The sequence below is a fragment of the Conger conger genome, chromosome 10, assembly GCF_963514075.1.
Source record: "Conger conger chromosome 10, fConCon1.1, whole genome shotgun sequence".
Taxonomy (NCBI): domain Eukaryota; kingdom Metazoa; phylum Chordata; class Actinopteri; order Anguilliformes; family Congridae; genus Conger; species Conger conger.
In genome coordinates this window covers 6091032-6162517 of record NC_083769.1, presented here as the reverse complement: position 1 = coordinate 6162517, position 71486 = coordinate 6091032, and the positions used below count along the sequence as shown (strand labels likewise).

The following is a 71486-nucleotide window of genomic DNA, read 5'->3' as shown; positions in this document are numbered from 1 at the left end:
GTGGAGACTGGGCTTAACACCCCTGCCCCCCCTGCGCACCATGTGAGCGGTGAGTTTTATAACAGGGCTGCAGCTAAAGAAAGGCCTCCCTTAAAAATTTAAATACAGCCTCATATATTATGAAACATCAAAATGGGATGACGCCACAGAATGCGCTATTGTGTACGGTGCTGATCCCAGGTCAGTTTACTGTGCTGGGAAGATTGAGCCTTCAGAAGGATCATGGACAGCTCATGCAGGGCCGGCCTCACCTCCACTCAAGTAAACACGCGGCTGTAACGCGGTCTCCGGGCAACACTGTCCCTGTCATAGCAGGTAGCAGAAGCAAACAGACCATTACTCATGTCCAGCACTGTCTCACAAGATTCTGCGTCCAGTTCAACTGACAACGCAGCATTTTATTGCAGGTCAATAATAGCGTTTGATGTACAGGTACCAGATTTGAACTGGAGAGAGGAATTTTGGTGTTGGTGTGTGAATAAGAACTGAGTGCTGTTTTGTCAAACTGCTTAATCATTGGAGGCTATTTATATAAAGATAGCCATTAACTGTGGCCCATCTGATTAATATTCTAGGACAGAACATTTCCAGGCTTCATAAACTACCAGAGTGATTAATAACAGGAAATGAGTGGACATTTTCTTCAGCTAATGATGATGTGTTTTCAAATTAACCCTGATGTCATTACTCAAAGTCACTGTGGGGCTGAAATATTGATAATAAACCTATGTCGAAGGGAAACATAAAGATTTAAAACGAAACGAAACTAAAAAAAACATTCATGTCCATAATTATGCTGTTGTACATTGTTGCTGGTGCAATAGTGGTGTCAATAATGCTGCAATGCAGTATTCTCTGCCCAAAATGAATTGACATTTTTCTTTAAAACTGCAGCATCTTGACAGATATCTATCCCCAGCACCTAATTCTGTTCGAAGGTTGAGTTAAAGCATCCTTATACTGCTTTGATTATTGGCACCCAGACAACCACAGCACACATGACTACACTATAAAGGCTAAGTTTGCAGGAAAGGCAAACGAATATGGCAAATTACATTGGATGGCAGACAATAGGGCAAATCAGTTAAAACAATTATCAAAATAACCATATTAGTAGAAAAATCAAAAATCAGTAAATGTATACAGTGCAGTCCATAAGTATATGGACAGTGGTACATTTTCAGTTCTTTTGGCTCTACACTGTAGCATATTGGATTTGAAATGAAACAATGAGGTTAAAGTGCAGATCAGATGGTCACCTTTAAATTGATGGTATTTACATCTATATGATGCGTGTAGGAATTCCATCCCTTTTTATACATATTCCCCCCCATTCTAGGGGACCAAAAGTAATTGGACAGTCGGGTGTATTCAATATTCAATCGCTTCTTTAGTGCAGGTATAAGAAATCTTTCAGAATACAGTCTAAATAACATACATTTGTAAATACTTACAGACTGCACTATATGAAAGCAGGGAAAGCAATAGTGTACTGTAGCATGGTTGCTTATGTTGGTCCTCTTCTGGCTTCCCTTATTACAGTAGTAGTCAAGGACACACACAAATGCAACCCGTTTATTGGTTAACCGTGCAAAATGTGTTTTTTCTGTTTCCTGGAATTAAGCAGGCACTGAAGACGGCTGCAGTACAGGCCTGGCAGAGCAATACCAGAGAAGTGAAGACATTGATAGCGGAATCGGGTATCTTGGCCGAAACGAAACACCAGAAAAGAATGGACACCCCTGCTCTACGCCTTATGGGTTTTTTATTTTCCGATGCAGTAACTAACAGTGCTGTCCCATTAGGCATGCTTATTTAAACCTTTTCTAGTAGCCTACTAATCACATTTTGGCTTACAGTAATTCTGAAATATGGTGCCTACTGGATAAAACTAAATTCAGGGATATTCAAAAGTGCCTTTAGCCTGTATGATGGCACCCATTTATCAGTGCCACTATTACAAAAATAAACGTCTTCATCATTCCTGATACAGCACATGGGAACACTGGGCACCATCACTGTTCACTTTATTTTTCATATTTTTAACCATGTTTCATGTCTTTACACAAGTGCTATATGCAGAAAGCTACAATGCTTTCATATGTTTCCTGTCCATTTGACTATACACATATTTGACCTGTTCTACAGTTATTAAGAAGTATAGGCATTTATTGTATATTATAGCTCACTCAAAGATATGCTCTCTCTCTCCTCTCTCTTTCCCTCACACACACACACACACACACATATGTAGGAAAGTTTAATTTTCCAAACATTTGAACCAGCGGACCAAGCCATGTAACAATGCCCCGGGGCACTGGGCACTGGCCTGCAGGTCAGTTGCCTTTCACATGAGACTTTAAACACAGACCAGCGTAGCCTGCAACAGAAAGGTAGCTGCATCTCAAATGAAGGTGAGAGGTTAAAGAGTATGGCTGGGGGGGGGCAAACCTACAGCAGCGATGCTTTTACTGGAGGAAATTGCATAATGACTGTCCCTGGGTACTTTCCGCACTGACAGATTGGGCTCCTCCCTCCCTTGGCAGAAGTGTGAAGTGGCAGTGGGAGGTGCTGGCTTGGCGGGAACGAGAGCAGGGCGGCGGAGGCTCGACATTCTCGCAACGTTGCGCTGACGTTTCTGCGTCGCCAGAGCGTCGCGGGAACGTTGCGGGAGCGTTGCGGGACCGTTACTGCGTCTGCGAGGGAGAGACGGAGGAAGGAGTTCTCGCCGCACGCCGCAGAGGTTGTGTCAGAGTAGGGCCCGTTACATAAGGCTGCCCACAGCCGTGGATAACGAGCGCAGCACCTCTGGTGAGTTAGCGAGCGGTGTAGAGTGCCAGACAAATACACAACCGCGGCCTGCACTGAAACACTATACGGTGTAATGGCAGGTAGCCTAAACTGTTAATCCCAGATTAGCGATTCACAATTTGCTGTTAATTACACGCCAGGGCTTAGTTTCTATTGTTTCGGCGCAGTATGTGAGGAGCTTGAGATTTTGGAGATCTGTCTTCTGTCAGGAACACAACGCTGTTGGTAACTCGATCAATCACGGAGTATGTGAAATACAAACGAGTGTACAGGTCAGCAGAACAACAGGGGCCAGGTGGTAATAAGCTAAAGATGAATCGCAGGGATATCAGGATGCATAGAACAGGAAACACTAGAGCAGTGGTCTTCATTCCTGGTCCTGGAGAGCCGCAGGGTGTGCTGGCTTTTGTTGTTACTCAGCACTTAATAGATCAAAGAAAGCAGTTGATGACAAAGTTAACTCGCCTCACCTGGTTTCTTGGGTCTGAATTGGTTGCTACTATTAAGGCAAAGACAAAAACCAGCACACCCTGCAGCTCTCCAGGACCAGGAGCGAGGACCAATGTACTAGGACCAGGACCAAGCTTGATGTAGTGTTTGAGAGGTTCAAGTCCAGGGGTGGCCAACCCTGGTCCTGGAGAACCGCAGAGTGTGCCGACTTTTGTTTTCTCCCTAAAATAGGTGAGTTAACTGTGCAATCAACTGCTTTCATTGATCAACCAGGTTCTGGGTAACAACAAAAACCAGCACACCCTGCGGCTGTCCAGGACCATGGTTGGCCACCCCTGTTCCAGTCTGTAGGTACAGGGCTCTAAAGCGCTTCCTGAAAATGGATAACTCGAAATACAGGTTACAGTACGAGCATGTCTGCTAATTGGGATGCATTAGCACACTCCTAAATTTCTCAACTTAGGAAACAGTATTTTATTTATGTATTTATTTATTTTACAGGTAAAAAGGACTAAATCATGCATGTACACAATGCATACATTATCATGCATTCTTCTTCATAAGCAAGCCAGAATACCCTCATCAGCCCAGCTGGGACGATGAGTCCCACTCCGACCCCTTAACAACACACTCTTCCCCAATCTGTCTCTCTCGTATCTACACTTTATAATACTGACCCCCACAGCACCTGCCCTTGTAGTCAGAAATGTAGACTCAGTGGCCATCTTCCAATGCTCCCCTTCAGTTATCTTGGCTCCACTTACCCAGACCTATTTCTTGGCATTTCACCAAAATCTCCCAGCCCACAACATAGCACTTGCTATAGTGTAATACTCAATGTGTTAACATGATAGTTGATTGATTGGCAGGACATTTGACTATCATTGGCAGGACATTTTGTTATGGAGCCGGTACAGTTGATGGTTCCATTTAGCTACCTGTTGTGGCTGTGGTACTGGTTTGGGTTTACCTGTAACCTTATTGTATGTACTCCTATTGTATGGACATTACTCTGCTGGCCACTCTGTATACTGATACTGTATACTGATGTCTGATAAATTAAGAAATGGAATTCAATGTTATATTTTATGCATCCAAATAATAAGCAGTGCCCCAGCTAGAAAGTGTGCAGTGGCTAGCAGCTTGCCACAGTTTTCAGTCCACCAACATGATACAAATTCCCCTCAAACACAAAATGCTACTGGAATATTTTGTCAATGTTATAACATTACCACTACATGGCAGCAACATTGTCAGAACGTTCTGTTTGCTGGTTTGGCACCACAGTGGTCTGCTAGTCAGGAGAGGTGGCTGAGATGAAGATTAGCCATTGCAAGGATGCTAAATAGTTGCTGAATGCTAGTGTGAAAACGATGCATGCTGCAGAGCCGACAGCAGTTGCCGAGGGCAGTCCGATGTGTGATCCTGGGGAGTGCTTGACTGTTCAGACATGACCAGTCCGCAGTGCTGAGCGATGTGACCTCTGACCTCTTGCAGCCATGGACAGAAGACAAGATGGAGGGACAAGGGGCCATTGAAATGGTAGAAATTATGGAAAATAAAAAAATCCCCATTAACCCTCCTATTAGGTTAAGAGTTTATGACTGCTTTTATGTTTGGGGTCTAATTGAGCCCAACAGTTCGCCAGGGTGTATTCCTGCCTTTCGCCCAATGTATGCTGGGATAGGCTCCAGCCCCCCTGCGACCCTGTTCAGGATAAACGGGTTAGGATAATGAATGAATGAATGAATGAATGAATGAATGAATGAATGAATGTGGGAAATATCTTATTTTAGAGCCAGTACAGGAACAGAAAGTGTGTGGGAAAGTGTCACCAAGATTCATCCACGAACAAATCTGAGATAAAAATAAAAATGGTTGTATGTTTTCTGACGTTTTATACAGTTACATAGGGTCAAAATAAGCCCATACAACACATGCAAAGTTGGTACCGGACTTCGGAAAACAAAGCATTATGTTTATTGAATTTTAACTTACTATTTTAATTTACTATTTAATTAAATCATACAATATCATCATGAAAAAAAGGTTAACTGGTTATTAAGAGATGTCAAACACTGAATGGGGTCAGATTGACCCCAAACATGGAGGGTTACGGCCTCGTGCAGCCGGCACGCATGGGGAATGCCTGTGGCAGCTCCAGTGGAAAGCACAGAAGCAGTGTAGCACAATGCCAGACCATTGAAATGCCAATATTGTGTAGGTCCAGGGTAGCAAACCCAGAGGTTTATACCAGGGGCCTGAATACAGCCAGAACTTTGCTAAAAATGAACTGTGTGGTCGCTGTGCATGTGCTTATATGAATACATCATTTAAATTAGCATTTTTTATTTTTAACTGTGCGGTAACACATCCGTTTGAAAAATGTGTTTTTAGTTTAGCATGACATGCTAATCCCTTTCTCAGTTTATGATGAGATGATGCATCGCGCTCCTATTCGCCTAACACTCTTCTGGGTTTCGCAGATGTTGAATCAGCGTCAATGAGTGTGCCCAAACACTGCGCGCCGTTCCACATCTCCGCTGAACGCCAGAGCCAATATCCTCCCGTCCCATTCAGTAGCCCTGGTCCCTGGTTCCATCTTCATAACAACAAAACAACACCTGGCAGTTACCCTCCTGCCATGACAACCAGCTCAGCAGTTAACAAGCTTCGCCACTTTCCCGGACAGCTCCTGTGGCATTCCACGTCTAGAGTGACACACAATCACTGCGGCTCAGAGAGAAATTGATTTATTATGGCTTTTTTTTTTTTTCGTTTGTATCACTCCAATGTTCTCCCAATTTGGAATGCCCAATTTTGTCATGCTCCGTGGTCTTTTCTGTTTTGGCGTTTTCAGTTTCTTGTCCCGCGTAATCGTGTTTTCTGTCTGCCCTCACCTGTGTCTCGTTCCACTCTCCGCACTCATTGTCGTTTCAGCTCATTTACCTGTGTATATACCTGTATGTCTCTCTCAGTTCTTTGCCAGATTGTAATGTGTTTACCTCATTCCTTCCAGTGTTTTCCTGACTGTCTGTTCTGTGCTTCGACCTGTTTCATGTACCCCTACCTTTGCTTTTTGGATATTCCGTCTTGGTTTTGATCTGTCGTTGCTAAACTCTGATTGGACTAGATCAACCTCTGTACTTTTGCCTTATCGGACTGCCTTACTGTGCTTGGAGTCTCGATTGTGACATCAACCTCTGATTATCCCAGCTGTGTCTGTCTGCTGTGTCTGTCTGCCGGGATTGACCTCTGCCTGTTTCATCTGCCCTGAGCTGAATAAATGTACCTATTTTGTTTACTTCCTAGTTGCGCTTGGTTTATCAGTCCTGAGTTCTGAGTTCTTGTGTGTTTGCCAATTATGCACGTGGGGCTGCTGACCACATTAAGTGCAGACTGAATACCAGAACGTGGTGCCCATCCACTCACTCGAACAGTGTCTTAATAGAACTGGCCAGGTACCTGATATTAAATAGAACAACAGATTTAACGTCAGTGAAATTTTCCCTCCTTCAAAATTAACAGAAGGACCGGCTCGGTACCTTGAGCATCTAACACCGTCATTGGGACCCGCAGGCCACATCGAAGCATAGAGTCAAACACAAAGATAGACTTTGCCGAAACAAACATGGCCAGTAGGGCCGGCACGCTGGTGTCACTGCTGTCCAACATTTACATTTTAGTCATTTGGCAGACGCTTTTAATCCAATGCGACTTACAAGTGCATAGGTTCTTCCACAAGCTAAAGCATCACATCCATAACTAGTAAAATACACATGAAGTGCTGTTCTAGACAAAAAATACAGTCATTGTCAATGCACTTTTTTTTTCTTTTTTTTGGGGGGGGGGTTAGACAAAAGGGATATCAGAAAAGGGGGGGGGGGGGATCAGGAGGGAGGACTAACTCAACTACTGTCCTGGCCCGCTAGTCTCTCCCTTTCGTCCGCTAACATTTGCATCTCCTGACCAGGAGATTTATGTCAATGTCAGGCAGCTCCCTCTCCAGTGCTGCAGTGGAGGAGGCTATGGAGTTAAAGATGGGACAAAAAGGGGGCGATGCAAATCATCGTGTTCCCTCCCCCGGGTCACCACTACTTCATTACCGGCTGTAATTAGCAATTAGGCCCGATCCACCATGGAGCAGTTCCTCCAGTCCACCATAGGTCAGTTCTCCAATTATGTCTCAGGAAAACGATGGTGCCGCAGCGGATGGTGTGTGTGCTTCACAGCTAGAGTGAGGTGCTGAACAGCTCCGAAATCAAAACAGGGTGGCTCATACCGGTCTGTACCATCACCCTGATGAAGACAGTCTCAGTCTCAATGTACAAAAGTCTCTCTTGGGTCCAAAAGCTGCACAGCCCATAAGACGGTTCTGCGAAGAGGCATTGTTTTGTTTTCCAGTAGTTGAGCTCTACTTTGTCCATAATACATCATTCAGATATAGCGGCTGCCAGACCATTTTAAGACACATCAGATATAGTTGTTTACTCTAGAACTGGCTGGCGAGCTAGCATATATCGCAAAAGGTCATGCATCATCAAAACACTGCTTACTCATCTGCTTAAAAAAAAAAAAACAATGACGAGAACAACAACAAAAACAACTGAAAACATTAACATTAGACTTTGTCTCCCAAGTGTCTTCCTACCACTTTAAATCCCGGTCCTCGTGCCGTTGGTGACATGCGAGAGGCCTCTCTGTGCGGTACAAGCAGCCCGCTGCGCCCGGACTGGAGTGCGACTGTCAGCTTTAAACACGTGCGCCTCTCAAAAGACACCTGCGGTCCACATTCCCAGAAAACTCAAAAGGAAGCCAAAGGTGACGTGTCAGGTACAGGAAACAAATGGGGAAATTATTCCAGCGAATATAACAATTATTAACCTTGGTTTCATGCAGTCATAGTGCAGTGCTAAAGTTGAAAAGACTACAATGAGTAACAAAGGTTTTGCTGCCTGCATCCCCGATGTTTGTGTTTAACTGAAACACTCCCAATCTTCCACTGTGACAGTTATGTTGTCTGAATGCTGGCTTACCATCAGCTGTGCTCCAGACTTACAGTGATGCATCTGAGCTGCCCCTCTGAAAACGAATGATATGGACAGTAGCCACATACTATCATCATTCCTGAAAAGTGACAACATCAATATTCTCAAATACAGTATCTCAGTCTGGATAATGTTACTTTAATGTAATAAAAGGATTTATACAGCACATTTCATACATTGTGCAAATGCTTTAAGATAAAAAAGAAAACCAAAATACAATATGTGTCTACATACCATACATATTAGAAAATATATTAATGCTTTTTATTTTTACCATAATAAAGTTAGAACTAAAAACAAATTCAATGGGGAACGATCCTTATTGCCTCCACTACTGTGAAACATAACTCTGCAACAATATATCTATTCAGACAATAAGACCGCTAAATAGATTTGACTGGCACATTATGTAACCCAAGCTATATATTATGCATTCAGGATGGCTCGGAGGCACCTAGCTTTGAAAAATGAGATGGCTCAAATGTAAATAATGTAACGCAGTCTGGCAGTGTATAATTACAGCCAACCGCACATGGGAGTTAGGCTGAGCGGGACGGATGGATAGGCCACGCAACTGTATATACTAGCTGCATTTCAGTGCAAACATAAAAAAGCGATTAATTGTCTTCCACAAAGAAAATGATGTAAATTATTGTTATGGATGTTGCAAGACGGAGGTTTTTCGGTGTAGTCCTAACGGCCTGGGGTAAGTCGGCTAGCCTAAAGTAGCCTATATTTTAAGTTGAATACACTGAACTGGGCAAAATATACAACGATATTGTAAGGACAGCCATATGCAATCAAATTTGGAATTTTACTTTATTACCACGATGGGCTCTGTAGGCTAATTCACAGTAGGACTTTTAACCTAAACGCAAAATACGACTTCGTGCAACTTACCAAAACACACAAAACCCCGCACCGCACTCCTCTCTGAAGCTCTAGAGGACTCGAGAACTGCTCAACGACAGGACCAATGTGCAACGACTACATCACTGCAATGAAACCGAAGAAGCATTGGATAAGATTGGCAATTTGACAACCTACACGAGCCCAATGTAATACCTTCATTGACCTTTTTTCAAGCTTTATGAGGCGACTTTTATTCTGCCACAATTACCTGTCTGTTTAAAATAGAGAGCGACTGCGTCACGGAACGGTGGATTTATTTAGGCTATCCGATGTTGTTTTCGTTTGTTTTAGTTGTAGCCGTATAAGCACCCGATTATGTAGCCTACTAGCCGTAGAGTAGGCTACTTTAGCTGCACACCACATCTTTGACGAAGGGCAGCCCACATCCCGCGACCGATGGATAATAACACCCGTCTGAAGCCGCATTGTGCTGAAGCTGCGTGGCATACCGTCTCGCGCACTGACAGCTCACACAACTGAGCTTTACCTTAATGCAGGAGCGCCTGTTAGCGAGAGCGCTGTTCATGTCACGTAAGAAACAACCGGCTGCTTGCACCGTTCGTGTTTTATCAGACGACGATTCGGCGTGGAAGGACATCGCACAAGCCGCTGAAAACGGATCTCCATGCTGTCGTTGGTGGAGTCGGCACTTCCATCTTATTCGCCCTTATTAGGAGCAGAAGACAGATATTACGGAAGGACGGCGGACTGTAACACAGAAAGCCATTGGGAGCGTGTCATGTTTATTATTGACCAGTTATCCAAGGAGCTGCAGAGAAGCAAAAAGAAATGGCAGAGAGATGTTTGTTTTCGTTTCCGTCTTTATGCACTTGCGTAATCGTATCTTTACATGTGAAATCGTCATTAATTAGATAGCATGTACCTCGCAAGGATGTCGTCCTAGATTTTTCTCATCAGCCCTCTGCTTTGGGTTTTTATTTATTTTTTACCAAAACATAGAATGACTTAATTTCGCCTGTCAACGTTTCCCTGGTGCTGAGGAAAAAAACACATGGACGCGGGCTTCTTACTGGACTTTAAATGAAATAGCCGTTGGAACTGTGGAGTTAATTAGAGGAACTGTAAGCCAATTTACCTTTGTTCTTGTACTTTCGTACTTGGAATGATATCACTTGTGATAATATGTGCGTGCCCGTCGAAATGGTGCAATGCAACACTTAACTTACACCTCCGAATGTCGGTTAAGAACGGTCTTTTTTCAGGGAACACTATAAGCTCTCGCTCGGGGCAACAGCACGTGCATAGTGCTGCGATTGAGACGTGACACGTTTGTAGTCGTCTTTATATTTATTGCCTTTGCCTTTTAAAAACAAAATATATATATATATATTGTACATGGTAATCACAACCGAGTGCATATGGCTGCATTATAGTGTGTTGGTGCATTTATATTTATGACGGGAGGTGTAATGAAAAGTATGTAACCGCGACAGTTCACTTTCAGATTCCAGTGCCATTTTCTCTGCAACAAACACTTTGTCTTGTTACTTTTTTCCCCGCAGCCTCTGATTCATCATGCCCGGGATGTGGCCAGCTGTTGTTGCACGCCGCTCCGTGAGCTCCGGGTAATCAGAGGCGACGACGGCAGCGACTATGCCGCTTGCACGTTCAGCGGAAGAGGGACGCTCTCTCCTCCCCCGGGGGGTGCGCCTGGGGCGGGTGCTGTCTCTCTGGCTCTCCGTGGCCCTGGCGCTGACGCCCGGAGCCCGGGGCTCCAGCCTCAACTGCCACAAGACCTGCATCTGCGCCAGCAACATCGTCAGCTGCTCCAAGATGAACCTGACGGCCGTGCCCACCTCCCTGCCCCTGTACGTGGCCGTGCTGGACGTCAGCTTCAACGCCATCGGCCGCCTGCGCGCCGAGTGGACCACGGTGAAGCTGCTGAAGCTGCACAGCCTCCTGCTCGGCCACAACGGCATGAGCTTCCTGTCCACCGAGGCCTTCCTGCACGTCAGCCGCCTACGCCACCTGGACCTGTCCTCCAACCGGCTGCGGCTGCTGGACGAGTTCATCTTCGAGCCGCTGCGGCAGCTGGAGGTGCTGCTGCTCTACAACAACCACATCTCCCAGATCGACCGCACCGCCTTCTCCGGCCTCATCGGCCTGCAGAAGATCTACCTGAGCCAGAACCAGGTCTCCCGCTTCCCCCTGGAGCTGGTCCGGGAGAGGACCCGGCCGCAGAACCTCAGCCTGCTGGACGTCTCCACCAACCGCATCAAGGTCCTGCCCGTGGCCGAACTGCAGGTGCTGCCCGCCTGGATGAAGGACGGCCTGTACTTCCACGGCAACCCGCTGGCGTGCGACTGCGCCCTCTACAGCCTGCTGGCCCACTGGCGCATCCGCAAGCTGAGCTCCGCCCTGGACTTCGAGGACGAGCACACGTGTGTCCTCCCGGGCGCGCAGAAGGTGACGGTGGGGACCTTCCAGCTGGACGGGGACTACATGAACTGCAGCACCTACAAGGAGGCTGACAGGGAGGCGTACCTGGAGCAGATGCTGGTGCTGGCCTGCGACACCCGGCACAGGGACATGCGCAAGACCTGGGCCACGCCCGGCGACGGCCCGGCGACGCCCCGTAGCAACGGGACGGCGACGGTGCTGCCGGACGGCAGCCTGCGGATCGGCCCGGCGCGGGTGGAGGACTCGGGCCTGTACACCTGCTTCGCCGTGAGCGAGGAGCTCAACGAGACCCTCTACGTGATGGTGCAGGTGCACAACTTCACCATGGCCGCGGGCGGGGACACGCTCAACACGGCCTACACCACTCTGGTGGGCTGCCTGGCCAGCGTGGTGCTGGTGCTGATCTACCTGTACCTGACGCCCTGCCGGTGCTTCTGCTGCCAGGGCAAGGCTCAGGGGCAGCACGAGGACAGCATCCACTCCTCCATGCTCAGCGCTTCGCCCATGCACGAGGACCCCGGGGCCCGGGCCAGCATCAGCCGCCACGTGGCCTTCAGAGACTCCAAGGAGCTGCAGGGGCAGAACGGCAAGGTCAAGCCCAACGCCGAGGAGGAGGAGGAGGAGGAGGAGGATGAAGAGCGGCAGGCACTCCAGGGCAGGGGGAGGAGGAGGAGGTCGGATGTGGGTTCCATCAGCTCCGTCTTCTCCGACACCCCCATCGTTGTTTGAGGGGGCGGACCTTTCTAACCCGTCGCACGTCGCCGGGGTCTCCTCCGTCGCGGGGTCGGAGGGGGGGGATACATTAAGGGAGCACGTCGGTGGAACTTCCTACTGGGATGTTCTGGAAAATTCCACGATGTGGAGGGGATTGGTTGGTTTGTGGATAGGCGGCAGCTTTTGTGTCTGCCGTTTGCCTGGGTACGAAACGACCCGCAAGGACAAAGACATCGGTTTAATTTCCCAGCAATTTTGATTTGTAGCACTTAAATCTGAATACTGTGAAAAGGCCTGGCATTGGGAGCAGATTACACACGAATATTTGATGAGAAATGTGACTGGGTGGGAAGGAGGGAAACGGTCGTGACAGTGTTTGGGAGGTGGTGGGGGCGTATCGGGAACAGCAGATGCGTTGTCTGAAAGAAAAGGGGCAAGGTAGGGGGTTAAAAGGGTGCTGCCAAAAGATAAGTGAGATGACCCATCTGTGGAAAGAGAAAAGCTTCACAGTTATAATTAATTGAGGAGCATGAGCCTTTCAGAAGTGATGAAATATTTAATAGGAATTGCCTGTTATGAGTCGCCCCGTTTTTCCATAGAAGTTAGCGATGGTGTTTCTCCGCTCTGCTGAAGGCCCAGGATGGCTGGTCTGTGAATATTCACTGTCACTGAGTCACCACCAGAGTGGCTGCAGGAGGAAGGAAACGTATCCAATAAACTCCAGTTGGGGGGGGGGGGGGGTTCGTTGTTACGAAGAGAAAATGGAACTTCAGTCTTTTTCAGGGCAACGGGAAAACAATTTCAGCCGACCGCCTCAGGAAAGTGGTGGGGAAGAAAAGATTGTAAAGGTGTGTGGCTAGCGTACTGCACACTCTCGCTGACAGCACCCGGGCTCAGCGCATCACAGATACACGTCCCCTACCTGAGCAGGTGGCTAATGGTTCCCCACAGCTAAGACAGGAAGAGGTAGATATAGTATATTGTTACAACAAAAACTGGTTTTGGCTAAAGATTCGGGAGTATATGTAAAGGTATGTGAAATCAGTCCAAAAATAATCTTTCAGCTGCAACAGTCAAAGCCATGATTACGAACATAAGGCAGAAAAGATGTGTCTGTACATCCTACATGGTGAAGTCATATCGCGTTCTTGCACAGAGATGTTGTACCACAGTCCGTCTCTAGTTTCCGTTTGTTTTGCTTGTCCAGTGAGAGGTAGATCATTGTCGTTTGTTGGCCGAAAGCTGCTCCTAGAAACAGTGTCGTCCAATCAGACCTATACACAATACGCTAATGTTATTGGGGGGTTGTTATGGGAGGGTGGGGTGGCGTGATGAATCAGAGGCAGGGGTGTTTAGCTTTCGATTATGACTGAAAGACAGTTTGAGTAATTAAAAATGACGTCACAATCTATTCACGGGAGCACATTTCATTTTTAATATAACGAAACCGCAATTTTAATTATGTGAAATACGCGCTCACTTACTCAGCGATCACTCAACCCGCTGTGCATGGCCTCGCAACTCCTAATCACAAGCAATCATTTTTTTACCTACGTTCTTTGATAATTAAAGGATTAGTGAGTTGTGTGGTTATGAATAGGAAAGGAAACAATAACAATAATGCTGTAATTTCATAACTTAATACTAAAGGTCAAAGTGCACTGTGGTTATATCGTATCTAGGCCTTGGTTATATGATGCTGTTGAATTGTATGTGTAACGCCTCATAGACCATTCCTGTGTCTGATCTTTGGTGGTTGGCATGGACTTGTGGACATCAGTATGTAGGTTTTATGTTTTGTTTTGTTTTGTGGTATTCAGGCTGATAAAACCATTCCGGGCAGATAGAGAATGACAGAAATAATGGGATTGAGTACTGGCCTGTTGGGAGTATATTGCTTTTGGTGTTGAATGGGGATACAGATGATTGCTGATATAATTGATGTCTTAGATGCAAAGGAATATGGCTCTGATCTTGACCATGCATGGAAACCAATCTTGCGATAGGATCTCTGGAATTATGATTATTATTTGTACTGATCTAAATCTGAAATCTGCTCCTTCAACAAGTATGCTACAGTTTAGTATACAACAATGCCAAATGCCATAAGGATTTAGTGTGCATTCAACTTAATACCAGCTTTTACCATAGGATTGCACGTATACATGTACAAATATAAACGTAGGCATTTCATCCCTTATTACAAACATTGGAGTGATAAAACTTTGTGAGATATGTTTAATTATGGTTAACAGGTCAGACCAAGAGAGAAGCTATGAAGCAGTGCTAGGAGAATGCGGTTTTATGGGCCTTGTGGAGCTTATTCCACCATAACGACTGAACTTCCTGGACAGTTAGTGATTACTCTGCAAGGTCAGACACGGAAGCAGCATATGTCACCAAACCAATCAATTAGACGAGTATCTTGTCAGGGGACTCTGTGAAACTCTGTGTACATTTCAGTCGTGTAGGCGCGGAGCACTTACATCACATTCCATCCTAACAGGGTACAGTCTGTGAATTATAATAATAATAATTCTTAAATTACACCTTGCGGTTGTCACTCGAACAAAGGTTTGAATCTGTAATGCAAATGAAGCTTGTGGCGTTTCTCAAGCTCTCTCAGCCAAACAGCAGCAGCGTTTTTTTTTTGACAAGTGTTTACCAACCGTTCGCATCTCGGGCAAAACAGAAAACATTTTTTTTTTTTTTTTTTTTTATTAGGCAAAGCTTGCCTGTTATGATAAGGCTATGGCTGTGGCATTAAGAGAATGCTGTTTACAACCTTTAACGGAGCTACTGTGAAAGCAGAGATATTTCATATTTCCACTGTTTATTTTCCCAAATACACATGGACAATATGGATGTAAAAACTCACAATTTCATGGTTGAATAATTAGTGGGCGGTATGAACGAATAATCAATTATCGGAATATGTACCCATGTCGTGAATTTAAATGAAAACATCACCATGTAATTATGAGTCTTTCACGTGCAGGGATGAAGGCTCTCAGACATGCGCATCACACACTCGATTCCAGAGAACCTCAAATTGCAATATCACTTCTGCTCAGTTCATTTTTTTTATTAACTTTTTTTTAGATTATGTGTTTATTTCAATGAAATTCTTTTCAACTGCCGCCCGAAAAAGGTCGATGCCACAAAACATAAAATTGGTTCTTGCCGTCATGAACGAATAATCGATATTTCTTTATTCAGTCCCATCCGTCATAGACAAAACCGCTTTATTCTCTCCTTCCCCTGACAGCCTCCACTGAAATTGGCTGCAATAACTTGGAAGCTTGTGTTTTCAAGTTTTCATATTTATCATCTTCCATAGTCACCAAAATAAGACAGCCCCTCTGGTTAGGTGTTCTGTTCCTTTCTGCTTGTTAGTTACAGCCTGACCCCCAGCAGATTTGATCGGCCATTCCCTTTCAGAGGGAGAACATTGCATCTGTGCCTCCGCAATTAATAGAGAAACGCTGGCACGATTTAGCCGGTGATGAGAGCAGTTTAAGCCATAGACTGCCGTTTCCTTGATTTGTCTATCAATAAACAGGCACAGGCATTACAATGCCTCAGGCTACAGAGCAGATTCACACTGCTGGAATTTCACTGGGACAAACGGTACATGCTTCATGTCTTTATTGGAACTCTGAATATATTCTGCCCCGTAGATTCAGCTATTTAGAATTTTTGGTCAACACAATGAAAATATATTCAAAATATGAGGAGTGTTTTTCATATTCTAAAAACATGCAAGTGGTATAAAAGATAAAAATAAGCAAAAATAAACAAAGGTGCCATCACATTCACTATTGCATTTATACATTCCCCAGCATATCCTACAATAAATGATAAAATATGGGTTCAATTGACACTAAAACCTTCAAATATGTGCAGAGCACATGTTGACATACTTAAATATTCCTTAAACAGGGAATATTGAGATGTAAAATGAGTTATGTTTTGGTGACGGTATGTACACAAGACGAGTGGTGGAGCTGAGATGGCTGGACAGGTCTCCAGCAGCTTCTGCTTACTGACGGGTGAGGATCTGAAATAGGTCTGCGTTCTACTGAAGATAGTGTTGCACAAACCTCAAAACAGAAGCTCTCCTTATGTACATGTACAAATATAAACGGAAATGGACATACCATAGAGATAATTTCAGTTATTTAAATGTGTCTCTCTGACTACTGTGCAAACATCGGAAGGAACTCTATAACAATATGGGCCGGTTTCACAGACACTGATTAAGTGTAGTCCTGGACTCCACTAAAAAACCCCTGAATTTAGTCTAGGATTAGGCCTAATCAGAAATTGGCTATATATGTACTAGACCTGTAGTGCAAAGGTGTCACAGACATACTCTTTGTATAAATGTTGATGGCTAGTGCCTGGTAGTAATTATAATGTTGCACCTTTAGTTTTAACATCCATACCAATATATGGGGAGCTGACGCTTCAGCTTGATGTGGTCTGTCTATAAGTGAAGTTGTGGAACCTTAATATACAGCTCAGGGAGGAAGTTGAAAAAGGCAGCTTTGTTTGCATTCTCAATATTAACAATTTTTAAAAATACCCAGCCAAAAAGTTATGGGTGCTTTTACTTACGTTTTTTCTGAAGAACTTCTTAAAGCTTAATTTGGGCCCTGGAAGAAATGTCTTGTGGAAAGGCAATCATCCCATTATGTGTGTAAGTGTTCCAATGCAGAAAGAGTTTCTGACTAGCGTTGTATTCAAGTATTGCTTATCTTCGTGTGTGATAGCAACAGTATCCTTGTGTTAGCCATTGTTGTTAACGGTTGACAAACTTTTGTCGCAGTCTTTGTTTTCAATGTTTATAGCCAGATGTTGACTTTGTGGGGTTGGAAACATCTTCACTTCTTCTGAAGAACATGATAAAACTGGTCTCTTTGTGCACCAGGTGTGGAGGACCGTTGAAGGCTTCTCCAGTTTTCGTCAGCTGTCAACCATTACTCATTTTCTGTGTCCGTACTCCAAATGTGTGTGTCTGGGAGTGACTGTTCTCTCCCTGAAGGATACATTTAAACTACAATGTTACTCCGGAGATTCTCCACAAAAGCCATTGACAGCAGCACAACAGGGAGAAATACTCCGGACCATCAAGTTTTGGAAGAGACTGGTGTTTTTCATGTTCAGCCTTCTTCGAGTGTGCCGTCTTTTTCGAGGGTATCCATGGTAGTTCTCTCAAAGAAATAAATGAAAGAAAATGCATTGGGCGTACCAAGAATGTCCCATCTAGCCACATTTCACAATTGTTCTAATAGGCTGTGAGAATGTTGTGTTCTTGTGTTTTCTTTGGCTCACTCACACGTTTTTAACATGTTTTCCTTTAAATAATGTACAGGTGTGATCTGCACCTATTTACAATATAGCTGGAAAGCTGTGCTTTTGGAGTTGATAAAAATTTGTTACCATATTGTTATTCACCATGACCTTACTGTGAAACACTGCAATAACTTTTTGTGCTAGCTAGATTAACAGACGATCCTCTTCACCAAGTCTGCTCAGTGTATGCTTGATACAGCCAGCACGTTTGTTTTGAAACAGCTGGTAGCTGGCCTTCCTTTCAAGCTGGCCATAGCTGGATTTGACTGCTGTAGTAGACAATCCATACACATCTCCTCTTGGCCTCCTTCTTGGACACATGCTTTTCAGACACAGTACAGAAATACAAAAGGCCCACACCCAGGAGTGGCCTGAGCAGTTTTTAGAATAACAAATGCAAGTAGACATGCAAGGTATTTGGCAGAAGTGAACACCGACACAGGTTGTCAGCGTATCATCATCATAGACTAAGCATGTTTTTTTCAAATATTTTCAAGGTGAAAATCCTGCATAGTATGCCTTTGAAGCTGTTGCTTACACAGCTATCTAATCTCTCCTGGCTTCTTTGGTCTGGAGTGGTGGCTGATTTATAGATGAAAACACGAAGCAGCTCTCCAGAAGCCTGTCATGAAATGTCACGAAGCGTTTGAAAGTTAAATAATACATACTGTCATCTAAAGCAGTGGTTCTCAATGGGGGAGGGGGAGGGACTGGGGTAGGGCCCAAAAGGGGGCCTCTGGGATCTGCTTGGGGGGCCTTGAGATGATGGGAAACTATTGAACACTTAAATCACAAAACACCAAGATATGAATAAATATTCAGCTAAATAGCACAAAGCAAGCAATTAATAGTTCATGGAATACAATAAACGTTTTGCTTTCTGTAGATGTCACGCTCATGTGTTTGCCATGGGAACTGGGGGCCTTGGGGGCAAAAAGGATTTGATCTAAAGTACTAAAGGGTTCTCACGATGTATTTACAGTGAGATACATCTGCTTGTAGATCCATGCAAATCTATATGGAACCTGATTTAGTGTTTGCAAGAGGAAAGAGGAAACTCAAATCCAAAAAACTGGATTTGTTCTGGGTGCGGTGTGGGTGTATAAGCCAGCAGTGCAGTGTGCAGTGTGGCATGCAGTGCGGGGTGCAGTGTGCCATGCAGTGCGGGGTGCAGTGTGGCATGCAGTGCGGCGTGAGCTGGAGTGAGGAGCAGCCTATTGAGGAGCCGTCCCACAGAAGCCGGTGCCAGCCCCTCGGCGGCAGAAAGCCATTTCCTCTTCAGGTGCTGCTGAGAAGCTCTCCTCACACGAAGGCCAAGGTGAGCTGGGGTGAACTGTGCGTCTGAAGTACTCTCAACTCTTCAGGTCCCCTGAGAATTGTCAAGAACAATAACACAAACGTATGATCATATGAAAGAAGAAGGTTTTGAATATCAATAAACACAATTTATTTGTATCGACGGTGATCTGGAGTGATTTTCATGGGGTTTGAAGGGGTACAATGTTTCAGATAATGCTTTTACCCAGGTCTGATCCACAGCATGAGAAAATGTATTTACATAGAGCCTGTCTTATGTGCACCCTGGGTTAGGTGCACCCTGGGTATTCAGAGGAAATTTTCCAGTTCAATGGTTTCTCCCTCTGTGATTACTGAACAGTGGTTGGCTTCTACATTAAGACCTCACCAAGGGACTACATGACCTGACGCTCTGGTTCCCAGCCCAGTGTTGGTACACTTATGAGATAAGGCTTACATGGTAACTGCTGCATAATACTACTGTGTTAACTTGCCACTGCACTCACAGCACACCCAGAGAATAATGCACCTATAGACCACTGCACTCACACTATACCCAGTGAACAATGTACCTATAGAACACCGTACTCATAGCACACTAAAGATAGAGAATATGTCAACTATAGAACACTGTACCCATACTACATTCAGAGAGTAATGCACATATAGAACACCGTACTCATGGCACACTAAAGCCAGAGAATACTTCAACTATAGAACACTGTACTCACAGCACCTTCCACCTAGAGAATACTGCATCTATAACTACTCACAGTCCAGAGAACACTGTAGGATACCTATAGAACATTGTATAGTACACTACACGCAAAGCACAATACACCCAGACCCAGCACTCAATTACTATACACCCCGATACATGGTATAAATATTAACACTCCTGATCTGAGTTGCATACTCATCTTGCATATTCCAAGATATAAACATCCTTCTGACTTCAAAAACAAGTATTATTAAAAAAAATGCCCAAATCTAGGCTTACTTCTGACTTTTAAAATTCATTTCAAATTCTACAAGTTATGGACAAGGCAGCTAACCTGCCATGCTACATTGCAATTGGCCTGCTGCGGTCTGCCGCAGTTTCAGTAGTTTTGTATGTAACCGTAGACATGGATTGTGCTCCACTGAAGAGTTGGCAAAGAAAGGCTTGGTAATCCATCGTTGCTCTCGGGACATCTGGCTGGTGAGTAATGCTGGCTCAGTAGCGCTACGCCGCCCCTCTCTGCACAACAGCCTCACCAGTCGCATCACTAACCCGTGGCAGTAATCTGAGGAACACTGGCGTAATGCTCGAGCACGTTCCTGTATTAATCACAGAGTATGAGGAACAGGAATCTCACTGTACAGTACATTCACAACAGTGAATCACACATCTAAATATTCATTAGACTTCGGGGGCCTGTATCATGAAGCAGGATTGCGGAGTTAGCTGGGTAACTGCACCTAAGACCCAGAACAGCTCTTTTTTATTTCAGTCCGTGCTCCAGATTTGGGAGGGTCGCAGGTTTTACTCAGCACAATTATCTAGGGAACACAGCAATCCTGCTTTGTGATACAGACCCCAGAGATGCCTTACCTCGATCCCAGAGTGACACAGGGTTTACTAGTTTTTGTTTTGATTTTTAAATCAACAACCAGTTTTGGTCGTAGAAACCTGGGACCCATATCACAAAGCAGGATTACGGAGTTAGTTGGTTAAATGCACTGAGTAACTGATCCAAATCTGGAACATGGACTGCTGTTCCGGGTGTTTCCGGGTGTGTCCACACTGCAGATATGCAGCTAACTCAGTAATTCTGCTCGTTGACACAGACCCCTGACGAGGTAAGTATGTATCCATCAAATTTTATTGATCAATTTGGTGCAACAATTAAAACCAGAAACCAGAAAGTAGAATAGTGATAGTGATAGTGGAATAGCAGCTCTCCAGGAACAGGATTGGGGTCCCCTTAATCATCCAATATAAAAGCAACTGAGAGGGTATACAGATGAATGAGAATATGGGTCTACTGAAGGATTTATTTTCATTTTTATTCAAACAATTTTGCCCTTCCTCTGCTACAATTTGGTCTGGTTGTACAAGTCACATTTACAATCCAACCAGCATACAAATGGAGGCGGGAATCTGTATTCTAGAATGATTACCATGAGATTTTGTTTTTATGGCATTTCTGAAAACACAATAATCAACGGTAATTGGCGCCATCTGAATGCTGGATATGTAACTGCGTTGTTAAAATGGCAGACCGTTTTATGGCCATGATGCTTGTAACTATTTTCACACTGGTGCACTACTACCACCTAGTGGTTTTATGACCATATAGCGTCTTACACGATTAAAAAAATATATATATATACATTTCCTTATATTTACGTCTAATATTTCCAGATGCGCTCCCAAAAAAGGAGAAATAGGTAAACATACGTACGATTATGTACTATACGATAACGGCTGTAGCCTAGTAGGCTCTACTGGCATGAAACCAGATCCATGAAATAATCTAACTCATGGATACAGTATCACTTCAACCGCCTCGCTTTCCTTCAGAGCAAGTGTGTGCAGTCTTTCAATCTGCGCACTCCGCGTAAACGTAGCCGCAGCGCCTTTAGTTGATTACTTTAAACAGTTTTGCCCGCAGTGAAACCCAATATAAGATGTACGCTTACTTGGGCACTATTTAATAATCATTTAATTGATTCCAATTAAAATGTAATTTTGCCACATTTTCGTGGGTTAGCGTAAAACTAGAGCAGCCTGAAACGAAATGATCTGTATATCAGCATGAAGGCCTATGGATTGGGATTCAATCACAGACTTTTAGCAAGTGTTCAGTTTTGTTGCTACTGCATTCAAGTTTTGGCAACTATGGAAACAACTTGAATTTTTTAAATGATGAGCAAAACTGCCTAGCCCTACTCAATTAACAGATATGCCACAACAGAAGAGTTAATGGCATATTATTATATTAAGTATTAAGTCTAGCATTTGTTCATGGATGTCCCGTAAACTGTAAACTTGTATAATTATATAGTACATTAACTATTTAACTGATGTGAACTATCTTGCCAGTTAGGCTTGATAATTGTCATACTGGTAAAATAGAAGGGAATTTAAGGACATTTTAACATGCAAGAACTCTTTGTATTCGGACATTCATTCATGCTCTTAAGCACTAGCCAGCATAGCAGCAAACCACACACTGAAACAGGCCAAGCTATCCGGGAGTTCCAAGCCAGAAATAAGTTGAACACGATGCCAAGATAAACAGGCCTACTTCCAAAAGACCATGCAGTTTCTTTTTTCCAATGTGCAAATGGGAAACTGATGCACTGAAGAGCCAACACTGTACCTCCATTTTGTTATGTCACTGTAATGTCAGTCCTCTGCCAATAATAGGTTTACATCCTTTTGAAGCCATGTGTCAAACAATTATCCTGATTGCACAACTTCAACCATCAATTTTGATAAAGTACTTCTTAACTAAATTTAAATAAAAATAATTGATAGCAATGTGTACAAGAGACATACATGTTTAATGATAAATTCCGACAGTCTTGAGAAATTCATGAGCTGACAAAAACAAAAGCTTATTGACTTCATACGAGTTGCAAAACCTTCAGGGCAGTACAGCAGTTTATCAGCAAGAAAACTTTCAAGTCAGTTGCAAATTTTCTGTGAAAAACAAATAATATATGTCTATATAAAACATATTAAACATATGTCATTAGTTCTTTCATTTGGTTTATTTAAAAAAGCTGTCGAACTGCTACCACACCGTTTACTACACGCTTGTTTACAAATGCAATATTCAGGATTTTCCAGCGGGAGTATTTGCATTTAAAGAAAGCAGATGTTCAATCTTGATTGACACTCAGCTGCAGCTGGAGACTGTCTCTTCCCCTGCTGACAGACGATTCCTCCTTGTTGTTGATCTCACACATTAATTGATGTTTGCTTTTCATTGTAGAGGCCTATTGTCATGTTTGCATGTTTTGTCACGTTGCAAGTAGCGCTAAATAAATTAAACCTGTTTGCAGACACAGAACCACAGATAATGTTGCTCTCGTTTGCTGACAGATGTGCTTTTCATATTCAAGTGGGTTTGACGTTCCCTCCATATTTTCATCCTTTCCCTCTCCCTGTATATTTAAACCAGCGCTACTGAACCCCACGTCCTGCAGGCGTATTTGCCCCTACCGTGCGCTACACCACCTGATTTCACTAATTATTTTACCTGCTTAGTTGAGATAAGCTCATTAGTTAGATCAGGTGGTGGTGTAGCGCACGGTTAAGCAAATGCCTGCAGACACTGCAGGACGTGGAGTTGAGTAGCGCTGCAGACACTGCAGGACGTGGAGTTGAGTAGCACTGCAGACACTGCAGGACATGGAGTTGAGTAGCACTGCAGACACTGTAACCCGCAGCACGTGGAGTTGAGTAGCACTGCAGACACTGCAGGACGTGGAGTTGAGTAGCACTGCAGACACTGCAGGATGTGGAGTTGAGTAGCACTGCAGACACTGCAGGACGTGGAGTTGAGTAGCACTGCAGACACTGTAACCCACAGGACGTGGAGTTCAGTAGCACTGCAGACACTGCAGGACGTGGAGTTGAGTAGCACTGCAGACACTGCAGGATGTGGAGTTGAGTAGCACTGCAGACACTGCAGGACGTGGAGTTGAGTAGCACTGCAGACACTGCAGGATGTGGAGTTGAGTAGCACTGCAGACACTGCAGGATGTGGAGTTGAGTAGCGCTGCAGACACTGCAGGACGTGGAGTTGAGTAGCACTGCAGACACTGCAGGATGTGAAGTTGAGTAGCACTGCAGACACTGCAGGACGTGGAGTTGAGCAGCGCTGATGTAAACATGTAGCTGCTAAATATTATGATTGCCTTTCAAATGCCTACTTGCTTCCTTTTGAGGATAAAGATGGAAATTCAAGCTTAAATCCCTGAGACAGTGACACACTGATGGCCTTACCCATAATAACTAATGACATGTTGCACTTTTGTTCAATTTATAAAACAAATTGAGGATTATAGACTGTTCATATCAAAGCTCTTATTATTATTAATACTAATAATATAGGCGGCCTGTAGTGGCCTGTAGCGTTGTGGTTAAGGTACGTGACTAGGACCCACAAGGTCGGTGGTTCGATCCCCGGTGTAGCCACTATAAGATCCGCACAGCCGTTGGGCCCTTGAGCAAGGCCCTTAACCCTGCATTGCTCCAGGAGAGGATTGTCTCCTGCTTAGTCTAATCAACTGTACGTCGCTCTGGATAAGAGTGTCTGCCAAATGCCATTAATGTAATGTAATGTAATAATCATAATAATAATAACAATCATCATCATCATCATCCAGGATTAGCCGAAAGTGATTCATACACGAAATCACGAAGATAAATAAATTAAAGTATTATTAAAGAGTATTTATCAAGAACATTCCACTACTGAGGCCTAATAAGCCATTACTCCACCGTAGCATTGCAGAGCCTCTCACAGTTATATCTCAAATCCACTTTGTGCAACCGAGTGTGCAGGAAGAGAAGATTAGGCAAAATGCTCCCACTGTGACAAATGAAATTCAGCTACGTGGTTAAAAGATCATCTGTAAACATTTTTAATTGCACATTATCTGGGTTTATGTTCACAATATGCAGACATGAGCATGAACACCCAGGAGCCAGGGAGAATAATCACATAATTACACACAAACAAAGTGTGATTTCCCTGCCGAAATAACAGCCAACCTCTAACCCTGAATAACAACAATTCCCCATTTCTGAAAGCTGCCAAATTTAAGCGGCTCCATCTCAGAGATGCATCAACAAACACAGGGCAGGTCCAAAATGGAGAGCATTAGGGCATCCATCAGATGCACATAACAACAACACTAAAAACATTCACGACAGTAAAACCAACATTTCTTTAAATACCTTTTTTTACTAATTAAATCACACATAAAACGTAAAAGCTAAAAGCTAATAAAAACTGCAGCAGTTATATAGTTATTATATAGTTATTACTGTCCACTACATGAGGATTTAGTCTTGGCCATTTTAAGACCAGCTTTCTTGTATAAATGTAACAGTATATTAAGGTGGCCTGTAGCTTAAGGTACATGACTAGGACCCGCAAGGTCAGTGGTTTGATTCCCCGGTGATCCACACAGCCTCAACTCTAAATCACTTTGGATAAAAGCATCAGCCAAATGACATGTAATGACAACAGCCCGACCCCATTATACAACATGCAAAAAACGCCCTGTATCGTCATTGTAAAATACTGAATTGTTTGCTCTCTTGCAACACTGCCCACATCACTCTTTAGGTTTACCAACTCTACCTCATAATCGCTCAAAGGAAACTGTTATTTTACCACTCATAATTTTGGAAAAAGGAGAGATTTTCATCTTGCAGCCACATAAACACTTTGCAAGAAGTAAAAGTATTGTACATGGTCTTTAGCTAGATCTTGTGTGAGTTATACTGTTTTTATTGACAATACTGTAATGCCAAAAGTATGATTAAGCTGAAATTCCTGCTACAAAACTGCTGAGTAAACAGTGCGATTCCTCGTGTCGATAAGGGACAAACACAACAGTTATTATGACTGGCCACTGTGGGTGTGGAGGTGCGAAAGCAAAGTGAAGGCCCGCTATGATCACAATATCGCACAGCTTTTAAAACTACAGTCACCATCACAGGAGCAGACAAAGCAAAGCAACAAGCAGCTGGTTCCATGTATTTTCAAGTAACAATCCCTGCTTCTTTGGTTGGGGAAAAAAAATCATAAACACGTGGAAACAAAAGGCAGCAGACCCAGTAGCTCTCCAGGACCAGGCCTGGAGACCACTGCCTTACACAGTGCTTTACACAAAATATTTTTAAACATAATCTTTACATATTTCCTTGAAAATAATATTTCCTTGAAGGAAATGCATTGGTACATGTAGAAATGCAGACTGTCAAGTCATTGGTACTCTGCCAGGTGACAGAGGGAGAGAAAATTCAGTGGTAAGGCCAAAAAACGAGAGGCCCTCAGAGATGTTTGCGGTGGAAAGAATGAGTACTTCCTGATTAATTATGCCGCTGTTTCTCATTTGCAATCTGACGTGACGGCCATCGTACTTTCAGGCCTGAATATGGAGGAATGGCGAGGAAAGACCCCCTGGAACAGGGCCAGCCAGGTTTGAGGACATGCCTTTCAAACGGCCATCTTCTTCTTGGGCAGGTAGACTCTAATGACCTGGCTCGTTCAGATAGGGGTCTTCTCCCTGGAAGGTAGACCCTGGTGACCTGGATTTTTTAGACAGCCATCTTCTTCTAGGGTAGTTAAGACTCTGGTGACCTGGATTTTTTAGACAGCCATCTTCTTCTAGGGTAGTTACTCTGGTGACCTGGATCTTTTAGACAGCCATCTTCTTCTAGGGTAGTTAAGACTCTGGTGACCTGGATTTTTTAGACAGCCATCTTCTTCTAGGGTAGTTAGACTCTGTTGACCTGGATCTTTCAGACAGTGATTTTCTTCTTGGACAGGTAGACCCTGGTGACCTGGCTCATCACCACCATGGCTGGGAGGAGGGGGATTAGGGCCACGGGGTACCACAGCAGGCCCCTCATGGTGGCCTGGAACCAGTCAGAGAACATGGCCAGCATCACCGTGGCAACGGCCAGCAGGTAGGTCACCAGCCCGCAGGTGGTGTGGTAGAGGCGGAGCCGGGGCAGGGGAGGGCCCGGCAGCGACATGTTTGGGAACAGCAGGCGCAAACCACACGTGGTCTGCAGCACCGTGACCACCAGCGTGCCCACCCCCAACACGCTGTGCCAGGTGGTCAGGTGGGGGCGCTCTGACACCCTCTTACTGACCACCATGAACCCCACGCCCGTGACACCGCCCACAACCACCAGGGCCTGGAGGAACCAGTGCAGCCACTCCCTCCGCTTACGGGAACAGAAACAAAATGGAGACTCCTGGGATGAAAATAGCAGCATCCCCTCCGTCATACACAGGCAGAACTAAGAGAGGAGCAAAGGAGAGAGAGGGATTCAGTTAGATTGAATGAATACTGAATTTCACTTTCAAAAAAAGGATTTTGTATTGTTTAAAAACACAGTTTAGCATTTATTTGTATGTTAGAGCATTTATTTGTATGCTAGAGTGGACCTAAAATTTTTATTGAAAACTATGACCTGAATTCAATCAACATTTGATCTTAACTTTGACTTGGGAAAAAAAGTTTTTTCTTAAAAAGTTTCAAATTGGCTCAAATTACAGTTTGCTGAGTTTTAAATTGGTGATTACTGAACTTTGGGAAACAGCGTTAGTGGAAAAAACCAAAACAAATGCTTGCACAAAATCATGAGAGAAATGTAAGACCCAGGCCAAGATGAATCGGAGGATGGAAATAACAGCAAACATATTATAGATTTACTTATGCAAAGCAACCACTATGAGGGCACTGGCAAATAGCCTGTTAGCTCACTATCAGAATTTACATCAGAGGTAATCAAATCATGGTCCTTAAGGGCTGAGAACTTCTGGTTTTCCACTCTCCCTTTACCTGGTGAGTCAGGTGTGAAGCCGGCCTGGCTAATCAGCGCACTAAATGTTCAGTTATTTACCCGAGAAAGAAAACCAGGGCAGGATGGGTCTGAGGGCCAGGTTTGATAATCCCTGATTTACAGAATCCTCCCATTGCCATTTCGGTGACAAACATAACTCAATTAGGAAAATAACTAACACATGCAAGGATTCACAAACATATACAACCCCTGGTCAAAATTATGGAATCAGCACACTTAGAGGATGTTCATCCAGGTTTTTTTTACTTCATAGCAAATAAACAAATCACAGATCTGACACAAAACAATTTTTGTTTAACAGCTAAACATTTTAACTAATAGGATATTTTTTTTCCAGATCAAGTGGAGGAAAAAAATATGGAATCACTCAATGTTGAGGAGAAAATGATTGAATCACTTTGTAATTTGTATTTCTAAAACAAATACCAGCAGTCTGGTATGTAAATTAGTCTGCAATTAAAAGGATTTGGCTAATTGAAGGGAAACATGGCTCCAAGAAGAGAGCTGTCAATTGAAACAATGGAAAGGATTATGAAACTCCTTCAAGAAGGAAATACAGTATGGAGTGTGGCAAAAGATGGTTGTTCCCTGTGTCTAAAATTTGGTGCAAGTATAAACAAAATGGGAAGGTTATAAAAGGAAAACATACAGGTAGACCACGTAAGACGTCAAAGTGTCAGGATAGAAAACTCAAAGCAATATGCCTTGAAAATAGAAAATACACAACAAAACAAATGAAAAACAAATGGGCGGAAACAAGAGTCAATGTTTTTGACAACTGTAAGAAATCGGCTGAATGAAGATTTACAGACAGAAAAGCCAAACAAAAAACCAGCACTAACACCTAAACAGAAGAAAACAAGGTTGCAGTGGGCTAAAGAGAAGAAATCGTGGAGTGTGGATGATTGGATGAAAGTGATATTCAGTGATGAATCACGAATCTGCATTGGCCAAGGCGATGGTGCTGGAACTTTTGTCTGGTGCCGTTCCAATGAAACATACAAAGATAACAGCCTGAAGAAAACAAGCAAATTTCCCCAGTCATTTATGATATGGGGTTGCATGTCAGGTAAAGGACCAGGGGAGATGGCAATCATTACCTCAACAGTCAATGCACAGGTGTAAATGACATTTTGGACACGTTTCTCATTCCAACGATAGAAAACAGGTTTGATGATGAGGAAGTCATTTTTCAAGATGACAATGCATCTTGCCACAGAGCAAAGAGTGTTAAAGCTTTTTGTCAGGAAAGGCATATCAACTCAATGACAACTCAAGTATCAGCCACACTAAAGAGGTGTAAGATTAATACGATGATAACAGGTTCATATGTAGACGACAAGCCGCAGATCTAATGCCAAACAGCCAGCAAGTCCCCTGTCTGCTCTTAACCTTATACACACAGCCTGCGTGCAGTTAACAGAGGACACAGGACTGGAGTGTCAGCAGATCACTTAGCAATTTATATAACTGACCTTAACTGTGTGTGTGTGTGTCAGTGTGCGTTTGTGCCTGTATCAACACCCAGTAAATCCTCATTGTCATATGCAAGTTTCTCAGCAGGTACTGAACCCAAAGCAAATTGTGTGATTCTGGAGGACGACTGCCACTTACAGAAACGGACATACACACAGGATGCCAGGAGAAGAAACCTGAAAGGGCCAAAAGCAAAGGCGTTAGTCATTCATGACTCCACCAGTGTCCCAACACTAGTGAAACCACTTCTGCTTTATCAGATATGAAACCATATTTCAATTTTTAAGACCGCATATTCAGGCTAAGCGCCTCACCGCTGAAGCCCGGGGGTGAAACCTGTGAGCTTGCTGGGTATTTGCCTGCCAATATTATTCTCAATCATAATGTCAACATTGTATAGAGCTCATATTCTAGAGGTGAAATGCTTCCAACAATGCTACTGAATAACAATGATGTTGTGCACGGTTTTACAAAGTAGACAAACCAACTCACTTGTTCCAGGTCGTGACAGCACCGATATTAAAATGGTAAATCCCAAGGCGGCGACGTGAGCAGTGATCAGCGCGAGCCTCCGTATCCACTTATACATCCAGAACTCGTTAAAACGGCCATGGTTCTCGCTGACCAGGCTGTACTGTACATCTATCTGCATAGTTTCACTTGCAATAATGCGTCGATTAACCTTGTGTTTCTATGGATTCGTATAATATAAGCGTAGGTACACGAAGGCGTCTTGGTCATATCACAGATTTAAAAAGATATAAATAAATGTCAACTCTTATCTAACTGACATAGCCGGCTGAAAAAAATGTAAAAGTTGACAAAGTTTTCACATTTGGTGCTGAGGTGCATACTCTATCAGCCTAATAATTGCTAGACCACCGAAACAACTGTAGTGCAAATTAAGGTTGGCGAGTTACCCTGCCTGACTAAACGAGCTTGGTAGGTAGCTAGAATACAATTAGCATAACCTACGAGAACTAAACGCATGGGCTACTGTACGAGCACTAGCGGAAAATCCACGAGATAATATTATTAATAAAAACAGCTTTTAATTACTTTGGTATACAGGGATATAATCCCCAACGCGTCACATGATTCACGCCGCCAATTATAAAACCGTAACGAGTTAGTAAATTACCATAGCTCGCTGCAATTGGGGTTTACAATTGTGTGCATTAAATGTAGTCAGAAGTTATCGTTAAGAAGTTGAAGATCCAGGTTTCCCTAGTCTACTCTGAATGTGCGAGATTATAAATCAAAGTTGCTGTCTGTGGTCGAGTCCCTCTGCGTAGAGCTTTACTCTTCTTTCACCGAAACCTACCTGACCACCAGGTAGCTTTTGAATACACTTCCTGGATATGACAGTAAGATCATGAGTGGCATGGGGGAAGGAGTGACGTCACCCCCAAGCTCTTCTCCATCGCTGATAAAGGAGACACAATAATGCTAATTGTTCGAATGCGGTTTCGTGTAGTCCATTTGGCCGAAATTGTTAACATTTTAAAACCACTAGGCTCATCATCCGCTTATCGCTTACATAAACGTTAAATCTGAAACAAGTGCTCATAACAAGACTTCCACTTGGTGTCTGTAGCTTAAACTGAAACTAACCCAAAAAAAAAAAAAATTTGAAACCCTGAATGTTTAATTTTCTGTCAAAATTAGGCTTAGGCTATTGCTAAACCCTGCTGTAAAATCCAGCTATGCCAGCGCTGGTAGCTTGACTGAACTGGTCCACCAGCTATACCAGCTGTTTCAAAACCTAGCTTGAGCGGTTCTATTTTTCAGCATGGAAGCGTAATATCATTAAATTATTAAATTAAATTTCCGGGCGTTTCCGCTCATCGATGCACACATGGGGCTTGGCTTCCAGTGCGGTTTGTGAGTGTGGCGCAGAGGAACAAACCGCAGACCATGTCATCCTGTACTGCCCGATCTATCGGGCACCCAACGGGATGCATGGTCTGACGGTTCTGGATGACGACTAGGTGGCATGGCTGCTGGAGGTGTGTCCCGAAATATAGCCCGGGTGAACCCGCCCCCCCAGGCTCGGGGGGGGGGGTAAAAGGATAGCCCCTCGCCCCCGGGCCTGGGGGAGTGGAGAGAACAACACCTGCCCACACGACGACGACGACGATTAAATTATAGGCTAAATTCCCAACAGGACCAACAATGCTTGAGCAGCCAAATAAGCCTTGGCTTCAGTTGATTATAAATGACCCAAGATGTCATATATGTTATAGATATATATATATGCTTTGACATACAAGATTCAATTTCAAGTATGCATTCAATGTTTTTGTCTTTGCTGAATACATTACATTAAAATGAAATTTGTATAAAGAGAAACTCCAGCAACAAATGTAAATTTGGGCCTTTGCCTACTCGTCACTTACAGCCTAATGCTTGGGAGGCCATTTCCCTATGCAAGGTGAGGCAGTATTTTGTAGCTTCAGCACTCGAAATGTCCCCAGCCGAATATTGAATTAAATGATACATTTTAAAATACGGGCCTACACGTATGTAGACTGAAGCAGTCGTGAAGCAGAGGGTCATTTTCTGTTCGTTCACACCAGGGGCCTGTAGCCCATCACAAAGGTTTTTACTTCAGTCCATGTACATTAGCAGATAACTGCACATTAATCTATTTAAATCCTCTTGAGGCATTGAAACAACCTTAATTTAATGCTACATTATGCATTATGCTTTTAAATGCAACTTAATGACTGTATCCCCCCCTCTCTTGACCATTTCATTTGTAATCATTTCATGTTTTGTTCATTCTGATTCTTATAACAGGACCTGAGAGCACATTCAAATAATTATATGAAAGAAAAATAAGACAACACATTCAAGTGATATGGATATTTAATCCGTTTTTCCATATATCAACATATTCATCTGTTTAGCAGCATAACAGGTAGGTCTTGAGGTATTTCTATATTTATACACAGGTAATTCATTTATTCATTCACTCTCTGTACTCATTATCTCTCACCCACGCATGTACACACACACATACATACACACATACGCATACACGCATACACACACTCCTACTGATGTCAGCACACAGGTGCAGAACACACACACTTGTAAGGTTCCTGTCTGATGGACAGACTGCCAGAGGCTTCTTCTCCCGGTGGTAATAAGGCAGGCACTCTCAGTGATGCAGTTTTGGCTGTCAGACAAAAGAGAGGGTGAAAACAGCGTTACTTTGGGAACACAGTTTGAATGCACAAGGTTTGCACAACATCAACTGTCACGCATATTTAGACATTCTAATGAAATTGTTCCTTCCTGTTTCCTACACTCTGGCCACTTTGTCTCTCAGGACGGTGTCACAGTGGATTTTACCCGATATTTTATCTGTATTTTGTGTTTTCTGACCTCTCACACCGAGAAGTACAATTAAAACTCACCAGTGACAACAAACAAATGTTATTGTACCATTGTACCACTGCTTATTCAGCCACCACAGTGAACAGCTCTGTATGCACCGTTATTCAGGTTAATGAGGAACCCGCACGCGCATTTTGTGATCATGTATTCGGATTGTATGACAGACCTTTACACAGGATCTGGACGGGCAGTTTTTAAACCAGAGCCTGAGAAGAAACGGCTTGCACATTTAAGCCCTAAACGGACCTGCTGCCTGCAGCATATTTACACTAGCGGTATCTGTAGAGAGCTGAAAAAAGACCTCTCATCAATAATTGGGGGGGATGTTGAGTAACGCAAGGCTCTTGCACTCAGAGGTGTAAGAATCCAGGCTCTTCCCCAGTACTTTGTTCCAACCACCTGGATTTGCTAATTAGCACAATCCTACAGAACTAATTAGTGAAATCAGCTGGCTGAAATGTTGGAAATGGTAGAAGAAACACAAGGCAGCCTGTAGCCTAGTGGCTAAGGTACATGACTGGGACCCGGAAGGTTGGCGGTTCAAGCCCCGGTGTAGACACAATAAGATCCACACAGCTGTTGGGCCCTCCAGCAAGGCCCCTAACCCCATGCTGCTCCAGGGGGGATTGTCCCCTGCTTAGTCTAATAAACTGTAAGTTGCTTTGGATAAAAGAGTCAATAATATCAAATTATTTTACTTTCTTACCCCAGGACTTTCTACCTCTGAAGACCCACCTGTGATGTATGCACAGGTGGAAACTATTCTCAAAGACGTCCTGCACGAAGATGCACTTTCACACTTGTGTACTGTTCAGCATTTCTAAAGACAAAGCTCATCCTTGTGTGCATATCACAAAAACAAAAAGAGGAGAAAACTAATAACAGAAAAGCCGTAAAAACTTCTACAGAATCAATCGAGACACCATCGGAGTCAAATCTGTTCACATTAACCCATTATGGACTAAGGTGCCCTATAGAAAACTCCTAGAAAGGCCTAGGAATCACAATGCCTTTCAACGGTCATATTTGCTATCCCTATTTGTGATTCCTAGGATCAATGCTGGCGTTGCATCAGTCTGTTAAGGGAGATGTAATGCGCAGATCACAACTGTCTGTTAAGGGAGATGTAATGCGCAGATCACAACTGTCTGTTAAGGGAGATGTAATGCGCAGATCACAACTGTCTTGTTTCTGGATTTCAGACCGACTTCTGCTCTTAATTAATTAGCCAAATCATTTACATGATCTGTCATTCATAGCCACAGTCTGTGAACAGCAGCTGGTCTTGACAGGTAGCATTTTATTATGGTCTAATTTACGGTGAATATCGCTAATTAGCTGATTGAGCCAGGGGTAACTGGTGGCAGCAAAATCCTGCATACGGTAACTTACACACCAGCCCTCCAGGACAGGGGTTGCCCATCCCTGATCTAAATACAAATCTTGTTTTCCAGGAAATGAATGGAAAAGAACTTCAGTGTGAAAACGCACAATTTTAGAATTTGCCTGGAATATATCCTTATCTGACGTGTTCGCTTGTTCGTTGTATGACCTGCTTCGTACGTCGCTTTGGATAAAAGCGTCTGCTACATAAAATGTAATGTAATATCATTTAAACCGTGTTCGTACGGTTATGAAGAACTGACAAAATTGAAAAAGTGAATTTTGATTTCAGCTTGACTTTAAGGAGCAATAGGACAGTATTTGGCGTTTCCCACCTTCTGTGTGCCGAGGCCCTTCCCCAGCCCTGCGGGGACGCCGCCCGCTTTGCCGTCCTTCTTCCAGGAGAAGAATCCGGAATGGGAGGCGGCCGACAGGCGGGGGAGCTTGGAGGGGCGCGGGGGGGCCAGGGGCGGGGGGCAGCTGCTCTTGCGCTTCTTCCCCAGGCCCTTGTGGTCGTAGCTGACGGCCTTCCTGTGGGGCCCCGGGCCCCCGCCGCGGCCCCGTGACGAGGGGTCGGGGGGCGGCGACTGGGCGTGGCCGGGGGGCGGGGCCTGAGCGTGTCCGTGGGGGAGGGGCCACTTGGAGAGCCCGGGGGAGGGTAGGCGGGGCTCTGGTGAGGGGGGTTTGGGGCGTGGCGGCTTGCTCCCGGGCGAAAGGGCGCCGTTGATTGGTCCGTGGGGGGAGGGCGTGGTCCTGGAGAAGCCTGGGGGCCGGCCCCTTTCGTGGCCGGAGCAGTTCCTGTCTCGGGAGGGGGAGGGGGAGGGGGATGGGGAGGTGGAGTGGTCTTCTGGGGGCGGTTTCCTCCTCTTGGAGGGCGTGGGAGGGGAGCGGCGTTCGGCCTCCCGCAAACGGGTCTGCTGCTTGCTGGGACGGCCCACGGGGTTACGCGGCCGGGCCTCGCCCGAGGGGGAGGGCGAGGGCGCGGTGGTTTGGAGGGGCGCGGTGATTGGCTGGCCCCCGCCCTTGCCCTCCGACACCCTGCAGGCGGAGCCCGGGCTGGGGGAGGAGTTTGAAGGCCGCCCCCCCCTCCCCACCCCGAGCGAGGAAGAGGAGGAAGAGGAAGAAGCGCAAGTCCTGAGGGAGGAGGCGGCACCGGGAAGCCCCGCCCCTCTTGTGGTGCCGCCCGTGGAATGCTGGGAGTTGTAGTGCGGAGAGGTGAGGCTAGGGAGCGTAGACTGGAGGTCTGCAGCTTGAGGTATTTTTCTGCGGATGAGAAGATGACGTGAATTTCTCCCATAATCACCTCCTCCCACACCACCCGGGTTAGAGGAGACAATTAGACACATTTAGCCCTTTCAGTGCCAAGCCCAATACAAAGTGGGTCCACCCAAATAGCAAGGGGTTTTGGCTCTGGTTGAGAAAAATGTAGCATTTTGTAGGGGCTCTAAACAATAGTATAGCAGTTATTCTGATTGGTTGAAAAGGTAGAGAGTGCCATATGGGTTAAAGTCACTACTCACTAGTCGCTATTCACATTAAAGATTTCTGCTTATATTCATACACGCTTTATAACCTTCATATGCGCTTTATACCTTCATAAGGTTTACGTGCTTATCCAAACAAGCTAGGTGAGCTAGTTAGCTTGGAGGCCGATGGCTCAAGCAGAGCTATGGTGGTGGGGAGACACTCACTTCCACAGGTGAGCGCTGAGGTGATGCTCCACCATGGTGTTCAGGGCCGACCGCAGGTGGTGCAGCCGACGGTCGAAGGTGAAGACACTGCGGCCCAGAGCATGACTGCCGAACGAACACAGCTGCAGGAGAGAGAGAGAGAGCAACCGCTTAGAAACTATCCCCACAGCAACAACCCCAAACTGAGCTACGGGAGAACAACCCCTCAGAAACTAGCCCCACAGCAACAACCCCAAACTGAGCTACCGAAGAACAGCCACTCAGAAACTATCCCCACAGCAACAAACTCAAACTGAGCTACAGGAGAACAACCGCTCAGAAACTATCCCCACAGTAACAACCCCAAACTGAGCTCCAGGCAAACAGCCCCTCAGAAATGTCCCCCACAGCAACAAACTCAAACTGAGCTACAGAAGAACAACCGCTCAGAAACTATCCCCATAGTAACAAACCCAAATAAACTCAGCTACGAGAGAGCAGGGCAGGATCATGCCAGCAGCAAGCTCCTTCAAAAAAGGGGCTGCCAGGTGGTTCTGCTACCTACTGAATAACAACAACCCATCTGAAACTACCCCCAAGTAACTCGGCCAAAGTAACAACCCAGAGTAAAAACCACAGATCACCCCTTGATACATTATTTGTCCAGGAAGATTTGAGAAAATTCAGATGTGTGAAGTAAAATTTTATGTTACTTTGAAGGATATAATGATGCTATGTTACACATGATGTTATGTTCTGTTATACAGCACACTCAGAAATGTGTCATAAACACTTCTGTAGTTTGCTGCACATCCAACCTCGTGCAGTTCACCGGGCTGAGATGTAAAATAGCCGACTGGCTTCAATGCGCCGTCTTAAATCAGTTCCTCTTTCTGTGAAGACTCCGCGGCCTCTGCACTTCCTAAAACAGAGAAGCTGGGCCACGAGGCCCAACGGTGTCGTGTGATTGGACCTTTGGAGGAGGTGACCACAGCGGTGGGAGTGCACAGTGTGGTCCGACCAAATATATCCCACCCAGGGCCACAACTACCACTGAGGACACCCAGGGCCACAACTACCACTGAGGACACCCAGGGCCACAACTACCACTGAGGACACCCAGGGCCACAACTACCACTGAGGACACCCAGGGCCACAACTACCACTGAGGACACCCAGGGCCACAACTACCACTGAGGACACCCAGGGCCACAACTACCACTGAGGACACCCAGGGCCACAACTACCACTGAGGACACCCAGGTCACTTTGATAGACACATCTTTGCCAAGAATATTCTTGCAGAGAGAGAAAAAAAAAAAAAAAAAAAAAAAAAAAAAGGGTAGATGTATCAACAATTTTGAATAAAGTTGATTGAAATGCATGCAAATAAAGAGTTTTATTTCTGTTTTACCTAATTGAGTACCGAAGTGGCCTTACCTGATAATACCAACACTTTCTTTAATCACATTGTTAATCAAGGAAAATGATTGAAAACAGGTCAAGACCAATAATTAGTTTAAGGGGGGTATTTGAGCTCAGGATCCGCCACTGGTCATGTCCCAGGTATTATTTATCCGTGTCCATTTCCAATGCCTGTATTTCATTTCATTCTTTAGTGAGAACATCATCTGCAATTAATTCAGGAGGGGAATGAATGGTCTTTAATATTTTCTCAAAATTAAACCAAGTTTAGAGGCATATGAACAGCATTCACATCCCAAAATGCATCCACAATTAAAGGGGAAAAGGAGCATACACCACCCCCTACCCTGGCCCGGCCGAGTCTCTGGACCTCGGTATATATATATACCCCTGGTCTTACCGCGAGTGGTTTCGGGTGCCAGGAGGTGAAGGGGACGTCCGGGGGCTCCTCCTGCCCCTCCCCCTCGCTCTCCTCACTGGACAGCCGGCTGGGGGCGGAGGGGTGTGGGGGCTCCTCCTCCCAGTGCTCCCCCTCTTCCGCACCGCTCCCCGAGGGGGTCCTGGACCTGCCCACCACGACACAGCATATAAACAATACACTCACAAAATATACACAGTATACAAACAATATAACCAAAAACACAAACAATATACTCCCAAAATACACACAGCATACAAACAATATACTCACAAAATACACACAGCATACAAACAATATACTCACAAAATACACAGTATACAAACAATATACTCACAAAATACACACAGCATACAAACAATATACTCACAAAATACACAGCATACAAACAATATACTCACAAAATACACACAGTATACAAACAATATACAGGCCCAAAATATAGTATGAAAGTGCAGTGTCATCTGTGTAGTAACATACCTGGCAACAAACAACAGAGGTCACACAGCCCAAATACAGTGCGTATGGAATCATATTTCAGTCGTACCTGGGCACTGTGCAGTTGGCCAGTCTCCGTCTGCATGCCGGGGACCCTGTTTGGCCCCCGGGGGGCTCGGGGCTGGGCGACCCCACCTCAGCCCCCTCCCTGACCTGGCCCGCCCGCTCCCGAGCCCTGGAGCTCATCTTCAGCTCGGCCACCAGCTGGTCGAAGTTCCGGCTTCTGCCAGCTACCTGCCGACGCTGGTGGATGGAATGTATCTGAGGGGGTCAAAGGTCAAAGGTCAAAGGTCATGTCCCCCCTTTTTTGGGGGGGGGGATTTGTGCATTATTTGCCTTGTTCCATTTAGCATATGCACTGAATAAAAATAAAAAAAGTACAAAAATCAAACACAGCCCTGACATGACCATCAACAGAGGAATGAGGCAGGACTTTGACAGACAACCATCTGTTGTCAACAAAGGACATAATGAAACTAGATGAATTGGTATTAATCCTGGGCAGCAGGACACCTACTGTTCATTATTACTCTTCTCGGTACAAGAGCACCACAATGACTAAAACAGAGATTTACGGTGCAGTCAAGGTGTGGTGTGGCCGTGACTACAGCTTTGGAGAGTCCTGAAAAACCGGTTTGGTTACAGCTTAGCAAGCACAGCTCCGGAAAACCCCAAAGAAAGACTAAAAGAGACCGCAACTTTGATTTCTTTTTTTTTTTTTTTTTTGGATGACACCTTTGTTTTGTTCTTAGCCAGGTCAAGTGTTGGGACACTACTGCAAACAATGTGAAGGTATAATAACACTGGGACAGATCATAATGTCTTTGAACAATGGTGTATGAAACAAGATCCACATAATTGGCTTGACACTCTTAGTCCCAACCACAGCAGACACATAGACCAACACCCGCTGACTTCCAATGGGCTTGAGAAAAGCGTTCCGATGCCGCAGAAGTGAAGTTTTCAGGCTCCACCATGCTGTATAAATTGGAGCCAGAGACTGTGCAGTACGGAAATTGGGAGCCCTCATATTAGACCTACCAAGTGCTACGCATCATAACAGGGTTCTAGACTAGAGTGTGCGAGCTACAATTTCACGTGGTCGCATTAGTGCGAGTGCATGATGATCACCGGTGTTTTGGTGCCGCTCCGGCAGCGAATATCACACGGGTACTGCGTTAGCCATTGTGGTTGAAAATAGTACTTTTTCTTCTTCACTGGCTCAGTCGCTCTCTCCCTACCTGCACTCTTACTGCCTGTACCTTCATCATTAGTGCGCGTGCGTGTGTATGTAGCGGCGCTGAAGACAAAAGGCGCAAAACAAACAAACAATCAAAAAACATTAAGCGGTCCATTACAGATTATTTTAAAAAACAAAGTGAGGAGAGAGAGAAGGAGGCTGGTGGAGAGGGAGAGCCAACAATATGTCCCGAATCAGACACGACTGATGATGAGAGTGCAGGCAGCAGGGAGAAGAGTGCAGGTGGAAGCAGGGAGCGACTGAAGAAAAAAAAGTATTGCTTTCGAACACAATGGCTAACGCAGTACCCGTGGTTGCGGTACGAACTTCAGTGAATTTAGATTCAGATTTCCTTTACTGACATTGGAATACCACAAAATTCAGAGTTCAGTGTGGTGATGGCCTTGGGATAAAAACTGTTCATTAATCTTGTGGGTCCAAAACATTCAATGTTTGGCAGTGTTCAGTTCACGTATGAATGCTGCAGCTAATAAGTTATGCTGACGCTAAGCAAAGCTGTTATGCTTTGCTTTTATGTTTGTTATGTTTTGTTATGTTCAGTTATGTTCAGTATAAATATAAAAATATTTTGCAAATAACAAGTCTGGAGTCACTGTCAATCTTTACATCAATGCAAAACTAGGGTATGCAACTATTCATCAAGGTCATTGATTAATACCATGCTGTACAAAGAAAAAAGGTGCGACCAAATCATATGCTGGTGCGACCAACTGAGAAAGTTGGTAGCACCAGTGCTACCAGTGGAAAAGTTAGTCTGGAACCCTGCATAACACGAAGTGGATAGGCTACAGCAGTAGACGTCTAAAAAATAAGCATAATAAATACCTAATAAAGTGCTCAGTGAGTGTATATTTTCATAACTAGATGATGAAAACACGTATTGTAACTACATTTTCTAGCGGGAAAAAATAATGACTTGATTATTTCTAGCGTAATGCTACCATTGACTTCCATGAACGGGTTGGTAAAACTGGAGCCAACTGCTGAGCAACGTCTCACACACACCAAGCACATTCATTCCCATCCTACTGTTCACAGAGCGGTATCCAATCTAGGATCTACATATAGCTACATATAGTAGTGGCCCAAATCTGATGTGGAAAAGATCCGTGTCACATGTAGGCAAAAAATACAATGGGGATTTAGGCCACGTTAGCCTGTGATCTGTACGTAGCCATATTTCCAGACTTCCAGAATGTGTGTCGGGTGATTTGGCAGGTGAGCAGAGATGAACGTCAGGTAGGGGTGTCTGTGGAGCATCAGTCATCATGGCTCAAGACCCCGGACTGAATCTAAACAACGGTCAGGGCAGCCAAGGCACTGCCTGTCTGAAAAACGCCTGCCCAATCTGCATCTTAGATCGACAAACCCTGACACTTCCCTGTCCCAAAACCATTACTCTTTTTGTATTATTACAAGGGTATTCAACCCAGAGAATTTACTCTGGATTGAACCCCCCCGTGGTGGAGATGAAACCTGGTGTAAATGAAGTGACTCAGTGATGTAAATGTGAGCCAATGGGAAAGAGAGAAGAGCAGAATGAGGTGAGGAGGAGGAGGAGGAGGAGGAAGAGGGAGGAAGGGGTGGGTTACATTGCAGGTGAGCAGCCTGGTACAGAGCTTCCTCCTCTCCAGGTCCAGAACACCACAGTGCTTGTCCAGGTTGCACTCTTTCTCTGGGTAAAGGGAAGAGGACACACACATTACACACACCATCTGGCCAGTCTAGAGAACCACTGGCTTTGCCTGAGGTTACAGCTGCATAATATAGAGACAATGGGCCTCATGGAAGAATGTATTCTTATCATACACTTCTCAGAATTCTTTAGTTTGGGGCACATACAAATGTGCCACGTCAGATTTAACAAACACATTTAACTTCACAAAACTGTCCTAAATTAAGGTGCGCATTATGACACTGTATATTCGGTACTGTAGGTGGGTCCCATCGGATAGATACACATATACATTTGTGCGTGTGTGCACGTGCGTGTGCGCGCATGTGCGTGCATGTGCGTGCGTGAACAGAATACAGACTCACTGGGCACTTTCTTGTAGGTTTTGCTGTAGGTTCTGGGGGCGCGGAGGGTGCTGCTGGAGTCTGGAGGCCGGCCCAGCTCCCCCCGCCGAGGGAGGGGCTTCTCAGAGGGGGAGGGGCCGGTGCGGTGGGGGGGCCGCTGGGGCCCCCGGTTGCCAGGAGACATCGAGTACGGAGGGGAGTCCGGAGGGGGCGGGGTCTGAGAGAGCTCCTCCGTGGGTGAACAGCTGAGAGGGGAGAGGACGGAGATAAGAGGCAAATTAAAACCAGAGGGAGGAGCCTAAAGGTGGCAGTGTTCCTGCTGCAGAAATGAACTTCAACTAGTTTGCACAAACTAAATGAGGCAAAATGGGCTGTTTTTTTTCCGTGGTGAAAACGGAACTCCGCTTTGACTTTGACCACCGCAGTGAGCAGTTCTTCAGGCCAAACTAGATGTTCATCAACGTCAATGCGGAAATTTCCGGCAACGGGTCTGTAAAATATCACATGGGTGGCTGCATGCACACTCTCTCTGACCAGAATTCTGCCAGCCGCCCCTCTTTACACTGCGCAGTCCCGCAGTTAAGCCAATCGGGCAGTGTCCTGGGGCCTGTGGACCAATCGGGACCAATGAAGCTAAGTCCATTGGTCCCAATTGGACTCCCTCTCATTTCCTTTGACTCTGTGTCCCCTCACCACCAAATTAGCCCGGGCCTCCCCCCCCAGTCACTTGTATCTATTCAGTGTCGGTTAACTGACCTATTAGTTTAGAAAAACACATAGCTCACATTCTTGCTCTTTCTCCTTGTAGTCATGTTTTTATCTGCCACAAGGAAACAGCAGTTGCTGTTGCTGTCATATCCACATTGAAAAGATATAAGTGATGGTTTTTCACCTGGTAGCATTTCACTTTGGCTCAGAGAATTGGAGGTGTGCTACCACATCAGCTACGATGAAATAAAAAAAGACTGAAAGAAGTCTAACACTGCATGACGGAGATGGTTGTTACTTTGCTTATAAAAAAGCAGATGCTCTATCGCCCACAGCCCTAAAGGACAGTTGAGGCGCCGCGTTGGCGGTTCCCTTACCCAGCTCCCTCCTTCAGTGGTCTGGCGGGCCGGTGCTGCCCCAGGGGCAGGGGGGGCTGCGGGGGGACCCGGGGGGGCCCCGTGCCCTGGGGCCGGCTGTCGCGGGCAGGGCGGGGCGGGGCGTGGCCGGGGCGGGGAGGGGCGTGTCCGGGGCGGGGCTTCTGAGCCCCGGCAGAGGGGGAGGGGTGGAGCCGGCCGCAGAGTTTACCCAGGGGGCCGTGCCGGGCCTCGCAGTGCCTCTCGAACGCCTGCGGCTTCACCACCTGCCCGCAGTGACCACACACCACCAGGCAGAACTCGTCGTGCGCCGGGCAGTGGCCGAAGATAGACATGTCTGCGGGAACAGAGACGGGGCTTAAACACTGCAAAACGGCCCCAACGCGCCTCAGGCCGGCTACATAAACTACGACTACAAGGTACTTAACAGCCAGGACAATACAGTCGTAAGGACTCCTTACCCAGACAACTTCACTGGGACTAGCAGAAATATGGAAAGCTGTAGCACACAAAGCTCAGAGCAAAACACTGTTTCATGCAACAGGGGAAAGACTGATGCTTCAACGTCTACAACGTCTTCCTCACAGTCAAGCGTCTTAAATATCACTCCTGCCACATTTCAGGGTTAGAACATGTCTCACATTTGTAGTAAAGTCATTCAATAGCAAGTACTAAAATGCATAAATCAAAAACTGCCACCTGTGTCAGACCCACATCAAGCCCATTCTCCTTATGCGCTTACGGAGTTATTTGCAGCAAAGTCAGACCGCTTGAAAAGACTTTGGGGGGGGGGGGGGGCCAAACTGCCAGTTTGTGTTGGAGACTGTGGGGAGAGTGTAAACTGGAGAAAGGAGACAGCTGGAGGGTGCGTTTATTTTGGCTCAGATCAATGGCTCCCGTTCATCCGCTGGGCGCGGCAGCGACCGCTTCTCCGGCACTCTGGCTGTCGCTGCGGGAGCACGCTGTGGGGGCGACAGCTGCACACGCCGCCTTTCAGAGGGCACTGCTGCCAAAACTCGCCCAGAAAGGGGGGCAGCCCGGTACATGACTGGGACAGCCTGTAGCCTAGTGACTAAGGTACATGACTGGGGTAGCCTGTAGTCTAGTGGCTAAGGTACATGACTGGGGCAGCCTGTAGCCTAGTGGCTAAGGTACATGACTGGGGCAGCCTGTAGCCTAGTGGCTAAGGTACATGACTGGGGCAGCCTGTAGCCTAGTGGCTAAGGTACATGACTGGGACAGCCTGTAGCCTAGTGGCTAAGGTACATGACTGGGGCAGCCTGTAGCCTAGTGGCTAAGGTACATGACTGGGGCAGCCTGTAGCCTAGTGGCTAAGGTACATGACTGGGGCAGCCTGTAGCCTAGTGGCTAAGGTACATGACTGGGGCAGCCTGTAGCTTAGTGGCTAAGGTACATGACTGGGGCAGCCTGCAGCCTAGTGGCTATGTTATATGACTGGGGCAGCCTGTAGCCTAGTGGCTAAGGTACATGACTGGGAACCGGGAGGTTGATGGTTCAAGCCTCAGTGTAGCCACGATAAGATCCGCACAGCTGTTGGGCCCTTGAGCAAGGCCCTTAACTCCACATTGCTCCGGGGGGGTGATGGTCCCCTACTTGGTCTAATCAACTGGAAGTCGTTTTGGATAAAAAGTGTCAGCTAAATAACAAATTATTTATCAAATTATATATATTTTTTAATCTCATCGACCGCCATACAATCTGGAGTCTTAGTCAAATACATAATTGTTTTGGATTCTGGATTCAAATACACCACGCTTTTTGCCAAGCTTGTCTGGTGTATTGGAAGATAAGAAATACTCTCAATAAATGAAAACCCCACCTTCTGGGCCTCTTCATAGGCACCAGGGAAGATCAATCGGGCACAGAAAAGTATTTGAATCCAAAACAAATGCATATCTCACCCAGGTCTACAGGCCACCCTAAAACGAAGCCCGGTCTATCAGGCGATCCACAAAAAACAACGATCACCTGATATCTGAGCTCCATGCATCTCTCCAAAAATGAACAAGACACAAATTCTGCATCAGCCTTCCAGAGCCTCTAAGGGAAGCAGGCACCTACTGTAACCTGCGTTGTGACTTTTCCCACTCAAACCAGAAAGCTCCAGAAGAACAGCCAGCCTCAGCAGAGCAGGCAGTGGGATATTTACATAGAGCAAGCAGCGGGCCAGATACAGGCTACGCTCTTCGGAGCTCGTTCGTTCCGTTACCGTAGGCCTCGGTGACGAGGCCTAGCCCAGCACAGCCTATATCTCAGGGCCTTCCCACGTGGCTGGGGAGCGAACAGCACCGTCCACAATTTGCCAAATGAATTATGTATCTGATATCTAAATCCTGAATAATTTAGAGGGGAGAAAACCCTTGGTGAAAAGAAGAAGGAGAAAAAAAAAAAAAGAAAAAAAAGGTTAATCTCAATTTCTCTCCGCAGGGTGCTCCACCACACGGCTCTTTCCTGGGAACCGAACCGAATTAAAAGGCGACACGATGACAAAGACCTCCGCAGAACTCCGCACCTGCCACCGTTTTCCATTCTTTCCCACCCGTTTCTTCAGGGTATTTATTTTACCAGCGGGCGTTTCTGCCGCGTCGAGTATTTAACAACTGCGAAAAGGCAGCAATCCAACGGACCTCTGTGGGGATTTACAAGGTGGATTTGCTTTTTATGGGGCCGTTCCACAGTGGGGGGAAAAGGTCAGCTGTAGCCACCCAATCAGTACCCAGCACCAGCTGCATCAGCCAGTCACAATCCCACACTTTCTACTCTCACTCTGATTCAGAAAATAATTGCAAGCTATTTTTAAGCTGTTTTAAACCTGAATGGGAAACCATTAACCATTAAATTTGATGTGTTAAGTAATAGGCATTCGGTCACCACTTTATCAGTACACCTGTGCACCAATTCCTCAATGCAAATATTTAAATGAGCCGATCATGTGGGAGTAATTCAATGCATAAAGCATAGTCAAGGGATTTGGTTGTTGTTCAGACCAAGCTTCAGAATGGGAAATAAATGTGATCAAAGTGACTCTGACCATGGAATGATTGTTGGTGCAAGACGGGGTGGTTTGAGTATCTCAAAGATCTGCTGGGATTTTCACACACAACCTGTCTCTACTAAAGATGACAGAGATTGATGTGGAAAAAAAAAAAAAAAAAAAAAAAAAAAAATTTGAGCACCAGTCCTGTGGGCAAAAATGCAAGAGGGCAAAGGAGAATGGGCAGACTGGTTCAAAGTGACAGGAAGGTAACAGTAACGCAAACAGTAACCATGCATTACAATAGCGGTATGTAGAGAGCATCTCTGAACACACAACAACTCAAACCTTGAAGTGGATAGGCTACAGCAGCAGAAGACCAATAAGTCTAAAAAATAAGTCTAATAAATTCCTATTAAAATGGTCACAGTGTATATAACTGCCAGCTTCTATCACCAGCTGTAACTTAGCCCATTGTGCATATAAATGACATTAACCCTTATGCCACTGTAATCCTACAGTAGTAACACCTTATCAAATATTATTTAAGATCATGAAGGAAGATGAAGTAACAATTTAGCCAAAGAGTTTAGCCAAAATGCGCTGAAATTTCACTTAATTTCACTTCACCGTTTGTTTAGCAGATAACTTTATTCAGGGCACTTCCTGTGACCAATTGAACAAGCAACGGGAACAACAACATTGCCCTTAGCGGGATTTAAAAATGCAATGTTATGTAATGTAATGTAAAAACTCCTCGTAGACCAGTTGTGAACCAGGTGAAAACTCCAGCAGGATTCGCTCTCTCACCTTCAAGTGCCACTGTGCACCGATCAATGCTGTCAAGGACTTACCCTCTTTCCTGAGAGTCATTGTTTCCACCTTTCTTTTTCCATTCTTGCTACATTCCTCCACTTCACACCCTGAAAGAAAATGGCAATTTTATTAGTTGTGGTGGTGTCATGCATTATGCACGTACACTTTACAGTGTTAAGACTTTAAACATGTAGATTACTGGAGGCAGTTGGCGACCCGACTGTCACGTGACTGATAGCGTACATACAACCAGCCAAAAATAAAGTGAAATTGAAAGACTTCCAAATGGCAAATTAAATTGGCTAGTTTGCGGTGCAACCGCGTGACGACGTGCGGCATCCGACACCCCCGCACCCCCTAATTCATTTTTTCCAGGTCATGAGTGTAAATAAAACGACAGACATAAAAGCATACACAATAGTGGTGTGTGCGACTGCGAGAAAGAAAAGAGACGCTGGATGTGGTATGGTGCGTAACGTACTTGGATCCGCAGGAACGGACAACGAGTTCGCCTGCTTTGAGACTCAAATAAGCGAGCTACAAAGCAAAGCACGCCAGGGGCCATCACCTCGTGGTTATTCCACGGCGTGTGTGCTACTATATATATGTTTAATATGAATAATAAACTTCGAGAGTGCGAAACACTTTTGGAGGGATGGCGTAACAATGCAAGACCCACAGACGCACACCCATGTTTCATGACATCCTCACTTAAGAAGCGAGGCTTGAGTGCCTTCCATCAGTCTCGACACAATCCCGATGCTGGAGGCTGGGGATACATTTATGCCTGTGGATGGAAGCGTGTAATGTTGCGTGGAAAGGTTCCTTCATACCAAACCTAGTTCGCTAACTAGCTGGCTAACACCGCTTGCTAGCAACAAACCTGCGAAGTAAGCCATTGAGCTCCTCCTCTGGCACCCGTCTACACAGCCTTACTTACACTAGCGAGACAGCTAGCGGCACACTTTTCGTCCAACTAATTCCGCTAGAAATGGACAGCGAGGCAAGTCACACGGGTCCCATATAAGTTCTGATTACTTTTTCCAAATAAAACCACAAATAGCCATCAGTTGAACTGACAAATATTTGCAATGCAAGCACACTGACATTTAATTCTTTCAATATTTTTTTCACGCGTCGGGGATGCGCTAGGACCCGGGAGACATCCTCAGGTTCATGGCTTGATATATATCCAGCACTAGGACCCAGCGGGTCCTTTGTTTGGGTTATAGTGCTCGGGCGCCGTGCGTTTTAACGAAAATAAACCATGGCAAATCGGCTGTCCGGTCCGAAAGTGTGCTGTGTTGTGGCCGAAGTCATCACTCACCTTCCGATACAAAAATACCGGCCCTATCTATCCAAGAACCCCAGCTCTGGCCTACGAAATCATCGAGACTCGGTATCCGCCGATCCAGAGCAGCCATTGCTGTCGTTGCGCGTTCACGCACCGCCATCATCACTGCGCGGGCACGTTGTTACGTCATTGTTCGCGTTCCCGCAGGTGCAGGGGTACCTGCGTGCTCGGGCACGCCGATGGGAGGACAAACAGCAGTTGTTAGACAATAAGGAACATTTTTGTAACTTTAATATTTTTTGACTGAATTTAAATTATTCGGGAAGAATTTTCTTCATTACGCAAAATACCATGTTATATTCAGTATGTGCCTCTGCGCACCTTCACAGCACGACATTTTAGAACTTCATTTAGGAAACCAGATGACTTCAGTGTATCAGATTATTGGACAACATCTGGAACATCAGCGGAACATTTGTAAATGGTTATAATTATATTTGCAAAATACAAAGAATACAAATACATCTGATGTAAATAATATATGTAAATAAATTGATGTTTTTTATTTATATTCATAATTATAGTTTTCTTTTTTTATCAAGAAACTCTTTGACATCCAATTACTGTCATTTGCTTATTTGCTCATTTGCGATGCCAAAATAATCGCAATGTAACTAAATAAAGCCCAAATATAATACATCTTTTTCCTTCCACAAAATGGGTGCAAGATCAGCATATGACAATCCAATGATCATTTTAAGCAATGAATGGGAGCTTCTTCTTCTTCTTCTTCTTTTATTTCCCTTTGAGAGTATAAGAGGGAGAGGGAAGGCTTCAGAGTATAACCTTCCAATTTTATTGAAATTATATTTCCTGTAAAACCGTCATCTTCACTACTGACTTCCTGAATGCCGTGTGAAGTTGGTCTCTTTCTCCTTTTAAAATGTAACCATGAAGGTGTAATGCGTAAATGCGCTGGTTTTTATGTCCAATAAAACCTTTATTGTTCCTTCATTTTACACCGAGTGTAGCTCTCTCATCTCTATTACCGCTCCAGTGAAGCCAAGAAGCAGTACAGCATCCCATTTCTGCTTTTATCACTAGTTGGTCCCTTCTGCCTGTTTGCATTCGGCAAGAGATCTGCCATCACAGAGGGAAAATTTAATTCCTCAAAGTATGAAACCAGCCATCTTACCTCACAAGAAATCCACTGTATATAACACAGATTTGGTGTGTTTTTTGCATGAACCCACAGCAGTGCAATGCATACAATCATGTAGATATGGGTCAGGAGCTTCAGTTAATGTTGACATCAACCATCAGAATGGGGAAAAAATCTGATCTAAGTGTCTTTTACCGTGGAAGGATTGTTGGTGGCAGACAGGGTGGTTTGAGTATCCCAGAAACTGCTGATCTCCTGGGATTTTCACGCACCCTAATCCAGCATTTCCAGCATTTGCAAAGAATGGTGCAACAAAAAAATAAAATAAATCCAGTGCGCAGCAGTTCTGCAGACAGAAATGCCTTGTTAATGAGAGAGGTCAGAGGAAAATGGTCAGACTGGTCAAAGCTGACAGGAAGGTGACAGTAACGCAAATAACCCCACATTACAACAGTGGTATGCAGAAGAGCATCTATGAACACACAATGCATCATAACTCTAAGTGGATAGGCTACAGCAGTAGAAATCTAAAAAATAAGTCCAATAAATACCTAATAAAGTGCTTACTGACTGTATATGTGTATTTGTTTTCTGATATTAGCAGCTGAAATAATTGAAATAATTACAGCAAAAAAAATCAGTAAAAGATTTTATAATGTATAATGCTAATAATGTATTTACACCGGTTTAAAACCGTTTCGAGGTACATATGATATAGTTACAGGTGCAGTATGCTTGTATGTTACATGGTTTTATCAAAGCCAAAGCTTATTTTCAGTCCCCTGAACTTTGCTGTATTGTTTGTGCTAATCTACTGCATATTGAAGACCTTGAAGTCCACATCTATAGTAATGTAAGTAAGTCATTTTTCACGAGTCAAACCAAATGAGCAAAGAAACTGTTGATATAGTGTTACAGAAACCAGGAGTTCTGAAAGGCTCACGGGGGAAAGTCATGGATTAGGATTATTCATGCCATGCAAATCCTCTTAAAGTCCAAGTCCCACTAAAACTGGCATTTAGCATTTCAGGTATATAATTCCTCAAATTAATCCATAAATAAATGTATTCATTATAATTGATCCATTCGTTTGTGGATTTTGTTGAGCACATGACATGTCCAGTGAGGACATGGGCTTCACTGCTCTGGGGTAAGGTGGTACTGTGGTCGTTGAAGATTGAACAGGCTCTCCTCTCTCGACCCCCATGCTACAGCTCAGAAGCACATGGCCTTTACAGGAACAAGGCCAGGAGACACATACTCCTCAGTGTCACCCGACTCAGCCCTATATTCCAAAGATGGAAACATGAAGCTCAAACATTCTGTTTGATGAAGCTGAACGGCATCTCCTGGAAATAGATTAAAGCATGTAGCCATACAGTGGTCATTTACAGTTGGCTAATAGAAATTCAGATGCATATAAAAAACAATGTGGATAATGATCTATATTCTATATTCTAATTTTTTCTGAAAACTGCTAAATGATTGGCACCCCTAACAATTATTGTAGATCAAACAAAGTGAAATTTGGAATACAATCATACTTTAATTTAGTTAATCTCAGTCTAAATGAACTATATTGTGCCATTACATCACTTCCTGTTTCACCAGAGTATAATAAATGAGGTAACAAGCATACAAAATCCCTTCCTCAACCATCAGCATGGGAAAAGCCAAAGAACTGTCAATTCAGAAGACACAGACCAGTGTCGGGTAATGGGAACAAAAACATACATAAACAGTTAAAAATACCACTTAGTGCTGTAAGAGCGATAATAAAAAGGAAGAAAAAATATTATAATAAAGCATGTTGGAAAATAAAGCTTATGTCAATAGCTGTATTATTTTTTAGTTTAAAACATGTTTTGTGCATATTAATCAAGGGCGGCAATAATTCCGGAGTCCACCGTATACTGTAATATAAGAGCAGAAAATCATTACAAACCCTCTACAAACGCAGATGAGACAGAAGAACCTCAGAAGCCAAGGGTTGGCCAAGTATAATTTTATCAAAATGTTTGGTGAATCCAGCCCAATTTACTAAGATTATTAACGAAGTAAGTCAAAGCCAATTCTACATTGGATTTAAGATGAAGGATGTTTATTAAATAGACAAACAAGATATTTTAATTAGAAACAAAAATGAAATCATGCACGCACATGGTCTCATGTCTTACAATTAAATAAAAAAGACATGAACAGGATATTATATTGAAATTACCGAGAGACCAGTAAGCCAGAGAATCCCACCTCAAGTGTGACAGAAAAAAATAAAACCAAGATGAAAGTCAAGATGAACCAATGACAAACCAAAGAACCACCACAAAAGAAGAAAACGCTCCTCTTCTCCAAAACGCAGCTAAAAACGAATAGCCCCCTCAGTCGTCATAGTAACAAGGATTGAGGACGCTACCCTGATTGGGCGGTGCCGAGATACGCAACTGAAGGGGCGGGGCTGAGGTTACATTTGATTATGGCAATGACTGACTTACACAAGATCTGACAAAATTAATATTTGTAAAAACAAAATTATTGAAAGCAGAACCAAGAACCATTGTATTATCAAAATGTTCATTGCTTTCATTTTTTTAAAGACAAAAAACATGAATACATTAGGAGCTAATTTGGAGCTTAGCTGTTGAATACCTTTCAGAAAAATGGTGAATGAACGTCTTCCTCCGACAATATGACATGTTTGTACACAGTCATTTCTATGTCTATGCAGGTTTGAAATGTCCAAAGAATATTGCTAGCATGTGACAAGGCCAAATGCACAACTTCAAACTACACACTGGGAAGCCTCAGCAAGCATTTCTTACATGATAAATAAGACCCTTGGATATTGAATATAAATGTATTCATTAACAGCATTAAGTAAATGCTGCTCATCTCATAAGCCTGGAATTCACGCCAGAGCTCTCTCCACTGGATACCAGTTGTGACCCAAATATAATGCAAATCCGTAGTTCTAGTCCATGGTGCAGCAAGAGGAACAGCATTCTCAATAAACTTTGCTGTTCTTTCTCTTAAAGGTCACTACTTTTCCCCACTCTGGCGCCCAGTGGTGGACCAAGCTCCCCCTCTAACCAGGACAGCAGTCACCGCCATCTTCCACCTCACACTGGTTCCACAGGTATTGGCACCCCTGGTTTAGTACTTTTTGCAAACCCTTTTGCTATAATCTGTGATAAGGTTAGAGGTGTTTTTTTTTTTTTTACTATTCCTCCATGAGGATTACCCCCCTCTTCAGTTCAGACCGCGAGTTTTTCATGGGATTTAAGTCTGGAGACTGAGACGGCCATTGGAGAACACGGTTGTTATTTTTACGTATTTCTGTGTAGATTTTGAGATTTTGATGTACGCTTGGAGTCACTGTCCTGCTGGACAATCAACGGACTACCAAGTCTCCTGCCAAGATGTCCTGATGCTCTGTTGAATTAATTGTGCCATTGATCCAAAAGGCATTTGTTAATCCAAAATCTGTGCTGGCCTGATATGCTGTGTTTAGGGGTTTCTTCAGAGGGTTATCAAAACCTTCTTGGAGAGGAGACACTGGTGGGTAGATCACAAAGCAGAATGCAGGAGTTAGCTCACCGAGTAAAACCTGAAACACCCGTTTTTAATTCAGTTCATGTTCCAGTTCTGGTCGGGTTCCAGGTTTTATAAAGTGAACTTATCCAGTTTACTCGGTAATCCTGCTTCAATTACCTAAAGAATTCCAAGCAAATTAACTTTTGACCTTTCCCTGTCATATGCTGCATTATAAAAGCTTGGCATTTGAAATAAGAATCTGAGGAGCGTGAAGAATCTTTTCAGGTGCTTACTGTTTAAGCACTGCTATGTGGAATGATGCAGAACCCCATTCCACCCTGATCGCCGTGCAGAGGCCCTGCCGATCAGACGCACCAGTGAAAACTCCACCATCTAGTGGTTGGCAGCGGTATTGCAAATTTACACAACTGAAGTACCTGCAAATGACCACAAGAGGGACACACAAAACACACACATTTTAATATTACCAGCTCTCCTCTTTTAATATTTTACAATACAGAATATGTACAGATCATTCAAGGTCACTTGAATACACTTTCTGCTCACTATTGTAAAGAGATACGAAGATAAAAACTCACTGTCACATTCAAAAAAACGAAACCTTTGTAACAAAGGAACATGACAGACGTGTGATTTCAATTGCCTGTTAGCATTTCAACTTAAAATGGATGAAGTGAACCTAACAGAAGGGGGCCAAAACGGAAGCGATAACGGCATTGAAATGAGGACAACAGTGTGTACGCATCCTGCTTTCCCTTTCAGTACAGAGGTAGTAGTGGGGACCAATGGGACCGAACACAACAGGGCGCTCATGTTTCAGCGCCCCAACTGAATGGCAAGTTGCTACAAGCACAAAGCCAGTAATGGCGGTTAATTTCACCTACAAGACACGATCGTTAAAGGCGTTACGGGCTGGTGTATTTCATAAAAGGTTTGCTTTGTTAATTTAAGAAGGCACTTGTTAATCCTACAAATGAAAAAAAAAAAAATTGCATGGTCAAACGAATTTGTGGACACGGTGTTACCGTGTGTTGTGAGAACGATATTGACCCTTTTGGTGCTTTGGCTAATTTCCATGTGTTGTGCTTGAACACGGGGTAACAATCTCCACATGTAACAAACCTTTAGGCCTCGAAGCGCTTCACCAATCAACGCGAGACCAATGACAAACGTGGCAGAACCAATGCAGAAGCCCAACCGCTTCCTGTGTTAACCAATCAGCTGCCTGGGCTTCTCAATGACACAATGACCTAGAGAAGGGACCATCAAATCTGGCCCGCAAATTAAAATCCAGCCCTGGTTTCCTTTTCTCCCGGGTAATTAACTGAACAATTAATGCTACTGATTGGGCAGACTGTCTTCGCACCTGACTCCCAGGGAAAGGGAGGGTGGAAAACAAGCTATTCTCGGCCCTCGATTCGATCCATGACCTACACGATTAATTGATCTAGCCACATATGATGAATATAAAACTGGTATTCCAAAATGGCAGTTTCATTTCCAAAATGCTTCCATAAATAGCCCAAACCGGGTGGGTTAAAGCTGTGCTTTTGGATCCGTTGATGGATCAGCTGGTGAGAACTGTAACATTTCTGTACCTTTGACGTGCCTACCAAGGAATGGAGCAGTCACGACGAGTATCAAAATGAGCACACGGTACCAGTGTCATCAGTGCCTTTAAAGCAGCGTGGGCCAGAGGCTACTGTAACTCTGCCGCGGGGACCCGATTTAAATACACTCACTCGCTGAGAAATGGTGGCTGATAAATTTAGCATTTTCTGAATTGATTTTGGTCTTTTGAATGACAATGAAACAAAACCAAAAAAATAATCCGATATGAAAAAAAAAAAAAAACACGTTTTGCATTGAAGGGGATCACAATGACCATGTTTACACACACGCACATATATATTCAGAGTACCTGTGGATTCTGATAGAACTCAGTGTCAGTTATTCACACGTATGCCCCAGACAGCGAGGGCATGCGTGTTGGGGATGGAGGTCAGGGCGTGGGCATGCGTGTTGGGGATGGAGGTCAGGGCGAGGGCATGCGTGTTGGGGATGGAGGTCAGGGCGAGGGCATGCGTGTTGGGGATGGAGGTCAGGGCGAGGGCATGCGTGTTGGGGATGGAGGTCAGGGCGAGGGCATGCGTGTTGGGGATGGAGGTCAGGGCGAGGGCATGCGTGTTGGGGATGGAGGTCAGGGCGAGGGCATGCGTGTTGGGGATGGAGGTCAGGGCGAGGGCATGCGTGTTGGGGATGGAGGTCAGGGCGAGGGCATGCGTGTTGGGGATGGAGGTCAGGGCGAGGGCATGCGTGTTGGGGATGGAGGTCAGGGCGAGGGCATGCGTGTTGGGGATGGAGGTCAGGGCGAGCGCATACGTGTTGGGGATGGAGGTCAGGGCGAGCGCATGCGTGTTGGGGATGGAGGTCAGGGCGAGCGCATGCGTGTTGGGGATGGAGGTCAGGGCGAGCGCATACGTGTTGGGGATGGAGGTCAGGGCGAGGGCATGCGTGTTGGGGATGGAGGTCAGGGCGAGGGCATGCGTGTTGGGGATGGAGGTCAGGGCGAGGGCATGCGTGTTGGGGATGGAGGTCAGGGCGTGCGCTCTCAGCACAGGCCTGCAGCCGTGGTAACTCAGGCTTTCCGGTGTATTCTTAACCCTTTCAGTCCCGTGCCCAATATGAAGCGGCTCCACCCAACTCCAATAGGGTCTCAGCTCAAGTTTAGGGTTTTAATAGGGGCTCAAAACGATAGTTTAGCAGCCATTTTGACTGTTTGAAAAGGCATAAGGGCGAGAGTGGCATATGGCACTCTTGAGACTGAAAGGGTTAACTGAACACTCTAATGCTGATCCAACAATTACAACTGGTAACTGAAACCAACAATAGAACACTGGCTTGGTGTTTTTGAAAAAAACATTCCTTCCCTTCCAAGGGTTTAAGACCGCAGAAGGGCAGACGTTGAATTGCTATCGCTGTGTACAATTTGGGATTCAAATGATTCAAATGTCAGTCAGACAGTCATGATGCTCAACTGGCATTCAGGATGCATTCAAGCACTCCCATGTCAGCACTGCATCGATCACGACACACTCCGCTCACCCATTTTACTGCCACCTCATCCACTCAGAATTTTAACTTCTCTCTTTTTTTTTTTTTTTTTTTCTCTACTATCCTTCCAAACAGTATTATCCAAAAATTTTGCTTGCTGGCTACTTGCATCACACAGAATTGTATGGAGCTGGTTGGGATGACAACACATACACACACACACACACACCACAGGACACTCGGTCTGAATACTCAAAGAATTCTGAATATGATCATTTTCAGTCATATACGGGAGCCCCCATCTCCCCGTCCTGCATTAATCGGAATACTGCATCTCAGAATAAATCTGAATAACGCAGCGTTTTTAAATTCAGAATTCTGGGAATATTCTGGCTCACGACAGACTGCTGGACTGCATGTAAACCTGGTCACTGTAGGCACTGTGTAAATACCCTTCTGGATGCTTCCGTCCAAATAAGGTCAGAGGAAAACGAGACTCCGCATAATTTGACTCTTGTGACACTTCGATTGGCCTGAGAGGAGGGGAGGGGCTTGCGTGGTCCAATTAGGATTGAGGGGCACCTTCCTCGGCTGTTGCCGGGGGGTTGGCAGGCTTGTGGAAGGGGGTCTCCTTGTAAATGAACCAGCAGTTTCCGCCCCACAGGATGAGGTTCAGAAATCCAAAAATCTGTAAAAAAACAACAAAAAAAACATTTTAACAGTCGTACTCCAGTCACAGAGGGCAGCGATGTCAGCACTTTGGTGCTTTAAATCATTGGCTAAAGACTGCACCTTACCTGACACCTAAACCTTTTCTTTAATTTTTTTTACAAGTTTCGTTTGGCTACGTAAGCCATTTATTGTCCTATGCAAGTGTTTATCATTCGATTGCGTTGTGCTCAAAAATAGTTTTCGATAGAATCCATTGATTTATCAAATAGATTTATCTTTGTTGTACTCCCAGCACTTGAAAATGTACTTCGCTCTAGGGTCTTTCAGCACTTTGCACTCTGTTGTACGTCAAATGCCAAAAATGTAATGTAATCTAAACTAGCTGCTAATGAAAAGTTAACATCCCCAACTCTTTGCTGACAACTAAGACTTATTAAAAGATTCACAGTAATCAGACATTTCTCAGGGGGCAGACACTATTAGCAGTGTTAAAAATGTACGTAATATTCAGCAACCAGCAGCGCTGAAGATTTATAGATCCACTTAAGAATCAGACGTCTTCCCCATTGAGGGCGGATGTACTACGAAGTTGAGTCAAACCTGGTCATTTTTGGAGAAACGGAGCAGAGGATCCCGGAATTGGTGAGCTTACAATCCACAATGAGCAAACATGTTCTGTAACCATTGCATTCTTATTATCACATCAAAATAACAAAACACGCCGCAACTAGCAGAAAGTACGATCGCAGATGTCGGCACCTGCTTCCAAATTTCATAGCTCCCAACCTACCATACCACGACTCAGAACGTCTGGTTTTCCACCATCCATTTAACTGGGAGTCCGGTGTGAAAAAAGAAAATCTGGGATGGATATGGATATGGATTTGAGGGCCAGATTTGATGATCCCGGTTCTACAGACCTATGGCCTAGAACAGAGGTGTCCAATCTTATCCTAAAAGGGCCGGCGTGGGTGCAGGTTTTTGTTTTAACCCAGCAGTAACACACCTGATTATACTAATGAACTAATTGTGGTCTTTAATCAAGACCTTGATGAGTAGAATCAGCTGTCTTAGTCCTGTGCTAAAACAACAACCTGCACACACACCGGCCCTTTCTGGATAAGATTGGACACCCCTGGCCTAAAAGGTCAGGGTCACAACTGGTTCAAGAAAAACAAATCTCTAGAAGTGTCTAAAGTGTCTTTTGTCCAAAATGGTTGGCCAGTTTCTCTACTCGCATTTCTCACCAAAACCCTAGAAATGAGCACCTGAGCTACATTCTTACGTCTGCTCAGAGTAACCTCCCTAAACTCTTCCAGCCTGGTTTCAGGAATGCTCACTCCACCGACACTACCCGTCTCTGCATCACGGAGGCCATTCAGACAGCTCCCGCATCTTCCCCCTCTTTTTCTAATGCCACAGGACTGTTCTGCAGCATTCAGTACCATAGACCACATCCTCCAGTCCACTGTGACCTCACCCCAGGTCTCCACCGTGACCTCACTCCAGGTCTCCACCGTGACCTCACTCCAGGTCTCCACCGTGACCTCACTCCAGGTCTCCACCGTGACCTCACTCCAGGTCTCCACCGTGACCTCACCCCAGGTCTCCACTGTGACCTCACCCCAGGTCTCCACTGTGACCTCACTCCAGGTCTCCACTGTGACCTATGGATAGCCCTTTAGGGGTTCCTGAGATGGTGGCTTATTTTGTAACCATATCCTTTCTACAGGTGTCCCCCACGGCTCCATATTTAGCATCCTCCTCTTTTCCCTTTGCAAACAATCTCTTGGGGTTTGTCATCTCCTGCCATAGTTTCCCATATCACTTCTATGCTGACAACACTCAACTCTTCCTCTCCTGTAATCTGTCCAACACACGGGTCTCATCACCCATCTCAGGCTGCCTGAATGACATCACCTGCTGGATGACGGACCGTAACCTAAAGCTGAAATCTGAAATGCTTTTAATGTCCTGCAAGTCCTCTCCACTGCAAGAATTCTCTCTCTGCAAGAGCACTCACTCCGAGCCCTTTTACCAAAAGAAGCCTCATGCTAACCCTAAATTGACCCTCCTTTCCCTCTCATGTAGTAGGAGTGAGATTATTTCTATACAAGGTCCTCCTCCTCCTCCCCTACCCTACACAGCTGCAGGCCCTGCTACTCTCAGGCTTAAACTACTGAAATTCCCTTCTTGCCAGTCTCTCTGCATCAGCCACTAAAACCCTGCCGCTAATACAGCATGCGGCCATGAGCCTCATCTACAATCTTCTCAAGCACGCTCACGTAACAACCATCCTCACCTTACTCCATTGGCTGCCTGTTAACTGCTCAGATTATGTTTCAAATCTCGGTACAAGCCTACGAGGAAGTTAATGGAATCGCTGAACCATAACCCGCTTTCAAACCCTACGCTCCACCCAGATCTCTCTCTGCTCCACAAACTTGGGAGCAATCGGACATTCCTCCCCTCTGAAGTCACTCCTTCCTGGCAGGATGACCGCTTGTAATGCCTCCCCAATGGGGATGATTTCCCACAGTGATCAGGACAGCAGAATTGTTATCTGCCTACAGACTTTTGGGTGGTGCTCCAACTGAAGGTGGGAGTTGAGGGAACTGAAGCATCACTACTACAGGAAGCCGATCTAACACACTGCAACTATCCTTTCCAGACATTCCAGGGCAACGGGTCTGAACTCTTGTCCTGGACAGCTGCAGGTTGGGCGGTTTCCGTTTTGAAAAAATCAACAACCAATCGAGACCAACCAGATGAAGCGAGTTAGCAACAAAGTCCTGCGTAACGATGTAAACCAAGAGACGCTGCGGCTCTCCACATCGCAAAAACCAAGTCAATCTCAACAAGTATTTTAGTCTTAGATTTAGACTTAAAATCTTATTTTTTTTGTTATTCTATTTACGTTCTTTTTTGCTACATAAGACAAAAACATCGCCCTAATGGGGTGAGATAGTTTTGACTAATTTCAAGATTTGCCAGGACCAGCAATGGGGACCCGTCTACAGAGAGTGGGTGAGCAGGTACGGGGCGGAGTTCAGGGCGGGGCTCACCACGGAGGCGTTGAGGCGGCCCATGGAGGGGACCGCCCCCGGGGTGCAGTTGTTGGCGGTGCAGGTGTCGATCAGGCCCACCAGGGTGGAGGGGCTGGTGGCCCACTTCACATCCGTCAGGCCCTTCCCCCAGGCAGAGCTCGACACCAACCACAGGAAGGCGAAGGCTCCGGTCAGCGCCAGGTCCTAAAGGAGGGAGGGAGAGACTGCGCTCACACTGCAGCCAGGGAGTGGTGGAGACAGAGCTACACTTCCTCACAACATGCAGAAATTACCCAAAGTTAAAATAAAAAGTGCCCAGCACTTAAAACTTTAAATGGCCACCAAAAGTTCCCCTATTTATTAGGAGAACACAGAAACAACTAGTGGCAAATTATGTCACAGCTTGTCATAAACAGAGGGACAACCAGTGAACCTATTTTGGTACGCCTATGTCTGTACATCCACAAGTTCATGAGAGAGAGGGATTTAGGTCAGGTAGAGATGGCTCCGGTCATGCAATACACACAGCACATATACATTTTCAACTGGATATTTAAATGAGCACAAGGTTAAGTACATTGCTTGTGCAGGCAGTGCTTTACCTAGGAAGTCAAGTGCAACCTCAGAGTTACAAGCCAAATTCCCCAAACACTGCACTGCACTCACACCCTGACAGACAGACCCGGATTAACTTGCATATTAAGAGGGTTGATACAATGCAGTGTTGGGTGATGTCTCCGTCTGTCTGTGTGTGTTTGTGTAACCGGGTGGAAAGTGCTCAGAATTTCAAGTGTGGGGACCAATTTTCCTCAACATTTACACAAACGTCTCGAGCAAACGTGTGTAAGAGAACCCAACATTTTACATTTTAGTAGATGAGACTGTGTGGTCAGGCGCTACGGCACTCCTGAATAGCTTCCTGAGGAGGGGCGTGCGTTTCCCTGCGGGGGACAGGTCGGAGACGGGTCGGTGTTTCTCTTTAACAGGCGATAACTGAGACGGGGGTGGGGCGGGTTTTTGGAAGCAGCTTCCCGAATGCCTCTGTACTTGGCTCTCGGCGTGAGCGCAAGCCTGTCGTTCCCCGGCAGCTGAGAGTCGAACACGCCCTGCCGCGCCCTTAACCCGCACTCCCACGCCAGCCGACCCCCAAGCACGTCCGCCACACGGCCCCCGCAGAACCCCGAGGGCTCCCCACAAAAGCCCTTTTTCTTTCCTTTTTAAATGGTAAATGGCAGGCATTTATATAGCGCCTTTATCCAAACGCTGTACAATTGATGCTCCATTCACCCATTCATACACACACTCACACACCGATGGCGATTGGCTGCCATGCAAGGCCCCGACCAGCTCGTCAGGAGCATTTGGGGGTTAGGCGTCTTGCTCAGGGACACTTCGACACAGCCCGGGCGGGGGATCGAACCGGCAACCCTCCGACTGCCAGACGACTGCTCTTACTGCCTGAGCCATGTTTTTAATACGATCTATTCATAAAGCTTGATATTTACAGGAGGATTTCAAAGTGCCTGTTACTGAAGGTTTCAATGGCAGCGTCTCACACAGGAATGGACCTGCCAGCTCAGTCCCAGAGGAAGGCCATTTCACATCCAGCAATACATACAAATGTTCGGCAAACGCAGCGACCAACACAAAATCCCCAATTATAAATTGCCTCAGTGGACTGATTCAACTGTTCATTTCTTTTTCGATTGTTTCCGACGGCTAAACAGTGGTATAGCTAAACACAGGGAGTTGTACATTGATTTTCTTGTAAATTTTCCTTGATGAAGGTGGCACTGAGTCTTTATTTCACAACTACAGTTGCAGCAATTTTAGCTCCATTTTAATCTCTGTAAAGCACAAAAGATACAATTACGAAGTTTTAGTAATTACAATTATTACCGTTATCAGCAATATTATTGCCATTATAATTGTCGTTATCAGTAATGTTGCTGTTATGAACATTATTATGCAGGTTCCTATGACCCCACCACTACTCAGGTAATTAAAATCAGCCACATGGTGGAGCTGTAAGGCAACCTAAAAGAAGCAACAACAAAAAAATTGAATAATCAGCAGGCCGTAATGAGCTTGACCCTTACTTTTAGCTGCTGATTTAATTGCTGAGCTCCTCTCCTCAGAAAAACATTTTTGCAAAAGTCAAGTGACCAATTCAAATAATTGTATCCAAATATCTATCAGGTTTTAGCAAACACAATAGTGTAACTGCTGCCCTTGAAGTAGTAATTGGGGAATTGGGCAACTGGATTGCAAAATAATTCGTGCAGCTATTTTTATTGATTGGTCAAAGGCATTCGACACAGTTGACCACAGCATCTTCCACAGAGGTCCACATCCTCCCCAACATTGGCCTGTCGAAGCAAGCAGTAGCCCATTTGCCATATCCATCTGCTCGAATGTTCAGAAGGCAGAGTCTCCCTCTTCTTTATTGACACTATCCAAGGAGGTGCCCCAAGGCTCTGTGCTAGGACCTATGTCGTTTTCCATTTGTGTAAATAAAAAATGGTACATGACATTAGGTTATGTCAACAATACTATTATTTATTGTTCTATGTCTTCTGTTTTACAGGCCCTTGCCCTTCTGCAGTCTGTATTTGATGTTGTTCCCATCTGCAGCGACTTAAGTTGGTATGAAATGCTGACTCATGCTGTTTACCAAGGCTATAGTTACCACCAAATATTCCAAGTATTTTAACTTCAAGAAAAATAAATTGAGTTTGTCTACCAAGTAGCTACTTTTGTATTCACATTGACCGTAACTTATTAAAGATCACATTGAAAATCTCTTCTCTCAGCTCAAGTTGAAGTTGGGCCTTTGCTTTATGAATGCTGACATGACTGACAGGGTTCGGGGGGGGGGGGGGGGGGCTGACAGGGCCCGGGGGGGGGGGGGGACTGACAGGGTCCGGGGGGGGGGGGGGGGCTGACAGGGCCCGGGGGGGGGGGGGGGACTGACAGGGTCCGGGGGGGGGGGGGGGGACTGACAGGGTCCGGGGGGGGGGGGGGGGACTGACAGGGTTCGGGGGTACTCACCGCGATGGGGCCCCGGCTGTTCTCGCAGTACAGGGTTTGGTACCCCAGGTAAATCACCAGCGTGGCGGTGCAGTACAGGAAGCCAAAGACGCCGATGCACACGAAGAACTCGGCCGAAGAGGAGAAGTCGCCGGTGAGGAAGGTATCGACCATGGCACTGGAGTCGTTCTTGCAGCTCGGGACTTGGTACGGGTAGCTAGGGAGCCTAAGAAAGCAAGGATGGCAAACCTCTTCCCCTTTAACACCGATATTAACACAGATAATGTCAAACAAAGTGAATAAATACCCCTTTAACACAGAAGTGAATAAATAAATACTGACACTGTTGTGTCATCTAAAATGGAAAAATAGCCATCTTGAGAAGGTTACTGAAAAATTAAAGGCATCTTGAATCAGACCTCTTCCACTGGTGAAAGTGATCGAGTGACATCTCAGATCAGACCCCTTCCACAGCAGCTCCACAGGGACAGTGCACTCAAGATTCAGCATAATATAAAAAATCCTCAAGAGCAAAACGACCAAATCGCGAGCGGACCTCTTTGTTGACCGCGTGTCACACGAGGCTCACCTGAAAGGGTAGGCGAAGTAGGCCGTGACCTCCTGGTGCGCGGTGCTGCCCTGGCACTGCACGTTAATGCTGGTGGAGCCAGAGTAGCCCCCCGCTGTGGCAAACGCAAATATGGAGAAGACCTGCACAGAGACAAAAACCAGAGTTACTTAGGCTACGGACCAGTTCAAAATATCACAATCCTGCCTGTGTGTACACCATCCGACGCGTCAGAACCGTGAAGTAGTCATTTTCTTTTTTTTTTTTTTTTCAAGTAGTATTGGTAACAATTCAATGTTGCTTTTAATACACTGTGTACTACGACTGATGACAATTGGGGCAGCAAGATTGCCCAACCTGTGGGCATTAAATGCACTGCATTTACGCTTATGTTGCATTCATATAGAAACTACACGTTTGCTTATGAACTTCAAATAAAAAGTGATCCCCATAAAAAAATTATAATTTGCTTGGTCTAGCATTTGGTTCATTTGGGAATGAGGCGCATAACGACAGTTGCGCTGAATTGGCCATTGCCTGTTCGGTTCTGTTCAAAGCAGCCATCTAAACAGGGCTGTGCCTGACAGAATAATATCACAACAGGACAGGACATAAGTATTCAAGTCTTTTCAACTCCAAAAACACCTCTGCATGTTCCACATGATAATCTCAAACCCCACTGGGGCAGCCTGTAACCTGTAGCCTAGTGGCTAAAGTACAGGACTGGGACCCAGAAGGTTGGTGGTTCAAGCCCCGATGTAGCCAAAATAAAATCCACACAGCCATCAGAACCATGAGCAAGGCTGTTAAACCCACATTGCTCCAGGGTGGATTGTTCCCTGCTTAGTCTAATCAACTGTAAGTCGCTTTGGATAAAAGTGTCAGCTAAATAACAAATTAATAAGAGCCAAGACACAAAACTGATCCTAGACCTGGCCTCCCAACTGTGACATGTTATATGAACACTGGCTAAACTGGACTAAAAATAACACTGCAGCAATTGTCAGGGCAGTTTCAGGACACATTTTACAGCTAATAACAGAAGCATGATTCACTGATATGTAGTTTACATTCTGGTTATTTTCAAAATAAATTCTGGTGAAGTGCCTTAGTCAAGAGTAGAACACCAGTGCCACAGCAGGAAAACAAAACCGCAATGTTCAAGTTAACAAATTCAGTTCCAGCTGCTCATTTAATCTGAAGCAGTATGCAAAACCTGTGTCGACCTAATCGCCCCATCATGCAAAGGAAAGCAATCCAACCAATGGGAGGGGTGGAGTGCAACCGTATAGAACTTTGCGGTTTCATCTAAAGCAAACTTGTGTGTCGAGAGTACTCAGCTGACCCTCACTCAGAAGCAGGTCTTTGCGGGAAGACCCACGTTTGCGTTTTATTTTTGCTGACTGTTACCTTCCTGTGTAGGCCAACAGATGTTTTAAATCTTCTCACTTTCCAGCAGAGCTTCTTAAATCTCTGGTGCAAGGCCGTAGTCCAGAAGTTTTTATAGTTTGGTGAATCAGTTGCTCGGTTTCAGAGCCGAAGACAACTACGAGGCCGTTTGCGGGCACGAACCGCCGTTTCCATGACGGCCCCATGGGGCCGGAGCTTGGAATTCCTGCCCGTTACGCTGCCGGGAAACGGACCCCGGAGCCATCCTCCGCGATTTGCCGGCGAAAGCACTTCTGGCTCCGTGTCATCTGTGTGTCGGAGCGCTCACTTCTCACAAACCGCCCGCCCTTTCTCCACTCCAGAGCTCTCCTTTTATGGTTTCCTGTATTTAACTGCATCCTTCCCCGCAGGAAGTGCTCAACACGGCACATCTGGGGACTTGGGCTCGCTGAAACTGAAGTTCTGGGGTTGAGCCAAGATTCTCATCAGACTTCAGGCACAGGCCGAGTCGCCTGCCACACCTGTGTGGTTTAACGTCTTTGTGCGCACCTGTGTTGTGTTACGTCTTTGTGCGCACCTGTGTTGTGTTACGTCTTTGTGCGCACCTGTGTTGTGTTACGTCTTTGTGCGCACCTGTGTTGCGTTACGTCTTTGTGCGCACCTGTGTGGTTTAACGTCTTTGTGCGCACCTGTGTTGTGTTACGTCTTTGTGCACACCTGTGTTGTGTTACGTCTTTGTGCGCACCTGTGTTGTGTTACGTCTTTGTGCGCACCTGTGTGGTGTTACGTCTTTGTGCGCACCTGTGTTGCGTTACGTCTTTGTGCGCACCTGTGTTGCGTTACGTCTTTGTGCACACCTGTGTGGTTTAACGTCTTTGTGCACACCTGTGTTGCGTTACGTCTTTGTGCACACCTGTGTTGTGTTACGTCTTTGTGCGCACCTGTGTTGCGTTACGTCTTTGTGCGCACCTGTGTTGTGTTACGTCTTTGTGCGCACCTGTGTTGTGTTACGTCTTTGTGCGCACCTGTGTTGCGTTACGTCTTTGTGCGCACCTGTGTTGTGTTACGTCTTTGTGCGCACCTGTGTGGTGTTACGTCTTTGTGCGCACCTGTGTTGCGTTACATCTTTGTGCGCACCTGTGTTGCGTTACGTCTTTGTGCACACCTGTGTGGTTTAACGTCTTTGTGCACACCTGTGTTGCGTTACGTCTTTGTGCACACCTGTGTTGTGTTACGTCTTTGTGCGCACCTGTGTTGCGTTACGTCTTTGTGCGCACCTGTGTTGTGTTACGTCTTTGTGCGCACCTGTGTTGTGTTACGTCTTTGTGCGCACCTGTGTTGTGTTACGTCTTTGTGCGCACCTGTGTTGCGTTACGTCTTTGTGCGCACCTGTGTTGCGTTACGTCTTTGTGCGCACTCGTGTTGTGTTACGCTGTGTTTACCCACCAGTGGGGGGAAATTCACTTAGATCCTGGCCAGCTCAACAGGCGACAACCAGGAGAATATTCCAGCCCAAAGACAGGTACTTAGCCCTTCACCCTTAAGAGTGACGGCTATGGAAGATCTTTCAGGTTTTTATTGGTTGTACGGTGACAAGCAAAGTGACATGTTTACGGCAAGAATGTATGTCATGAAATTGACAGTATTAAACCAGTCAACAGCGGGTTACTTGGGGTGAATCAGAAGCTGGTATTTTTGCTACAGAACTGGAGTTCCAGGCCTCGAGGCCAGCTAAAGAAGGCGGGCGATAAATGCCGCGGCTATATACAGGTTTTATAGAGAGACATAGCGTTATGGAGGTTGGCCACAAGCAATAACTCCCTCTCAGGATTCGCTCCCACCCGCGAGATGGTCAACTCAAGTTGCAGTCTGCTTTCAGGATGCAGCAACACCTGTTATTCCTATCCGTCTTAAGGGGACAAGCGGTCAATTTTCAAGCAGATGACCCAACAAACCGGTTTTCCATTTGTAGCACGAGACAAAGTTCACTTCTCTGACCTCGGACATTGAATGTGAACCCGACAGAGTTGCCTATGAAGTACTATGCTGTCGTCGCCCCCACGTACTTTAAACTTCCTCCCAAACAAAGTGAAACATGGTCCACAATAAAAAGAAATTCTATAAAACTTGGTCCAAGTGGTGGGTTTGGCTACATTCCTAGCTTAGCCATCCTGCCATGATAAATCAAATCTGTTCTGCAGTTATATATATTTCTACCGGAATAAATCTTTGACTCCAATTTAAAATAATAAATGGACAGAGTGCTGTAGGTCGAGACAAAAGGAATAGACTATGATGCTTACCCCACCTCCCCTTTCTTCAGCACCTTTAACTGTTCTGAGTATCATAAATACATTTTATATTGATAGCTGCTATAAAGTGTGCAAACACATATTCATGCATCTATAGGGAAACATTTTACTTACAAATGTTGTGATCATCTTCCTTTTTTTTTTTTTTTACTCAACTGGCTGATTAATTGACAATTACAAGCGCTAATCTGCACAAACGAATTCAGCAATTAGCAATTAGCCACCTCAGGGTAAACCATCAAAGGCAGCACTACAAACACATTATCTTAATTATAGAAATGCCAGAGTGCAAATCAATTCAAAATGTGCACAGTGCAATTTGCAGACAAAAACATGTAGGCCTAAATCAGACAGTTCTTTCCAGCAGGAGAAAGAGTGCAGTGAAGGGCTTGTGTAGCCCGGAGAGAGAGGCTGATCTACCACTGGACAATCCAAGCAGAGGAAGGAAATGGTGGCAAATAAAAAAAAGCCTATTTAAGCCACAGAATCAACTCCAATAAGGCTGAGCAAAGTAATGATAAACAGTGAACAAACTGCAAATTAATTTTGACAGATGATGGATTTATTACTTTGTTTATTTGTATTTGTATTTGTTTTCCATGTCGTTTTGTACAATGTTTTCTTTATGTCATTTCTGATGATGTTACTGGTTTGTCTATATGATTGTTTACCATTTGTTTGATTCTTAGGTGAATTTGTTAACTCAAAGTTAACTAATGCATAGAACTCCTTTAAATAATAGTAAGAAAGATAAGTCCTTAAAATCCCACAAAAAAGAAGCACATATCAGCCAATATTTTTAAAACATTATATGCACCAGTTCAGATCTAGGCCCGGGTTAGCATTTCAGCTCAGAATGGATGAGGTGAGGATCCAGACAGAGAACCTAGCACAAGAACAGCACTCCTAAACAATTTACAAACACAGGCCCAGATCTTGGATCAGTTTGGCCGTTGAGCCCCCAGCGGTTAAGGTTAGGGTACGGACAGGAGAGACCAGATCCGAGATGAGCCCTATTTTTACACACTTTATAAATACAGGCACAGGTGGGCAAGCATCGGCCAGATTGGAGGGCACAAAGTCTACAACAGGAAGAGCAGACGGCCTACTTGGAACATACCAAAGGTTTAATTTAGCCCCGCCGTAGATTCACTGCCCATCCTACAACCGGGCGGGAGCTGTGCTACGACCCGACCGCGATATTCGTAGTGCTGTCAACTCTGAGAGCGCATCCTCCTAACTCAGGGTCAGTTGCGCGGACACTGCCGTGTTTTTGGCCGCCGTGTCCAAGCCAAGCCGACGGGACGGCTCTGGCCTGCTACTTCCGTTTGCTCATTGAGGCTTCACTCATTGCAGTCCTTTATCTCCGCTTCCACGCCGCCGTGAACCTCCAACCGCACCCTCACTAACCACACCCTCACTAACCACACCCTCACAAGCCGCCCATTGTAAACCGACTTCAGGAAATCCTGGAAAGCGGTTTAAATGGATGTAGACTGTACAGTGCTCATGAACAAACACCAAGGCGTGAGTTCACGTTCACTCTTCTGCTTAGGACGGTAATGAAAACGCTGCTCGCGAATGGGTCGATGTGGAATGCTGCATACATGGCGTGTTAACGTGGAAAACGCTCTGTAATCAAGAGCTACAGAGAATCCTGTGAAACCCAGGAGGCTAAATTCCTCTTCCAGTTTGTGGCATAGCTGGACCCATCTCTTACAGTCGTCAGGTCAGTTCTTGGGAGCTGCATGTCTCATGTTTCTGGTATTTGGCACACTGCAACAGTTCTCCCCTGCCCTCTCTTTCCCTCTCTCTCCCTCTCTCTCGCTCTCTCTCTCTATCCCTCACTATCCCTCTCCTCCTTTGATCCCACCACACACCCATGAAAACTTGCAATAAACCCTCCCAGCAGCCTGATCTGATCAGTCTTCACTCTTAAAGAGCTCGCTTTTCCTTCCCTTTTACTCCCTATAAAAAAATAACAACCTGCAGTGAGCAGGCAGAGGAAATGGAGGGGGTGGGTGGGGTGTAGGCCTCAAACATCAAAACGTGTAATGCACCCTCCACCCTCAATTTCTGTCTACTCAGCTCGGGAACCCCCCTCCCCTCCCCTCCAGGACCCTGGCTGAGTCAGGAGGGTTTGCAGCAGCAGGTAGCCTGGAAATCGGCAACCTGAGAGACAGGAAGAGAGCCAGTCATGCCAGACGGGAACCCGGTCTCCACAAGATATCAAGAAGGACTTCTGGGCCCCCACGTTTCTCTGAGATTTGAGCCCACTGCGAGCGCAGGGCAAAGCTTTGTCTAGAGCACGACACAAAGCACGCTTGTGCTCTGCTGCCCTTCCCCACGCCCCTGACCCGCCTTCGCCCGCACCGAGCTACGCTACCGTCGGCCCGCCGAAGCCTGCCGAATTAAACACGACACACTGCGGAGTTACTCGCACCGTACCGCACCGGAGAGGGGGGGCCCCGCTGCCTCCCCGAACCCCAGAGAGATGCGCGCCCTCCCCTAACTCCCCTAAGCGTTTGGTTTCTCCGGCGGGAATTGAGCTGCGGACACGGCGGGTGAGATTACTGGCGAGGCGCGGTGATGGCCTGATGAGGCTTTCTGTAAGCTCTTTGTTTCAGAGAGAAGCCCAAGCCAGTGCGGGCAATGCCCCTCTCATCCTGCACTTTCACTTTAAAAGACCGCCTGAGGACAGAAGCCGGGAAATACTAATGACAAGGCGCAAAAGAAGCACCTTGTAAAGAAGTACGTTTCACCCAGTACAAATTATATTAACCCTGGATGTGCAAGCAATCTGCTTTAGAATTGAAGGTTATGTGCATATGTAGAATAAGGAGATATCTAAATGAAAGTGTTATATATTTTTGAAACCTAAAAAAACAGTACAGTATGAAACAGCAGACTGTCAGTGCACAATAGTTTGGTATTGTGCTTGATATGAACTCTGTTCTTAACTACAGCTTGATGCGTGTGTTGAGTTTGATTGCTCCAAAATAGCAGATATGGGCATTTTATACAAGCAGGTCAAGAGTAAAAGGGTTTACATTTTTGAACAATGTGAACAATGCAAATAATTTTTGCAAAAACAATCAAACAAATAGTATACATTCACTGTTTTAAACATGAAATGAAATACTTGTGAAACTGCCTACACAATTTGAAATTAGGACCTAAAGCGCTGGGGATTATGTTTGCAGCTGGTCACCAAACTGTCCTGAAACAACCGCAAAATGTATGCTTACACCTGGATTAACTAGAGCCTCTCTACTATTCAACTGCTGCGATGGGCGAAGTGTTGTCAACAGGCTGAAAGCCAACTACAGTAACCGGACGATGACGAAATGTACTACGGGCACAAACATCAAAATGTCAAAAGTGCGAAAGTGAACGCACGGTTTTTAAGACGATACACACAGCCAAATGTTTGCTTTAAAGAGTTTCAGTAGACCGGTACAATAATTAAATTGTAGCATTACATGTAAAGCCATACTCGCAGACTTACTTTGCTCAATTACTGCCCCATTAACGTGACTGTGCTAAAATGCGCGGCTTGCGTGGTATTGCGTTTACAATTACGCACATGGCAGTGAAAGTCAGCCGATTCTTAAGTGTAAAAATCCTCTTCAGCTAATTTAGCTAGGTCTAAGCGTTATCAAATACGTAATATCTCAAAATAAAAATATGAAATACGCAGTAAAGTTTCAAAATTACTTCTCTCAAGAATGGGGAAACAATGTCGTGTGGTAAACATACCATTTACGTTTACACATACCTAATTTCACGTATGAATAACGGTAAAGTTAGGCTGTTGGGCTATGAAACGTTATACGTTTCCAATTTAAGCTAAACACTTAATTACAACCCATGTGCATCTGTTAAAATACATTGCCCTTGTCAAAGATTATATTAAATTTTACAGTCAAAATGAAAACCACGTGTACACATTAAAATGATAGATTATAATGGGAGCCCATTCCAAATTTCCCAATTGAAGTAGATGTATGGGCTGTGTGATCTCTGGTTATGCGTTATGTGCGGAACAGGGTGATGAAAGATATTTCGGACATTAGAACATGTTTAAACACAAATAACAAACTGGGAAAGTGACCTGTGGAGTGTTATCTTCAAGATACACTAACATATGGGCTCCAGCTAACGTTAGCTTGCTATTGCGAGCTAAATAAGGGTGTTGCCCAAGGGAGCAGTCTGCAAATGTAACCGGCTAACTAGCATTAATTAGCTAACAAACTAGTGCAAACTCCAAGATTTAGCCCTGAACTGGGCAATGGACTATATTTTATACCAAATAAAAAAAGTCAGTCGTTGCTAACGTTAGTTGGATTGAAGGCCGAAAAATAATACTTACCCATTCAAGAACTCGAATAAATCCCAAAGGCTCTTTCAAAGGTCCGAGGTCGAGTTTGAATCCAGACGTTATTTTCTGAGGATGATAAAGTCAGAAATTAACTTACAACAAAGACACTTGACATTTTGCTAAACATTCAAGAATGCACTGAAAAAATGCACTTCTTGTCGACCAAGCAATTCAGCCATTCAAATTAGTTTGCTGGCTAGCTGGCCAGCTACGAAACGTTTTGAAATGAGTAAATCAGCTCGCCAGCAAGCGCTAGCAAACAAGCTAGCTACAGTAGACAGCAAGCACATACCTGAGCGACTCCCTCCATTGCCTCCGTAGTCTATGCTGCAATACTAACTACTAAATCCCGTTCTTTCGTGAAAGCAAACCGATATTTTCTGGGCGAAGATTTCGGTCCCAACTAACTTGTGGACTTTTTTTTAGCTAATAGTTAACTAAATGTGTTAGAGATTGCAGCTTTTCCAAACTTCTGTCAAAACTTCTCCACCTACGACGACACACGTGATTCTCAACGTACTGTTCTTAAAGAGACGCGGCCGGACGCCCCGAGCCCACTCTCCGCCTCATATTAGCTTGGCTTGGCTCATGTGACTTTTCCCTTACCCGATCTTGGCATGAGTATTGTAACATAATGCAAAACAACCCACCAGCCCTGTATGACAACGGCAGTTGGCTTACAACTTCTGATCTGTTCGGGGGGTGTATGTGTAGCTTTATCCAGACGCCATGACATTTTGCACATTCGATATTATTTATAATTTTTGCAGGCTTTAAAAAATAATAATAACCCTATCTTCCTCTTTAACTTCAGAATCATTGTTCTGTTTCTATAAATGTAGCGATGCATTGCCAGGTCTGCAGATGCACAGAATTCGTATTTTTTATATGATCACTCCCTGTGTACTTTGTTAGTTGTCTGCTTGGCGTTGGCATGGTGAGCCTGGGGGAATATGGTC

At 45.1% G+C, this 71486-nt stretch overlaps 4 protein-coding genes across 6 annotated transcripts; 1 reads left to right on the top strand and 3 right to left on the bottom strand.

Annotated features, from left to right (window-relative positions):
* Nucleotides 1-10835: 10835 nt before the first annotated feature.
* On the top strand, nt 10836-12371 carry amigo1 (adhesion molecule with Ig-like domain 1). The gene has a single exon (XM_061257513.1). The coding sequence runs from the start codon at nt 10836-10838 to the stop codon at nt 12369-12371; it is 1536 nt and encodes a 511-aa protein (XP_061113497.1).
* Nucleotides 12372-24637: 12266 nt separating this feature from the next.
* LOC133138875 (probable transmembrane reductase CYB561D1) lies at nt 24638-30434 on the bottom strand. The gene is made up of 3 exons (XM_061257994.1): nt 29587-30434; nt 29233-29270; nt 24638-27051 (listed from the first exon to the last, which is right to left on the bottom strand). The coding sequence occupies exons 1-3, from the start codon at nt 29744-29746 to the stop codon at nt 26545-26547; spliced, it is 705 nt and encodes a 234-aa protein (XP_061113978.1). The 5' UTR covers nt 29747-30434; the 3' UTR covers nt 24638-26544.
* A 1513-nt stretch (nt 30435-31947) lies between these two features.
* atxn7l2b (ataxin 7-like 2b) lies at nt 31948-47584 on the bottom strand. 3 transcript variants are annotated; one of them, XM_061257990.1, is made up of 10 exons: nt 47394-47584; nt 46105-46173; nt 42259-42592; nt 41195-41418; nt 40747-40829; nt 37943-38154; nt 37378-37543; nt 35574-35695; nt 34218-35145; nt 31948-32278 (listed from the first exon to the last, which is right to left on the bottom strand). In XM_061257990.1, the coding sequence occupies exons 1-10, from the start codon at nt 47521-47523 to the stop codon at nt 32261-32263; spliced, it is 2286 nt and encodes a 761-aa protein (XP_061113974.1). In that variant the 5' UTR covers nt 47524-47584; the 3' UTR covers nt 31948-32260. The 3 variants fall into 3 exon arrangements, with proteins under 3 accessions (XP_061113974.1, XP_061113975.1, XP_061113976.1); XM_061257991.1 differs by lacking the exon at nt 47394-47584 and adding an exon at nt 46950-47203; XM_061257992.1 differs by lacking the exon at nt 47394-47584 and having other exon boundaries at nt 46061-46172.
* A 6904-nt stretch (nt 47585-54488) lies between these two features.
* sypl2b (synaptophysin-like 2b) lies at nt 54489-71087 on the bottom strand. The gene is made up of 6 exons (XM_061257974.1): nt 70820-71087; nt 70519-70593; nt 62467-62588; nt 61899-62103; nt 58866-59051; nt 54489-55816 (listed from the first exon to the last, which is right to left on the bottom strand). Exons 1-6 carry the CDS (start codon nt 70835-70837, stop codon nt 55694-55696), a joined length of 729 nt encoding a protein of 242 aa, XP_061113958.1. The 5' UTR covers nt 70838-71087; the 3' UTR covers nt 54489-55693.
* Between the last annotated feature and the right edge of the window lie 399 nt (nt 71088-71486).

What these genes read in the sequence shown, in the direction of transcription:
- LOC133138875 (XM_061257994.1), bottom strand. Translation starts at nt 29,746, where the DNA reads ATGCAGATAGATGTACAGTACAGCCTGGTCAGCGAGAACCATGGCCGT. An exon ending in GCTGTCACGACCTGGAACAA is followed by an intron (nt 29,271 to 29,586) that starts GTGAGTTGGTTT and finishes TGGCCCTTTCAG; the next exon opens with GTTTCTTCTCCTGGCATCCT. An exon ending in CTGTGTGTATGTCCGTTTCT is followed by an intron (nt 27,052 to 29,232) that starts GTAAGTGGCAGT and finishes CTCCTCTCTTAG; the next exon opens with TTCTGCCTGTGTATGACGGA.
- sypl2b (XM_061257974.1), bottom strand. An exon ending in TTATTCGAGTTCTTGAATGG is followed by an intron (nt 62,589 to 70,518) that starts GTAAGTATTATT and finishes GTCTCTGTGCAG; the next exon opens with GTCTTCTCCATATTTGCGTT. An exon ending in ACAGCCGGGGCCCCATCGCG is followed by an intron (nt 59,052 to 61,898) that starts GTGAGTACCCCC and finishes TCCCTCCTTTAG; the next exon opens with GACCTGGCGCTGACCGGAGC.
- atxn7l2b (XM_061257990.1), bottom strand. Translation starts at nt 47,523, where the DNA reads ATGATGGCGGTGCGTGAACGCGCAACGACAGCAATGGCTGCTCTGGAT. An exon ending in AATGACTCTCAGGAAAGAGG is followed by an intron (nt 42,593 to 46,104) that starts GTAAGTCCTTGA and finishes CTGTTCCCGCAG; the next exon opens with ACATGTCTATCTTCGGCCAC. An exon ending in GGCACCCGAAACCACTCGCG is followed by an intron (nt 35,696 to 37,377) that starts GTAAGACCAGGG and finishes TCTCTCCTGCAG; the next exon opens with CTGTGTTCGTTCGGCAGTCA.
- amigo1 (XM_061257513.1), top strand. Translation starts at nt 10,836, where the DNA reads ATGCCGCTTGCACGTTCAGCGGAAGAGGGACGCTCTCTCCTCCCCCGG.